Source organism: Anastrepha ludens, chromosome 2 (genome assembly GCF_028408465.1).
Source record: "Anastrepha ludens isolate Willacy chromosome 2, idAnaLude1.1, whole genome shotgun sequence".
NCBI classification, from domain to species: domain Eukaryota; kingdom Metazoa; phylum Arthropoda; class Insecta; order Diptera; family Tephritidae; genus Anastrepha; species Anastrepha ludens.
Window position 1 is genome coordinate 70,700,526 of NC_071498.1, and position 72,089 is coordinate 70,772,614.

Sequence of the window (72,089 nt, forward strand, 5' to 3'; positions counted from 1 at the left end):
TCACTCAAGAACTAAAGCCTCTTGACCATTTCAAGCGTCGTCAATGGTCAGAATGGTGGCAGGAAATGGCAACAGTGAATGACCAATTTTCGAGGCAAATCATCTTCAGGTATGAGGCACATTTCCACCTCAATGGATGCGTCAATAAGCAGAATTGCCGCATTTGGGCGAATGATAATCCAAGAGTGATTGCCGAAAAAGCAATGCACCCACAAAGAGTGACTGTTTGGTGCGGTTTATGGGCCGGCGGCATCATTGGGCCGTATTTTTTGCAAAATGAGGCCGGTCAGGCAGTTACTGTGAATAGTGTTCGCTATCGTGAGATGATAACGAACTTTTTGTGGGCCGAATTGGAAGATATGGATGTGGACGATATGTGGTTTCAACAGGACGGTGCCACTTGCCACTAAGCTAACGAAACAATGGCTCTTTTGCGCGAAAAATTTGATGGACGAATAATCTCACGTCGCCGAGATGTTAATTGGCCGCCAAGATCATGTGATTTGACACCGTTGGACTTCTTCCTTTGTAATTAATTATTTGAAAGAAAAGGTGGACGTCGAAAAGCCAGCAACAATTCAAGAGCTAAAGGATGAGATAATTCGGCACATTAACGACATAGAACCTCAATTATGCCTCAGCGTCATCGAAAATTTGGACCATCGGATGGAGGTGTGCCGCCGAGGCCGCGGCGGCCATTTGGCCAATATTTTGTTCCTTACGTAATTCAGCCGTGCCAATATTATCATAGTAAAGAGAAATGACAATAATTTCCTAAAAAATTGTATTTTATTCAAAATCAACACCGGCCCTTGAAACTTAACCACCCTTTATATTAATTTTGGGACGAATTATCCTGCGCACGTACGAGCGAATGGACGAGCGATGTTAACGTTCCGTTTAGCTTGGTGACTTTAGCGAGTTGGTCATAGAGAATGGGAAGGCGGAAAGTGAAGGTAATATGTGATTGGTATATGAGTTATTATCCTTTTAGTGGCAGAGTTTATTAATTGCATTATTGGCGCACACCATGTTAAATATTCCCTTCACAAACTGGATGCGAATTGTAGATAAGAGAAAATACTAAAGAAATGATGGCGTATGATGCGACTAACTTTTTCATATGCCGATATGTTCAAAAAACAGCATTTCTGCCTCACAATACACAAAAACATTCATGGAACGAAGAATAATATTTCATTTTGCTGGATCACAGGCCACGGTTTCATGGTTCATATTTCACAGTTTTAATTGGTTCCCGCTTGGGAGATCAATAAAGGAGAGCTCCACACAGGTACATAAAACAAATAATAGAAAAAAGTGGTTGAATATTGCCAACTCTCAATTGCTCACAGACTATTTCTACTGAGAGAAAATGACAGCTATGCCTGGAGGACGGTGAATTAGCTTACGGCATATATGGTACATAGACTCATATTTTGGAAGATTATTGATTATTAGACCCTTCAGCCGTCCTTAGATATGATAGTATGAAGGTGCTTAGGCTAATAAAAGTTAAATACGTGATATCGGTTGTATCCCGACTGTTTTTTTACGGTGATAGCCAATATCTTATATTGTAATTAATAAAACAATATATAACCGATTTAAGCTCTAGAACGGCCCATTATGCATACCTTGATTGTAAAATCTATAGTTATCTGTGGGCGGAGACCTAGTCTGAAGAGCCAACTTATTAAAAGTGATATCGTCAAACACCCATTATAGCAGCAGCGCCCAATCATTCGATGACGATAGAGCCGAGCTTTAAGCTTATACCACTGCATATAACTACTGGGGAGGGTTTGGAAACGGAAAACACCGGAATACTCTTGTTTCTCCACCTCTCCACCCAAGGCACAGTTTCGTTTGGTCAAACTTCTAGGAGATGACCTCAATAAGATTATCAGCTTTGCGAGGATATTCAGAGAAGAACAGGGAAGTAGGACAAGTTTTATTGTCTCGTTTTTTTTTTTGAGAGGTATTCACAGGTGGCTTCAAACTGACCAGAAAGCATAGAAGCTGTTATATTTGGTCGTAGAAGAAGCACGTCAGTGTAGATGTGTTAGCCTTCGTTTATTTTTCAGGTGGAAGTTCATACCAAAAATTGGTTGCAGTGGTTAATGTTTGGAGAAAATATCTTCAGCAAAGGACATTGGCGTCTTAAGTGCCAATAAAAAGCGAATACTCGGCATGTGAACTAAGTCTAAGATCTAGCTAAATAATACTATTGAGCTCCTAGGACCATAGAGCTATAAAAGTAAATGAAGAGGCAGAAGGCTTAATAAGAGGAGATGTAGCGTACTCTAATAGAGCATGGACCCTATTTGAACCACGCCAAAACCATCAAAGAAGAGCTCAAAAAAGGAGTTGCTGAGAGAACAGCAATAAAACTAAATCACGTGGCTACGCCAGACAAAAGGTTCTGGGAAGCAAAAATAGGAAAATATTCCAAAACCACAGAAACTCCAAAGATGTTTAAAAATGCTGACAAGTATTGGTGTGTGTGGCTTGTCATCGAAAACCCGTCAAATGTAAAGTATCAGATAGGTGTATATTAGGCCGGGTCGATTTGGGGGGAGGCAAAAAAATCGCCCATTGCTCTGTGAAAATCATATTCTAGGTATCAAAATAGGAAACTTTGCCGAAGGAACCATACCTCTAAAACGAATTCTGATGTCCCCCAATTTGGGTCGAACTTTTTAGTTTCTTTTCTCATGTAAAGGCCAAAAATGGTGATATTTTGAAATGATTGTACATGTTTTTGAAGTCCATTCAGTATTTTTTGAGCCAATCGGTAACGACGAAAACTACTTCCATTTTATTTATATAGTTTATACACCCGCGCACCATTGCTTGCCGCTAGTAAGACACGCCGGGAGAGTCGTGCTGCAAGCGTAGTGTATGACTCTGTTGTAATATTCTTTCATGCAGATTGTTTCTCAATGAGGTATTGAAGGTAACTAAGTGATCTAAAACGGCCGATCCATATATGTCAGAGCAGCTGTATGCGGGAGATCAAATACAAATCCATCATAAATGGTGTTGGGCGCAGTTGATGAATGTTTCTGAGGCGCTGGTAGTTAAGCACCCTAACTACTTCTCTCTTTTCTTTATTTCACCACTTAGGTAAATCAACTTTTTGTAGACAATTAAAGTGATTTGGGCATGCAGCAATTTCACGATTTGCACACAAAAAACAAAAGCAATGGCACACATCAAATGATCTTACAAGTTGGAAGAAGCGAGTGCACTCACATGCAAGTATTTATGTGTATCGCAGTACAAAAATGGCAATCCTTTGGCACACCTAAAAAATTATAATAAAAATGAAAAGTTACTTACATGTATTCCTTTGAATTACTTATACATGTATGTATGCATGTGAGTTTTGAGTTTCCTAAAAGTTCCAACATGAAAAACATGCAACAAGCAAGTGGCGGCGAGCTTAAAAAAAGACGTCGTACCAGCAACAAGCCATATTGTCAAACCGACAGCTAGACAGACAAAACTCAGCAGACTAGAAAACTAGCAAAGCACAAAATACCAGTAAATTGCCAAGGAGATGGAGACAGTGGATCACAAATAAACAACAAAAAAATATTCGTATATATGCAACAAAAAGGAGACAATCAAAGGCAGGGAGCGTTGGTGGCGCTGAGGAATGAGCAGCCGCGTGATAGTTGCGGAGATGAGCTCGGGTAGAGCTGAATCGTGGAGTGTCTGTGGAAAAAGCAACTAAACCGCAAAGAAATCAAGTGTTGGCTGGAAACACAGTAAAAATGTGAGATGAAATGAGCAGAACCAAACAAAAAAAAATCAGCTCAACTAAACTTTTAGTTGGAATGGAAAAACTAAAACATTCGGAACAGACACAAAAAACTGCGAAAGAAACTTGGTAAGAACAGCTAACTAAGTGAAATAGGGTAGGGTCGCAATGGGTCTGACATGGTCTGCTGATTACAGACAGATCTGCGCTATACTGTACTGTACTGTGCTACGGCTGCACGCCACTCTTGAATGAAATGGCGTACGACTGCTGTTAAGGAAGCTAACGGCGGATGTACTTTATTTGATTTGGATTTGTGATGATTTAAATGTCTACGTTGCTTTGGTTGGCCAAGTTTTTTACTCAATATTCTTTAGTTACTTCTTCCGGCGGAGGAAAAACTAACTTTGTTTTAGAAGTAAATAAACATAGCGAGGTTGCGAAGTGCCAGCGTCTTTCCCTATACTTCTAAAAAAACATAAATAAAGAGGAAAAAACTTTCTGCTTGCATCAGTGCACCCACTCTATACGATTAGTACCTCGCACTTGCGGCAGTGACACTGAAATCTTATTAAAAATAAACTTTCCTAAAAACTGTGAGCCAATTATGCACTTTACCGCAATATTGATGCTGCTAACAATTATGGACACAAGCCGCCATGGACAAATGGGTTGCAAGGCGGCGAAGCATGTTAAGAAAAATTAGTGTTCGTTTGATATTGACATATTGGCAAAAGAATTGGGTTCGCGCCAATCTTATGCATCTTTTTCTGATACTTGAAAAAAAAAAACGCTACATGAGTAAAATAAGTAATGTTGGCTGTGTTGAAAAATTCATGTCAGTCGTTTTTGCGGACACACTGACGGATGCCTACTAGGAACACCAATCTCGCGAGAGTCGGATCTACGTTACTGGAACGGCAAATACTTCTATTCGGCTAAGGACTATTAGTCTAGAGGCATTCATTAAATTTAAGGGGTTACATGGGTTTTGTTGTTTCAAAAAATCGATTTATTTTTTGTTTTTGCTTATTAATTTCTACAACTTCTGAGGAATATTATCCAAAATTTTCAAGTCGATCCGATTATAAATTCGGAGATACAGCCTTTGGAATGTGTGCGCTCCAAGCCACTTTTATTGTTACTCAAAACTTTAAACGCGTTTTTCTCGGAACCGTGTTTTCAAAATCGGTTGTCAAATGTTCTCGAAAACTACTCAACCGATTTTGATGAAATTTGACACAGGTGTTCGAAATACAATTTACTCGTGCTTGAACGAAGGATTCTATTTTTTTTTTTCAATTACAACAATTTAAAAAAAAAACAAAATGTCAAGCAAATTTGACCGAATTTTTCATTTTTTTGCAAAAATGTCTGCCAAAATTCCAATTTTTACTTTTTTTTCTTTCCTTCGTTCAAGCACTTATTTTTGTTTTTTCATTTTTGATGAGCCTGTCAGGAGTTATGCTGACAGCGCGGACGTACCTTTTTTTCGAGGGGTCACCGGAAATGACGTCACAAAGGAGGAGTTTTAATTTTTTTTTTTTTGAAAATTTCACAAATTATTCTTTAAATACATATGTATCTATAAGACAGGAAAAAGTTTGAATTAAATAAATAATTTTTACATAAAAAAAAATATTGAAAATAGGCCGTTTTTTACCCGACGAAACCCATGTAACCCCTTAAAGTGAACTAAAAATTCCAATTTGTCAAATTTTTTTCACCAGCAAGGTACTCCATCCTCCAGAAGTGGTTGATTTTAGTACATTTCCATGAATATTTTAGCCAGAGGAATTAGTATATTTTAATTAGCTTCACTATGTGGCTATGAATCTCATGCAGTCCGAATAATATAATATTCCTCTTGAACTCTCCCAATACCGTTTTGTCGGATATTGCCACCCTTTAAGTGCCTATGCCATACAATAGGACGGATATAACATCCCCCCTTAGTCCAAAATAACAAATTTTGGAAAATAGTGATCCTCCCTTGGACTTAAAGGCTGATACTATTCGTCATGTTAATACTGGTTCCCAACGAATCGAAGTTCCCTACTGCCTAAAATTTTGAACTGTCAACGGTTACACGAAAGGTATCAAACCTATACACCTATTTGTTAGGTAGAAGATACTTTATTTTACCCACAATAACATCAGGCAAACGACCACCACGACCACGCTTACAGGAGAATATCCTTTTCATGAAATTTTCTATAACCGAATTGCAAAGTTGCTGCCCTATGTCCTCGATAGCCTCACGAATTACATCTTTGAGGTCTTGAATCGACCCTAGGATGTTGGCGTAGAAGTTCTATTTCACGTGGTCCCAAAGAAAAAAGTCATAAGGTGTTAAATCACAAGATCTCGGTTGCCAGTTGTGATTACCTCTTCGAGAGATAACACGGTCCGGAAACTTTTCCCGTAAAAGATCAATAGTTTCGTTGCTTGTGTGGCACGTGGCTCCATCTTGTTGAAAATGAATTTTGTCCGGATCAATACCATCGAATTCCGGCCATAAAAAATCGTTAATCGTCTCATCACCTAACACCTGTTTCTGGAAAACCCTTTATATACCAACATCTTCAATATTACAGATTTTTCGCCAGCCAGCACAGAGAAAAAGTCAACTGTTTCCGGTTGTTGAATACGCAAAAGCGCTTGAGGTTTAGTAGAGCTATTCAGAAAGAAAATAAAGCGAGGCGATAATATTATAAGTTCAGACTTGTTGGTATGGAAAGGTATTGTGGATGGACGAATTATTCCACCACTCCATTCTGTATTTGTTATACGAGTATATGACTCATTTCTCTATACAATTTCTGGCAGATCTTTTGGTATGATACTCAAAAACTGGTCAAGAAAATTTGACTCGGCCGGTCATAAACTCCAGTGGTGCAGTGACAGATGCTATGCGAATGAGATTTCTCTCAAATGATTTTTGAGCTGCTATGATAAGCATTAATTTTGTCACTGCCCCCTAAGTCTAGAATGGGAATAACAACCTTAGCAAACATTTGTTGGAATATCTAGCGGTGTAAGACCCAAGGAACATGCAGAATTTAGAAAGTTTCATTGAGAAAACACAGTTAGAGGCAAGATTGGAGGGAATTGAGTGCTCATTCTCTTGGTATCATCTTGAGCCACATGACCACCGAACCTTACCTCACCAATTCTAAAGAAATCTCATTTAACCCAATGTAACCCATTAGCTTATGGAGCAAAAGTCTCAAGGTCAGCGATTGCTTATCAATAAGATTTGGCTTATATTTCTAATCTAATTCTTATATTAACTAATGCTTAGTGCTTGTGGTCTAATTTGGGCGGCAACTCTGTCAACAAATACAGCTCAGCAAATCAGTATCGCATCCGCATATTCATAAAAATTAGACATCTGTGTGCATGCATGAATGAATGTTTGCCAATAAGTGCATCATCACCCACTGCAATCTTAACTTACTTATCTGCGGCGTTGCTGATAGATAAATATCTTTTTTTTCTATGAACGTACACATGTATTTGTGTATGAATGTATGTACATATGTATGAATGTGAGCTAACTTGCATATTATATTAATGACTCCTCTCTCAGCCTTGCATGTACAAATGTATGTATTTGTTTTAGTTGTAGACTAGAGGGCGATTTCCAGCGTGCACATACATGCATGCATACACATACATATACATATGTATATAGGTAGTCACATGCATGTTGTATGCTGCACACTTAAAGGTCACCTAGGCGAGGTCAACTGCATGCCTTAACTAATGCAGTCAGTCGCGCATGCGCAACCAAAGTACCGAGGCAGCGATACGGTGAGGCGTAATGAAGCTGAAGCGCATTGGTTCTACATACATTCGTACATAAATGCATCATAGCTACTTAGGTATGCGATGGGTACACGCCCGCTTCCTAAACCACATTCGAGCGCGCCCTCGCACCCACAAATATGCACATACATAAGGTTCCACCTTCTCTAATTCATTCTATTTGCTTGCATGCAAGACCAACTATTTACTGTGGTTATGAGTGTGTATGTGCATGCGCTGGCAGTGTATACTCGTATCATTCCACACTACAGCTTGTCGTCTCTTGCGGCTTAAAAGGTTTCTCTAGTTTCGACTCTTGGTATGGCTAATGTTTTTTCTTTTCGCTGGGATTTTGTGGCTGTTGAATTTATTGGTTTTGCTGTTGTGTTGCCCGTCGATTTTGTTTAGTCAGTCAACTAAACATCTACTTGAAGTTAGTCAAGTCCATCCACCAGCCGCTTCGTGTTCAGGTTGTTGTTATTGTTGAGGCTACATAGAATCTATTTTGTTGCAGGTTGCTGCTGCCATGCCGGCGTTGCTAATGATGCTGCTATTGCTGCTTGCTTTTGTCATATGGTGTTGCTTTCTGTTTGTAGTTACTGCTGCTGTTGTTTTTTGGTTGCTGATTTTCGTCGTTTTCTAGTACGTTTGCTTTGTTGTTGTTGTTTTCGTTGATGAGTTAACGATGATGCGACGCAAAGTGCATTTACTTTTTCGTTTTCATCTATGCATCTCGCTCTTCTTCTTATTCATTGTGGTTGTCGTAATTGTTGCTTTAGCTCTATCCCCCTCCCGGCTCACTTTGATTCTTCGTGTCTGCTAACGTAGTGTTGTTTCCTGCTTCCTCACCACCACAGCGCAAGCACAAACAACAACAACAACAAAGTCGTGAATAAAGCTTGAGAAATTAACGTTGGTATGCGATTATGAGCCTCATCTGTTGCTGTTGATATTTTCTTACTGAACGTTGTTGTTGCCTTTGTTGTTGTACTTTTACTGTTGCGCCCGGTACGCCTGAAATGTTGAGGTTATGTAAATATTATTAGCAGAGAGATAACTATATTGCCACACACACACACATGCACTTATATACACATGCCTACTTACATGGATAATTTAAAAAGTTGCTCATTGCTAGTTGGGCGAAGATTTTCGCGGCATGCAATTAGCGTTGCAGGTTGTTGACTTTATTGCCTGGCTTGTTGCAAGTAAGGGTTTGGCAGTGTCGTTCGTTGTTTGTTGTTTACTGCTGACGAGCTGATATTTTTGTTATTATTCATAAAGAGGCACTTTTAATTTTGCGTCCATCATATTTCTTCATATAATTTTTTTTTTTATTCTTTTTGTTTTTGTCTTTAGTTGACTGGCATCTTGAGCCTGTGATGCGAGCTGTCTAACGAGCTGAGCGGGTGTTATCGTTCTTCCCAAATAGCTTATTAAACGCATTGTTTTTTTGTTGTTGTTTCTCTTTAAGCAATTTGCGAAAAATTCATAATTGTTACTTCATAAGTCGTTAATGTATTGTACTTTGTGAGTAAATATCAAATTTAAATAGTCGCTGTTTAGCGGCGCCATCTTGATTGGAGTGCATACAATTTTTTAGAAAGGAAAAGGGAGATGTTTTAACAAAAGGTTTATCATGATAGCAAAAACCTGCAACCCAATATAACACACGAAAAAATGCTCCTAACCCAATGTGAATGAAACAAGGTATGTTAAGTGCTGACGGCAGATGTGTTAACTCAAAGCATCACCTTAACCCATAAACGATCATTGCCGCAGTGAGACCCAATAAAAACCAGCCCGCTGTTACGTAAAAATTCTAAAATTATTTTATTAACTTTTTACGTGTGTGCTGGGATTTAAGTTTCTAGTGAAAAAACTAATCCGAAATGAATTCATTCCGATATTCGCCTGGTATTTTTGTTTCACTTTTTGTGTTTTTTATTCACACAAAGTGTGTAATTTATTATTTTTGGAGCTGAAATCAGGTTTTTCTTGTTACAAACACGAATGATAATTTTAAAAATTTAAATTAAATTGAAATACTTAAGCAAGGGTTAAGGAATTTGAAAGAAATGACGTAAAAAGGCTGCCGAATGACAGCTCGATCTATATTTAGACACACTTTTTCCAACAATTTGGCCCCACACAAATTCTTTATTTTATTGTTTTTTTTCAAATAAGACTGTCAAACAGGAACTGAAAAAGTTACCGTAATCTTGAGAGTACGTCATGAGTAGATTAGTTTTGTGGAAGAAAATAATAGTCCAGAATTTCTCTGTTTTTTTTAGAGTAGGTAAAAATTTCCCAATCTTGGTCATGGAAATCTTTAAATTCTCTGTAGTTCTGATAAAAGTATTATCAATGTTCTCGAATATGGAGTAACGAGATATCAATAAAGGTTTTTCCAATTCTTGTATTTTAGCAGCTGTCAAAATATTCCGGAAGACTCGCTCTTTATCATGCGAACGTGTTAAAATTATTGCTCCCTATTTGTAACCAAGCAACTCTTCTAAGCAGAAACATCAAAATTTCTTCAATAAAAACTGATTTTATTGAGAGGAAAACAAAAACAAGTGATTTAATTTTCTTTTTTGGGGAAACATTTAAAATGGTGACACTGGTTTCAAACAGTATGAAAATTTTTTGTAATGGGTTATGTATTTTCGTGAGCAATAAGGGGACAGATACGGCCATATTTTCCCTGATTTTTATTAAAATTTTTTAAAATGACAACAAAAATAAACTATATATTGTTTTCAAAATTGACATACAGTTTATTTATAAATTAAAATAATATGTTTTTTTTTTTTAATAATATAATATACAAATTTTTTTTTTATTTTAATAATTTAAAATGGCAGATGTACACTCAATTCTTCCAGGAAGGTCGCAACGGGGCTTCTCAATCGGCGGGCATTTTAGCATCGGCGTCAGTGACCTGAATACAAGAAACCAAAAAACTGTTTGTTTATTAATGTCATAATTTCTATATGAATTAAAAAAATTCGCGGAATAAAATGCTTAAAAAAAATTAATTTTGGGGCGAATTTTCCTACTAGTTTTGCTTCGAAAAAACTATTGTATTTTTTCGAAACATTTTTACGAAATTGTAAATTCACATAGAAAGTAATATCATAAAAAAATGTGTGCAAAATTTCAGGGAGATCGGTCAACAACTTTTCGAGTTATCGTGTGCGAAATTTTACAGGTATCTGTTCCCTTAAGGCACATTAGACCCCTATTTTTCTAATTACCTCATGCAAGTTGTGAACTAAATGAGATATGTTTTCATTCGGACACGACGGCTGTTTATGGGTTACCAGTTATTATCGATATTTCCAGCCAAATCGAGAATATTATCAAAAAAAAAAAAATCATCTCTTTGGCCGAGATCTATGTTTATGTCAATAGGCAAAATTGCTATTATTAGTCTAACTAAATTCACAACTATTCGACTAAAAATGAATACGTTTACGAAAATTCATTGTTTGGTGCGATTTTGGCATTGTGGGATCGTCAGACTTTGTTTATTGCGAAGTGAGGAGGAACTACGGTTATCGTTAATGGTGGTCGGCATAGACCGATTTTCAACGCTAGCTAGTTTTCCAAGGAGAACACACACCACGCAGCGCTCAAAGTTGTGAAGCAGAAATTTGTCGGCTGGGTCATCTCACGGCAAGCGTTTATCCATTGGCCGCCGCGATCGTGCGACTTGACTCTCAAGAACTCTTTTGACATATGTTTTAAAAAGTTGCTGGCATTGTACGAAGCAACAGAAAGTTTCTTCCAATATGCAGTACTAAAAAAAAGAAGAGTAGATTGGCTGGTTTACAAGTAATTTTTTTCAGTCAGGAAGTTTCCCTTGTGCAATGTTGGCTTAAGCAATATAAAAGAGTTAAGTTATTGAACCCTATGCATCACAGGGATAATGTGATTCCAAATCATCCAAAAAACTGCACGAAAGGATATGTAGTAAAAATTGATAATTTGGAATGAACTTACTCTTGTAAAAGGCAAACAAAGCGATGGCCTGCAGTTCCTTTTAGCAATCTTATTGATATATTCACACTTAAGCACTTTATTTTGAAACTGGAATTCGTTCAAAACATATAAGCAAAGACTTTACTTTGAAGTTCTTGCATTAGCTTTCGCGCTGGAGCTATGCGGGAATAACTACTATAAAAACCCTTATGAAAAAAGGAAGTTTTGTACATGTACAGTACAGATATTTGGTGATTTAAACATTCTGATATTAATTGGATATTAGAATAACTACATTTTATCTTATACTTATCATTAAGATTTTTCATTCGTGAGAATATCATTTCGATTTGTTTTCGTTGTGTAACAGCCTTGTCGAAAACCCCATGGTAAATTAAGCATCATTCTCAGCTGATGTTCCCCATACAGGACATGCATAGAAGCTAAGTTTATTTTCAGTATTCATCTCTGATTTCCTGTTGATTAAAGGATTTAACATTCTGATTGCGATATTATATTTATTATTTATGGGGTGAATGTGATCATGGAATATTAGTTTTTTGTCTAATACTACGCCCAAGTATTTAACGGTGTTTGACCAATTTATATCATGCCTATTAATATTGAGGCTTATGCTGGGCAAATTGCCTGCACTTCTTTTTTTGGTAAAAAAGATGGCTTGCGTTTTATCAATATTAAGTTTTATTTTCCATCTGTGAAAATGGCTTGTGACATAATTCAGCGCACTTTGCATTTTACTCACTACATCATGAGCAGACTTGTGACAATAAAAATACGGATATAGTCAGCATACATGGCGTAGTGACAGTTATCGAACTTAGACACGTCAGACACATAAATATTAAACAAGATAGGTCCTATAACTGAACCCCTATGGACCCAGTTGGAACTTCCGTTAGGTCTGAAAGTTCATTATTTATACAGACACAGAAATAACGATTTTTTATAAACCATTGAACAAATTTGAGAAGTTGGATACACAATTTTACAATAAATCTATCAGTTTAATTAGCAACCCATTGCGCCAAACGGAGTGAAAGGCTTTTTCAACGTCGAAGAGGACTAAAGCGGTTGACTTTTTGTTATTGAAAATAGATTTTACGTGGTTACAAGTTCTCTGGATTCTGTGTGTTGTACCGTGAAATTTTCTAAATCAAAATTGTTCAGCAGGCAGTACATTATTTTCATTAATAAATTCCGTTGACTTATCTTTTAGTACTTGCTCGAATATCTTACCAGACTACTTAAAAGACTTATCGGCCGATAGCTTCCGATTTCATGTGGGGTTTTTCCGGGCTTTGGTATTGGACTTACTTTTGCCGTTATCCATGTCTCCGAAAAGTACTGAAGTTTAAGACATGGACTGATAATAAATGAAAAGAAAATAACTGCTATTTTAGGCAAATTCTTAAGCATTATATTCCTTATATCGTCTAAGCCTGAGGATTTTCGTAAAGCTGTTTGTTGAATTAATTAATCGATGTGATGAGGTATTAACATATTGAGAGTTTAGTTTAACAATTATATCATTTATCGCATTTTAATTTATTTTAGAGCTTAAGTGCTCCGGAACTTTGTGATTATTTTGGAAAGTGTGAGCAAATGCCTTTGCTTTTTCGTGGCTTAGCATAATAGTTTTGTTTTGATCAAAAGGAGTTGTACATGTCGCTTTTTTAAAACTTTTCTTATATTCCAGAAAGGCTCAATCTAGTTCACATATCCTTTTATTCCATTCTTTGCTCCTACTGAAATTGCCTTGAAATACTTCGTCATAAATGTCACACTTTATTTATTTATTTATATATTATTAAAGTCAAAACGTACTTTAATTATGTTTATTAATACAAATATCAAAAATACTTTCGAATATTTAAAAAAAACCACATCAAAAAATATTAAAAACAGTATGAGTTATCATGCAGACCGTGCTGGAAAAAGTAGTTCCGAGAAAAACGAGTTTAAACTTTCTGCTTCAAACGAAGGGCAGCTACCTGTGCGCATCAAACTCTCGTCGGGCACATTTGCTACCATAACTTTGTATCTATGGAGAATTTTTACAATCGACCTCCACAGAAGTACGCCTAAAACTATAAAAAAATAATCTGCAAAAAAAAAAAGATTTTTTTATGACGTGGTAGTTTCACAAAACTAATCTTTGATGTTTTCTTAGGGACTGAAATTCTTACTGCATTCATTATTTGATAACTAAAAAATTATATATTTTCGTCAACATTTTTGCGGGAGCCAATCTCCTCTAAATTTGTATTATAGATGTGTTTTGAAGGACATTTTTTAAAAACTTCTTATATGAGCATCAGTTCGCATTTGATAAGTCCCAGTTTAAATTAGAAATATATGGATCATATATCTTCAGATTAAATTTGACGGGCAAATGATGAGAATTGAAGCTATTAGCTTAGATATAAAAGCTGGAATGTTAGTCAATACAACACAATTTAACGGTGAAAATTTTGTCGCAGATGGAATTTAGGTAGGATTATCTGAATAATAAATGCTAATTGGAAAAAATCTTATGAATTCTTTCAGTATATTACCCCAAGCATTTGCTCTAACCCAACCCTATTCACGGTGTTTACTATTGAAATCACCACAGTATACTACACTTTCCTTAGCATTTAAGAGACGTCTTAAATCTTTTTTATAAAATTTACGCAGATTATTTGTTGGTGAACCTTTAGGATAGTATACCCTAAAAATCTTAGTTTTACTATTATTTTTCCCAACAATTTCAATTCCTACGATCTCAATAACTTTAGTTTTGATATTTTCTATTTCATAATACAATAATTAATTGTTTACCTGACTAAGATGGAAACCCCAGCTGAAATAAGTCGATCCCTACGTATAATCCAGTAGTGTGGATGATATAATTTGTTCTCGCTTTTGAGCCATGTTTCGCTGAGCAAACAAATGTCGATGTCGTTTTGATATAGAAAATCTAAAAACTTATAAAACTTACTCTCTTCTTCTTAATTGGCACGATAACCGCTTACGCGATTTTGGTCGAGTTTAACAAAGCGCGCCAGTCGTTTCTTTCTCGTGCTAACCGGTGCCAATTGGACACACCAAGTGAAGCCAAGTCCTTCTCCACCTGATCTTTCCAACGCAGAGGAGGCCTTCCTCTTCCTCTGCTACCACCAGCTGGTACCGCATCGAATACTTTTAGAGCCGGAGCGTTTGTATCCATTCGGACGAAATGGCCCAGCCAGCGTAACCGCTGGATCTTTATTCGCTGCGCTATGTCTATGTCGTCGTAAAGCTCATACAGCTCATCGTTCCATCGTCTGCGATATTCGCCGTTGCCAACGTGCAAAGGTCTAAAAATCTTACGCAGAATCTTTCTCTCGAACACTCCAAGCGTCGCTTCATCGGATGTTGTCATCGTCCACGCTTCTGCGCCATACGTTAGGACGGGCATGATGAGAGTCTTGTAGAGTGTTAGTTTTGTTCGTCGAGAGAGGACTTTACTGCTCAGTTGCCTACTTAGTCCAAAGTAGCACTTGTTGGCAAGAGAGATTCTACGTTGGATTTTAAGCCTGCCATTGTTATCGGTGCTAATGCTGGTTCTTAAATAAACGAAGCATTTTACAACCTTGAAATCATAACTGTCAACAGTGATGTGGGTTCCGATACGCGAGTGCGCCGACTGTTTGTTTGAAGACAGGAGGTACTTCGTTTTGTTCTCGTTCACCACCAGACCCATTCGCTTTGCCTTTTTATCCAGTTTGGAGAAGGCCGAACTAACAGCGCGGTTGTTAAGACCGATGATGTCACTATAATCGGCATACGCCAGCAATTTTACGCTCTTATAAAATATTGTGCCTGAGCGATTAAGTTCTGCGGCTCGTACGATGCTCTCCAACATCAGGTTAAAGAAGTCACACGTCAGCGAGTCAAACTGTCTGAAACCTCGTTTGGTATCAAACGGCTCGGAGAGGTCCTTCCCAATTCTGACGGCGCTGCTGGTGTTGAGCAACGTCATCTTACATAGCCGTATTAATTTTGCGGGGATACCAAATTCAGACATCGCGGAATACAGGTAACTCCTTTCCGTACTGTCGAATGCAGCTTTGAAGTCGACGAAAAGATGGTGTGTGTCGATTCTCCTTTCATGGGTCTTTTCCAAGATTGGCGTATTGTAAATATTTGGCCTATGGTAGACTTTCCAAGCCACACTGATAAGGTCCAATCAGTTTGTTGACGGTGGGCTTCAGTCTTTCACACAATACGCTCGCTAAAACCTTATAGGCGATATTTAGAAGACTAATCCCGCGGTAATTGGCACAAATTGCAGGATCGCCCTTCTTATGGATTGGGCAGAGCACACTTAAATTCCAATCGGCAGGCATGCTTTCATCCGACCATATTTTGCATAGGAGCTGATGCATGCACCTTATCAGATCCTCGCCGCCATGTTTGAATAGTTCAGCCGCGTGTTTGAATAGTTCAGCATAGTTATCATTGTCATCATTTATGATTGCTTTCACTGCTTTGCATTTGAATCCGAGAGAAGTTAACTCGGTTTTGACGTTTTCGGCATTTTAGTTTTCTAACCCGTATATTACCGCTTTGAATACACGATTACTCTTTAAGTCATGGGTAAAAAAATGTAGTTTATTTCCACTCAATTGGTTCTTAATCTGCTCGTACACATTAATATTTTCACAAATAATTTCAACACCCATTTATATTTTTTTAATAAGGAAATGTTTAATTTCTTTTGCACAACATTTTTTTGAAGGTGACATTTCGCCTTCACCGCAATACTTCACAATACGGTTTGCTATTTTGCTTTCTCGCGCTTCTTCAGTGGCTCCGCTAGTATTAAGAAAAACACTTTCTACGCTAATCAGAGCACGATTCACACTCCAGTTCAAAAGTTGCTAGCCAAGGCGTAATCTCAATAAGTGGTTTTTGCTGATATTCACCGGATAGCTTACAGGGCTTCACGATCTTCAAGATAATTACATGATTACAGAGGTTAATGGACTAATAGCTCACCTTGAATATTCCACCAAAATACAGTATTAAGCCCTTCCTTTATTGAATGATATTTTCTTCCAATTCCGCTAGAGGAGGTACTATGCCGTTCTATTACTTCTATTCAAGATTTTTCTAAATTTACGCCTTTCAGATCAGCAGTACTCGTATATTGGTAAAAAAAACGATTTCCATAATAAATAGTTTCATTTAATATTTTTTCAACTTGTTGTCGAGCCATTTTCCTTTAGTTAAATACAAAGCAACGAAATGCCAAGGAAAAGGGTTGACTACACAAAATTAATATATATTTGTTGTTTCAAGGCATGAAATGTCAACGTTAGCCAACAACAATTTAACAATTGTTCATTAATCATTGATGCGTCATTAGTGACAAATCAAGCAGAAATCAAATCAAATAAATGAAAAATTATTCAAATTGATTTCTTCGGAAAATTTATTACGTGGCTTGAATAAAATTTTCAGCGCCCTACCTAATCAATTAAAATACAATTCATAATTCGATAAAGAATGGCAGTAACATAAATTATGAAATCGCAACAATACAGCATATATGTACCTAGTTAAACGAGTCGTCAGACTGTGACGAAGTACACTTAGCGAATTTTCGAAGCCGACTAGGAGCAAGAGTGGTAAAAGGAAAAGGGAAAGGGATTGAGATACATATGAGTGGAGAAAGAGAAAGGGACAGAGAAAGAGACAGAGGAAGGCATAGAGATAGAGAAAAATATAGATGGAAAATCTCCTTGTGATGAAATTATTGTAAATCAAATTATATTAAATGGGCATTAAAATGAAATAAAATAAAATTAAATGTGACGAAATATAATTATATGTAATGAGATGAAATAATTATAAAGTTAAAAGACATTAGAAAAAATTCAGCGAACATGGTCGTGAAACTAATCGAAAGCGAACAGGGTTTCATTGCTATTTTCTGAGAGTACACCTATCCGAGAGTAAAACCCAAGCTGAGTTAGTAAAAGTTATTTACATCGAATTTTTTATAGTCACTTAAATTTTCTCTCCAAGTTATTTTTATACATCGAAATCCGGATTTATGAAAAACTATTCGATCTTTGTTTTTGTGATTGGCGTTGAACTATCATTAAGAGTATTACATTATAATATATTCTCTTCTTCTTAATTGGCACGATAACCGCTTACGCGATTTTGGTCGAGTTTAACAAAGCGCGCCAGTCGTTTCTTTCTCGTGCTAACCGGCGCCAGTTGGACACACCAAGTGAAGCCAAGTCCTTCTCCACCTGATCTTTCCAACGCAGAGGAGGCCTTCCTCTTCCTCTGCTACCACCAGCTGGTACCGCATCGAATACTTTTAGAGCCGGAGCGTTTGTATCCATTCGGACTAAATGGCCCAGCCAGCGTAACCGCTGTATCTTTATTCGCTGCGCTATGTCTATGTCGTCGTAAAGCTCATACAGCTCATCGTTCCATCGTCTGCGATATTCGCCGTTGCCAACGTGCAAAGGTCCAAAAATCTTACGCAGAATCTTTCTCTCGAACACTCCAAGCGTCGCTTCTTCGGATGTTGTCATCGTCCACGCTTCTGCGCCATACGTTAGGACGGGCATGATGAGAGTTTTGTAGAGTGTTACACCCCATTTACACACGGAGACATCTGGAATGGAGACACTGGAAATTCTATTTTCATGTCTCATTCGCGGACACACGGGCAAAATTGTTTTCGGCGACATTTTGACATTTAATACTTTAGCATCGTCTGGTTCGGATGTATTCTAGCACGCGCTTACATGTAAAGCAGAGAGCGTTCGACAACAGTTTCTTAAATATATGAATGAAAAATGCAAACTGGTTAAATAATAAATAATTTGTTGTTTTTTTTATTGAAATATATTTATGAATTCTTATACTTGAATAAAAAAAATTAAATTAAAAATACTTCATATGTAAATAATTAACTTAAAATTAAACTGAGTATCTAGAAATGCAGGGAAAAATTAGAAATCAACATAAACATGTCCCATAACTATTTTAAATTATACTACTTTACTAGCAAAAATAATTGTGCATTTCCCAAGCAGCGTTCGTATGTTTGTCATCGTTGTTATCTTCCGTTTGCTTGAAAACCAACACATAACTTAGAACTTTCTTCCACGAAAGAAGAAAACGAATGAAGCAACTGTCAAAAATTGCTTTAAGATTGGAAATACGAATAAGAAGCACAAAGCGTGTCGCCAGTACAGGACACAAATTCCCTTCTCTCTTCCGCGGCCGTCCTTCACCCCCGAACAAAATGTTTCCCTTCCAGAGGAGACATCGTGTAAATGGGCACTTAGTTTTGTTCGTCGAGAGAGGACTTTACTGCTCAGTTGCCTACGTAGTCCAAAGTAGCACTTGTTGGCAAGAGAGATTCTACGTTGGATTTCAAGGCTGACATTGTTATCGGTGTTAATGCTGGTTCCTAAATACACGAAGTCTTTTACAACCTCGAAATTATAACTGTCAACAGTGACGTGGGTGCCGATACGCGAGTCCGCCGACTGTTTGTTTGAAGACAGGAGGTACTTCGTTTTGTTCTCGTTCACCACCAAACCCATTCGCTTTGCCTCTTTATCCAGTTTGGAGAAGGCAGAACTAACAGCACGGTTGTTAAGGCCGATGATGTCAATATCATCGGCATACGCCAACAATTGTACGCTCTTATAAAAAATTGTGCCTGAGCGATTAAGTTCTGCGGCTCGTATGATGCTCTCCAACATCAGGTTAAAGAAGTCACACGACAGCGAGTCACCCTGTTTGAAACCTCGTTTGGTATCAAACGGCTCGGAGAGGTCCTTCCCAATTCTGACGGCGCTGCTGGTGTTGAGCAACGTCATCTTACATAGCCGTATTAGTTTTGCGGGGATACCAAATTCAGACATCGCGGAATACAGGTAACTCCTTTCCGTACTGTCGAATGCAGCTTTGAAGTCGACGAAAAGATGGTGTGTGTCGATTCTCCTTTCATGGGTCTTTTCCAAGATTTGGCGTATTGTGAATATTTGGTCGATGGTAGACTTTCCAGGTCTGAAGCCACACTGATAAAGTCCAATCAGTTGGTTGACGGTGGGCTTCAGTCTTTCACACAATATGCTCGCTAAAACCTTATATTCGATATTTACAAGACTAATCCCGCGGTAATTGGCACAAATTGCAGGATCGCCCTTCTTATGGATTGGGCAGAGCACACTTAAATTCCAATCGGCAGGCATGCTTTCATCCGACCATATTTTGCATAGGAGCTGATGCATGCACCTTACCAGCTCCTCCTTCTCACCTCGTCATAGTCGGGTAACGGAACGATAATTCCGTCGTCAACGATTGAGGTATCGGGATCTTCACATTCTCTCTGACATGCGCAGCTGTCACTGTTTAACAGGTTCGAGAAGTGTTCCCTCCATAATTCAAGATTGCTCTGTACGTCAGTCACCAGATCGCCGTCTTTGTTCTTACAGGAAAACGCCCCGGTCTTAAAACCTTCTGTAAGCCGCCGAACTTTCTGGTAGAATTTTCGGGCGTTGTTCCTATTGGCCAGCATCTCAAACTCCTCGCACTCACGTATTTCGGCCTCTCGTTTCTTCTGTCGGATAGTACGTCTCTCTTTCTTTTGCAGCTCTCTGTTGCGATCCCACATGGCTCGCGTGGCGCCCGATCGCAGCGTGGCTCTATAGGCGGCATTATAATATATAGTGCGTTAAATAACTATAAAGTTTTGGTAATTTATTTGTTCATTATTTAATATTAATTATTATTTTATGAAAATATAGATCATTCTATAACGAACATAAATCAAATCGAGGTCTTCTTCTTTGTACAAATGTAAAAAAATTGCCAGAAAAAAAGGTAAAAAATAAACGCGATTTTGGAGCTATTTTTCTAAAACTTTGACGAAAACTTTGGAGTTGTTTTTTGTTTTTAATTTGTACGAAGTCTGAAACTTGAATTTATATGGAACTATATTAAAACATTCGTATCGGGCTATTTTTCCTTGAATTTTCATAGAAATCGGGGAATTTTAGGAATGTGAAGATATTTAAACAACTACTTTGTATAAAACTGCGATATTTATTTTTGTAAAATAGAAATTTTCAGAAGTTGTACATTAAAAGTATTCGTATTTTTTACTATGATAGTCGGTGAAACAGCTTTCTTTATGTTCAACACCTTTCATGAATTTGTTGTATTTATATGGTGAAGAAAATTCCTTAAATTTTGAAATAAAGTGTTCCAAAATAGGCTGAATTTTTATTAATCCATCAGAATCATCTCTTATTTGGGTGTCGTTAAAGTGCAAAAACGTCTAAATCTGTTCGAGTCATAATTTTTGTAAATATCGGTGTTTTTATCAAAGGATCTTTCGTCCAATAATCATAAAATGTATTCCTTTTTAACTGCACCATTAAAATTCGGCCGCCGTAGCCGAATGGATTGGCGCGTGACTACCATTTGGAATTCAAAGACAACGTAGATTCGAATCTCGGTGAAACACCAAAATGAAGAAAAACATTTTTCTAATAGCGGTCGCCCCTCGGCAGGCAATGGCAAACCTCCGAGTGTAATATCTGCCGGCCGGAGTCGGCTTGAAACTATAGGCCCCTCCATATGTGAAACAACATCAAGACGCACGCCAAAAATAGAAGGAGCAGCTCGGCCAAACCCCCAAAAGGGGTGTAGGCGCCAATTATATGTATATATATATTAAAATTATTTTATATTACACATAGTTATGTTTAGTTACTTTTTCATTGTGGTATTATAGATACCCGAAGTACCATTACTATCTGCAAGATTACTATTACCATCTATAAGAAATAAATCGCTAATTAAATTTATGAAACAAATAACGTTGCGGTGGAATAAGCTTTTACACCTAAATTAGTTAATTATGGAATATTTCAAAGAAAAATAAAAGTAAAAAGGTAGTGTGAGGTTGGCGCCGATAATATTTGTTAGTGAGACAGTCCCTTTGAAAACGTAATCGCCGACAGCTTTGTTTATTTAGGATCGGAATAGGAAAAAAACCCGAAATGAGATATTCGAATAAAAAAGGTTACATGTGTCGATCTGGAAGAGAGACTGGGATGTTAATATGCTTAGGGGGAATATTTCTATTTATTTCAGGAAAGTACATTTCTCGTAAAATGAGAATTCTCTTTTCCCGATTTTAATGTGCTAATATGCCCAAGGTGGTGCAAAATTAGTCCCCCTATCGTAAAATTTATAATTTTCGCAGATGGCGTCGTGCGTCAATTACATTCGACACTTGTGAATTAGACAGCTGCAGCATACAAACAGACATCCATTGAGGATTACCTCAAAAACATAATGGGATGATAATTTTGCTATGAAATTATGTTTTAAAATGAGGTTATACTTTTTTTCTCAGTGCAACCAAAATGCGGAGGAGTAAATCATTGAAGCGGAATGCAAATCAAACCTAAAAAATCGATAAACCCTCAAGTCGAAGACTTTACACAATAAAGGAAATACATTTAAAGCCAACAACAACAACGGCAAGAACGCACCACCAGATCCAAAAGGTATTGAGGTAAATCAACAGCAAAGGCATTGCTAACGGAGGCGTTGAAAATCATCGAAAAGAACAACATTAGTAGCTCCGTCAAAATGAGATGAGAATAAAGGCGGCAGCAGGAGCAGCAGTGTTAATAGAGGGGCCCACACTTAATGCGGAAAAGTTAGGACCCAACCTTAAAAATGAAAAACGCCAACAGAGCGCACAGAAAACTACAAAGAATTGCATGCGAATAGTAGCGACAGAAGCAGTGGAATGAGCAAAGGTAACAGCAGATACAGAAGCAGCCAGCGGCGGGGCAACGTCGAAACTGGTAGTCAGTTGGCAGCTGCTGTTGCGCTGCCTGCTGCCATCACAACAACAGCGGAAGATGCGGGCGCGGCAAGAGCAAAAACAAAAACTGTATTACTTCAACTGTAAGCAGCCACATAACTTGCTGCGACAACAAATCAATACTATTGCTGCTGCTGGTTGCCGTACCACACCACAACGAATTGTTGACATTTGAAATTTCATTTGGAAATCGAAAATTCGGTTGCGCATGCGCAGCTTAAATCAACAATTCAATGCGGTCGACTGAGCGCCAAACCGGACTCGTATGGGAAATGGTTGCAATCGCATACTGCAAGTGCAACAAGTGCGCACTGGTGTGGCGATAAATGAGCGGCAATCGCGTGTGTATAAATGATGGCTGAAAAACGAAAAAAAAAAATAAAATAAAATAAAAAAAAGTGTAATCCAAATCATTTGTAACGAGTTTAATTGAAAATGAAATCGAAATTATAATCACTTCTTTTTCGATTGCAGCGGTTAATACTCTCCTTCCTTTTTTTCTGTTGTTGCTACTGTTGCTGCTGCAGCAACTTCGGTTGTTGTCTCGTCGTCGCTATGTCTGCAACTCAAATTCGCTGGTTCTTATTCCAGCTGCTTATTTTCAATATTTACCTACACAAATCACTTTTGAGCACTTACGTATCTACATATGAACTATTCGTATAGTGCTTTTGTTGCTGCATTAAATTCTGCTGTAGCTTTTTTTGTTATTGCTCTTTTGGGATTATTTCTGATTCCATAGCGCAATTTCGTAATCGCACATACACAATCGCAGTTGCTAGCATATAATGGAGCATAAATTGCCGAATGCAAAACTTGTAGCGAGACAACAGCAACAATAACAACACATCACTATGGCACCCACTTGAGGACAAAATCCTACATTTTGGTTATGGTGAAGCAAGTTTAGCTAAGCTGGAACAATCCTGGCTGCAGTATCATCGACGAGAACATTAGCGCTCAGCAGCAACTTCATTTCGATTAAAGGGTCCCGGTGATCTAGAGCTCGAAAATTTAGGGTATTTTCAGGAATTTTTTTTTACAATAAAAAAATGAAAAACGATATTTAAATTTTTAGGCTTTTTATTTAACTTTCTACAAAAATGAAAAAAAAAATGTATTTTAATAATTTTAAAAATGGCCATTCTTGATAGAATATGTAATTGTTTAATTGTACACAATATTTCCTAATAAAGAGCTTCTCCTTATATTGGGTATGGGTGAAGTGTCCGCTCTCATAAAAGAGGTGTCGCTGATGATAATAGGACTATGAATAAGTTCGTGCGGTTTTTTTCGAAATTTGAAACTTTATTGACGTAAAATGGTTACAAATTTAATATTCAAAATATTGTCCATCGCTTACTACTACTTTTTCCCATCTTTCTTATGTGCTTGGTTCTTGTGCTTGCGGGCATTCTTGTGCTCATTCTACAAATATCACCATTCCATTGTTTACCGATTGTCCATACGAAGACAAGGTCCAACCAATGCCATTGGTGGTATATCTTTATTCGTTTTACTTACATATGTATATGTACGGTATCGATATCATCTTCTTCAAGTCGGTTGTAAATTCTTTCTTGGTTGCTGTTGCTGCTTCAGAAGTCTTCCCGACTTTTTTTACACTTAATGTACTCGAGTCTCGACTATACATAAATATAATATACATCCCAAAAATACAAATACAGCTCCCAACTTTCACTCCACGCGTTCGAAATTAACTCCTCGGCACTGGTGGCTCAACAATTTGCTTGCCCGTTTGGGGTACCCAAAAACTATTTTTGCAGTCGGGGCAGCTGCGTAAAACTACATTTCCTTCTCCCACGGTTTTAAAAATATTACGCTTCTTTCTCCAGCTTAGGCGGCCGCCGTAGCCGAATGGGTTGGTGCGTGACTACCATTCGAAATTCACAGAGAGAACGTCGGTTCGAATCTCGGTGAAAACACCAAACTTAAGAAAAATATGTTTCTAATAACGGTCGCCCCTCGGCAGGCAATGGCAAACCTCCGAGTGTATTTCTGCCATGAAAAGGCTCCTCATAAAAATAACTGTAGGTCCCTCCATTTGTGGAACAACAACAAGGCGCACACCACAAATAGGAGGAGGAGCTCGGCCAAACACCCAAAAAGAGTGTACGCGCCAATTATATATATATATATATATATTTCGCCATTACCTGTGAGCTCCCGTATTTGAGGAAGTTTCAGATTATCAGTTAAATTCTTTCGCCATGTCAAATAAATGTTATTTCTTCAATGAAACCAATTCCAATGGTACCGATTGACTTTGACTGAACGCGAAGCCACACTAAAACCATCTGGAGCTATCAACCAGCTGGGCATTAAGTAAACGAAAAAACATTTCAGAGTATCGACTATAAAAATAAATTGGAGGAGTTTTCCAATCCAATGAACTTCAGTTATGAATTCCGTAATTGTCATCGCATCATCTACAGCAAAATCAAACATCAAATAAAAAGAGCATAAAAAACAACAATAATAGCAATGGGTTTAAATAATTCAATAAAGAGGAGGGCAAAATCACAGTTGGATGGAACAAAGTGCCAAACGATCAACGGACAACATATGCCTCCTCCGCTGCTGAAATATCCTGTTGCCTACCACCTACTTCCTCTCCCCCTCCATCTTGTCGCCATCACAAAGCCGACGGTAATAATAAAATGCCAGACTTAGTTAGCCAAAAACATAATGAAATGTTGTCATAATCATGAGCTTTGTTGTTGCTTTTGTTATTTTTGTGATGGTTACTTTGTTGCTGACAACGGTTGCCAACTCGTTAAATGTTGCAAATATGGGAAACAAGCGACCAATTGTCATATGCAACTCACGATTGGGGCTCAAATGAAATGTTCAAATGCACATACACACATGCGTGCATACGTATATACATTTGTATGTATGAATGTATTTGTGTGTTTACGGGGAGCGCGCAGAATTGGGCCGACATTGAATGTATTCCATTACTTGGCGGCAGCAAGTGCAGCGTCGACGGCATCAGTTATTCAACGAGAATTGGTTTGCGTTCTGCAGTTCCAGTGGCTTTTTGGCTTTTGGTGGTCTGGTTCATAGCCAAATGTCATATGTGACAATTTGGATGAGCATCAAAGTGCTGGCTAATGGGGGGGAGGGATATGGTACATAGAAAACAGGGCTGGGTATTCGTTTAAACATGAAGACGATTGCGGAAATTCATGGTGAAGAATTTCATATCGTTTGCGAGGTATTTAAAAACAGGGTTGAAGAAGAATGCCAACATGAATTAAAGAGAAATGTAATGATGTACAAAACAATATTGTATACTAGTAGAATACAAAATATAATAAAATAAAACAGAAAAAAAAAACATAAAACAATAAAAAAAATATCAGAATGAAATGAAAATTAACAAAGATAAAAAAAAAAATCAATTAAGAAAAAAACACAACAAAAAAAAGAAAAATAAAATAAAAAAATGTAAAAATAAAATAAAGTAAAATAAAATAAAATAATTATTGTATGGATATTTTGCGAGCTTAACGGCTCAAAGGCTTAACAAGAAAATAACAATTTCATTTGTGCCTTTTTTTATTTGCCTGTCGATATTTCCGCCTCAATTAGAAGTAATCTGCTGGAACTCTTAACTCTGTCTGGTCGACTAGATAGGTTAGGTTAAAATGGTCGCCAAAGAGTTTGCACACTTGGACGAAGAAATCAAATTCTTCCTTTGTGATACCACTGCAAAGGAAGAAAGGTGAAGGAATCTAATAAGATGAAAGGGGAAGGAGTGGGTTGAGTATTTGTAGAATTACGAAATATGACTGAGTTACGCTTTATGTTGCCCGCTATATCAGTTGGCGTAGCAAAATACCTATCCTCTATGTCGTTTGTAGAGTTTTTTAGACATAAATAGCTTAACAAGTTTGGTATACAATTTTTTTTTGTAATATGAACACAATCGAAGTTCTTTGCAACTATGCCAGAATTTTACTCATTTGAAAGAATTTTGAAGGACGTTTGACAGTATTTGCGCTGAGAATTTTGACATGACTCCATATAAACATTTGATTGCCTTTATATGAGGCAACTTTCCCGCATAGGCCGAAATAAAAATCTACAAAAAAATGTTTGTAATCCAACCTACTGCATCCAAGTCTGAGCTCGAGTTATTTCGACTTAAATTTACAAAGTACACGATTTTTAACTATATTTGAGGTTATGCGATACATTGTTTTTAATGTCGAAACAGTATTTCAAAGTATAACTCTTCGCGCTTCAAAGCCATTTTGAAAACTAAAAAAATTTGTGGTTGGTTCCTAAGATATCGTCTGCTGAATGTACAGTGTTTATTTACTTATTGTTGATCTACTTTGCTTATTGTCTCTGAAAATCAGTAAAACTTTGTAGTCCTGTTGCCTCTGAGCTCTGCGCTAATAGTTTTTGTTCGAACTAACCTTACACAAAATATCTCCAGGTACCTAATTTTGGTTTTGCACAGGTGGCGATAAGCAAAAATTGCATCCTCCTCAATTAGCATCTACGAAAACGCCTACTTGACTTTCCCGAATGCTGGTCTGTAAGTTAGTAGCGTTTTTTTGCAGAGACTACATACTTGATGGTTTATTTTGATTACATTGAGCGCAAGTAATCCAATATTTTGCACAGTTTCGTGTTAGTTTACATACCAACACTGACTTACGTAGTGATCAGAGCACCAAACGTACGGTTTTAGCCTAAATTCTACAGAAACGCCTCTGGCTGCTATTGTAATTTCAAAGTTGGTAGGTCCAAATTGGTATCAGTTTTACCAGGGTAGTATACCGTATCTACTCCATAATGTTGGCTTCCAAATAGTCAGTCATAGATGGTTTATGAATATAGTTCACTTAATAGAGCGACTTGAAAAATGGTCCAAAATTCATATAACAAATTGGCACGCCCAAGTGTGGAGGACATGCCTTCTCCGCCCACATATTAGTCCAACACATCCTTACTATTTTATGAAGGTAGTATATTAACAACTGGTCCAGCACAACTGCTTTACTTGGAAAAAGTACTTCGAATTAATTTTTATACCAATCTATCTGATACAGTAAGTCAAAAAATGTGTTCCCATACAAATCGATTCTCTCAAATGCTCATAGTTGTATGTGTTTACAATGTATATATATCATATATTTAAACATTAGCTTGGACAAAAGTTTTCTGCGCATTCAAGTTAACTCTTCCACTGCATTTTTAATTAGCTTTTATTATACCCATTTTGAGAAAGGGTCAAAAAGACATATTTAAGTAGGAAATAGTGAGTTAAAATGTGCCATAAAAAGTTCCTCGTTAAATTCTATTATAGAAGTCTAAGAGCAAACTTCTAATAACTTAACGAGTCGTTTTATATATAAAGTTTTGATAAACTGTTTGCACTTTCGCCCAAAAATTTTAAAACTTCAAACTGCATTAAAAACATGGCCCCCTGGATTGATATTGTCATCGGTAAGGCGATTGTTCAGGATGAGTAAAATTTTTGGAAAATTGTTGGACTGTGTAGTCATCTTCTCTTTTTTGAGTTCTCTTTGACTATTTCTATATGCTTAGTTCAGACTCGATCGAAATATTCGCATTACGCAAAATTTCCGTAGAACACAAAATAATGTATGTATGTATGCATGTATATATGTATATAGGGAAATAAATACATCTGCAATTTAGAATTTAATTGTGAATCACTCAATTATGTAGATTAAATGGAGTTTAAAACAAAAAGACTGTTGAACTTTGCTGCGACCTCCATAGTTCATGTAATAAATAAAATATTTCTAACAATAAATAAACTATTTTTCAATAAAATACCAATTTATATTAGTAAAAGATCAGCGATTTAAATTTGGACTATTGCATGTAATTGCCGGCTTTGCTTTTCAAAATAATTGCAACCAAACGTGAACTCGTTTTATTTTAAGTGCACAAGCATATGCAAGTACGTGTATATATGTATGTGTTATATCAATAAAATTATCAGTTTATTTTAAATAGCACGTCATCTGAGTGCATACATACTTGCATACAGTATTGGTTAAAATTAAGCACCCACTAACAAGTGATTAATAATAAATATATATATATATATTTATTCCTTTTACTCCATAGTGAAGCATAGGGCTACAACAAAACTCTTAAATCTGTCCCTGTCCAATGACATTCTTTTAATTTCATTCCAGTTCATTTCACTTAATGTTATCTCCTTCTCTAGCTGTCTTCTCCAAGTATGCGCTGGGCGTCCCCTTCTGCGTGATCCCTGTGGGTTCCATTCAATGGCTTGCCTCGTGATATCTTGTGCGGGTTTTCTGAGCGTATGGCCGATCCAGTTCCACTTTCTTTTCAGAATATTTGTTTTGATGAGCGTATGGTTCGTCAGCTCCCACAGTCTGTCGTTGGATATAGTTTCTGGCCACCTTATCTTTAGTATACGCCTAAGGCAACGATTTGTAAAAGATTGCATGCGCTGTATTAGCCGTGGCGCAGCATTCCATGTTTCACATCCGTATAGTAAAACGGATATGACGTTGGAATTAAATATTTTTAGTTTGGTGCCACGCGACAAGAATGAGGAGCTCCAGATGTTTTTCAATTGACCGAATGCTTGCAGCGACTTATTTATTCTGTTTTCGATGTCTTCCGCACAATAAATAGTGATTAAGAAAAACTTTAAAATTATGCATACCGAAGAAAGTAATTGAATTCAAGAAAATTTAAGCATCATTACTAAGGCCCCCCTTTTAATGGTATATAAAAACTATTAAAAGCAGTACTTAGAAGAACATCCATGATTCGTGATGAGAGTTGCACAACACTTGGTTAATTATTAAAATATTCCGCAATATCGCTTCCCATACTATTTTGTGGCTTGAAGTAGATATTCCATGGTTTTGCAACTTTTGCCAACGAACTGCTACAAGTTTCAGCTACGCCAACAAATAGAAAATTAACACGTCTTTGGGTATCTATCCTGCAGGGAAAGCGCAGTGCGTCATTACTTCAATAACTTTCGGAGATAAAAGTCGAGAGCGAACCCGGGAACCCTATATAAAGGTTAAATGAACAAATTATCTTCCATAGCAATGCTAAGCTACATACTCGTATTATCCAATTGACTATAAAATAACCTCAAAACTATTACAACCAGATTGCCAGCTTTTCAGGAGTTTCCGCAACACCAACAAGACCAAGAATATCATTGGATACTTTAAGGAATATTTAGTGCATAAACGAAATATTTTCTTTAAAAATGGAATCGTTTGCGTTAGCAGAGGAGTTTAGTTTTCGGAACATACTTTTTCCTAACTATACAAGAGAGTTTTATTTCGACAAGCAAATAGGACATTTCATTTTGAGCCACTTATTATAATACTCTGGCTCACGCGTGGTATATGTAGATCCAAAGTACTGAACTCAATTACTCTATCCCTGTGAAATCCGTAGCACCGGAAGTAGTACCACTTCGCACAACCGAAGCTCATTTGCCATGTCGGAGATTAATTTATAGAACCTTTATTAATTAGAATCTTTGGTTGGCTACATCCGTATTACAAAAGAGCTCTTCACATTGTATCTACTGCTACTACAAGTTTCCTTCGTACACCAGTAATAATATGTAGTTTACTCGCATGGTTGTTTTCGCCGACTCCACGTACGGGTTATCCGCTAATTTCTGGAGAAATGCAGTTTCCAAGCCCGGCAAAGATTTGGTTTGAGGAGTTGCCTTTGCTTGTAACTATCGAAATAAATGATCGTCTGCAGATAAGGCTAATACTATCAAAAAGGGAAGTATATATCCAAGAAGACTTCAGGTTTAGGGATTTTAATGGAATTTTTAAGCTATCCAAGAAAATATGCACAACTTTTCTCTTCTTCATCTGCAATATTTTGGTCAACTATAATTGGCGTTTTAAATATTTACTGCCCTAAAGTGAATAACCTGTCATATATGATATTGCTACTCTTACACGAAAATGACCATTAAGCCAGGAGATCTTAAAACAGCCGTGTGAATATGTCAAATCAAATATAATCATAAAGTACGATATTTTTCATATTAATCGCACTTAGATTCTTATGCGAGTCCTATTGAAAAAATTCATTTTGAACAAAAAATGGAATTAAATCGTCAATACTTTCACGCGATTATCTTCTTTAAATTTCGACGTGAATTGAATCAACAACAGGGTATCGATCGACTTCGACTTTTGATGATGAAGCATAGTCTGGAGCCACCGTGATTACTGATTTTCCAAATCCACACTACTCTACAGGACGATCAAAAACCGACAAAAGTTGTTCACTACGAAGGAAATATGATGATATGATATGATAGTAACCTAAAGGAACGAAGCGAATGGTTTGGAACATTTGCATGATGTAGATGATTCAACAATTACCATATCCGATGAGGCGTCCTTTGAAGTGTCCGATCTATTTCATGTAATTTGAGGAAGATTTGTTTACCTTTGCGCGTAGACGACTACGATATTCGGAGAATCGCAAAAGCATCCAATGCCGGCTTTCACACACCTGCTCAAGCAAGTTAAGTTTTGAGTATTCAAAATATCGAGTTGATGGCTCATTCGCCGCAGATGGCTGATTTGACACCCAGTAATTGCTGTTTGTAGATACCAAAAATAAAAAGAGAGATCAAGAAGCGATTGATGCGCTCAAATCACATCTTTTGGAGTTACCTCAATCAGAGGGGAAAACTTGCTGCAAAATTGTATATATCTTCATGGGCACTATTTTGAAATGCAATAAAACTATTTGCAAATGTAATAAACCTAATAGCAACTACTATTTAGAATCGGAAATATTTATTTTTACTTGTTTAATTTGAAACTTAAAAACTTGCGGAATTTAAAAAAGATTAGAGGGATGGTGAACTTGAGATCACAAGCATTCGCGGTAAGAAAACAATAATAATTATAAACAAATTCTAATTGCGATTACTCAGAGGCATTCGGGTGCAGCGGATACGATGAGTTTTCACTAGAAGTACAACTGATAAGAGTTTTCATAAATGGCGAATGGCGATAAGCGCTGATTACTTTCCTCTTTAAATAGCATTGCCCTTCAAAATTTTTCATTTAGAAATCGGTCACTAGTTTAAAGATGGGGCTGTGCATTGTATCCTTTGCAACTGTGCTGTTGCTTCATTACGGAACGGCTAGTGCTTATGTCACTGGAATGCCAGGGTGGACAAATAGTCTACAAGTGAGCAATGAAAATGTTGTGAGCGTAAGTACTGAAGAGACGGGTTTTTTGTGAAAAATGTTTTAAGTCTAGTAAAAAAGCAGAACTTGATTTTATAGAAATTTCTCTGTGGCATTGAATTTGAGGTTTGTTATGGCCAAAAACTGAGCACCGACGTCTTTGCACTTAATAATAAAATATACAAAACGGAGGTATATGAACTAAAGTAAGTAGAAATTTCAGTAATTTTGAAATATATAATTTGTTTTTGTTTTTGTTTTTGTGGTTTAATTATGCGCTTTTCTATATAGACCAACAAATACCCTAAACGATATTGTTAACGAGCAAAAATATTTAAAAGAAGCTTTAGTTGTTTTGGCAAACAAAGTGGCGGAACAGGGCGTTATCACAAACGAGGAACTGTTATCAGTCAAGCGTAAACAAGCACAACAATTTGCCGACTTTTCTATGCGCATAAGGAAGGCCTCAGAGCATCGCAAACATCTTGACGAACCCACATCTACTGATTCGAACGCCGATTTACCAGCCAGCTGCGCTGAAGCTTTTGCAAAGGACGAATTTGCTGAAAGCGGCATCTATACAATATACCTGCCCAATTTTGATTCCACTCCCTTCGAAGTCTACTGCCTAGCAGATCCGCATGGTGGTGCCGCCTGGACTGTGGTGCAACGTCGCACAGATGGCGCTGAGGATTTCTATCGCGATTGGGATGATTATGTGGCCGGATTTGGTGACAAGGAAGAGGAATTTTTTATTGGTTTAGACAAATTATATGCGCTCACAAATGATCAACCCAATGAGTTATGGATACAAATGGAGGATTTCGACGGAGAGGAACGTTATGCAAAATATGCAGATTTCGCCATCGACAATGATATTGAGAATTATGCCTTAAATAAATTGAATGGTTTTACTGGCAATGCAGGAGATTCGATGATAGTGCAAAAGGGTCAACAATTTACAACAAGAGATCATGACAACGATAGCGACCCAACGAAAAATTGTGCCATCGCCTATTTGGGAGCCTGGTGGTACAATCGTTGCCATGATAGGTGAGCATTATGTGTGAAAAGAGCATTCGAAATTATTAATACACTCATTCACATTCAAATATGTATATGTGCGTGTATTAATCAATATTTTTGAACAGCAACCTGAATGGTCAATATATGCCTGGTGGATACTATTCGGTCGAAGAAGCTCAGGGCATTGATTGGTACACTTGGCATGGACATAATTACTCGCTGAAGTACGCACACATGGCCATCAGACCAAAAGCGAGTTCTAACTAAAGATGCACTAGGATGAAGGAGGCGAATAGCCGTGTATACTATAATATATTTCAGCTATTTCAGCACAAAAAAAAATAAAAATTAATAATAATAAATAAACTCCAAGCACAATGAAAATGGTTTCAAACTTTTTAATACATTTTTCGAATATCAACCACTTCAAAAGTACCTAAATGCAAAAGAATTTGTTTTTAAATTGCAACATCCGAACAACGGGAAGCCTTTTTACAACAGTGTGCATGATCAGTTTGTGAACATCTTGGTTGTTAGTAACAGCATAAAGGCATCGAGATAAGTTAAAGCATATGGACACATACTAAAATGCTATGAATGATGAAAGGAGTCCATTTAGTCCGTCCGTCCAACCATTCGCAGGATAAATTGACCAATATTTAAAATATTTTGGAGCACAAATTGCTCTTTGTTCAAGGTAGCTTGATGTTGAAAGTAGGCGAAATCGACCACGCTCACCTGGCATATAAGAACAATTTTTATTATAAATGATGCAAAATTACTCAAATTTAGAACCCATAAATAAAGAACCCAGAAAGATAAATACAATCCAATTATAAGTATTGCTTCTCACCTCATTTAGATCCAATGTAAATAATATTAAGATCAGACAAAACCCACAACCACGTTTTCTATGTCAACAGAAAATTTCTCTCATTACCTATAAGTTCGCTTGACTCCAAAAAGATTACACCCAGCCCAAATTAAATTTTACTAAAATGTGCACGGGTATATATAATTCGGTCCATACCAAATTTAGCTTTTTCGTAATTAAACAAAAATAAGTGAAAATCAATCTGCGAGGACTGAAGTACGACCTTGCGATCCGTGACAAAAGTGATCAGTGAGTCGGAAGGGCCTAATAAATAGAGAATATCTAAGTCGCGACTGAAGGCAATGTTGAACGCCAAGAGCGGCTGGGGCTTGTAGCATGACAATACACCGGCCAGTTCCTCGCATATTGTGCAAGAGTTTTTGTCGAAAAAAGTCATCCCAACCTTGCTGTATCCAAAATGAAATTTTTTATTATTTCCTAACATGAACTCCAAAGAATGATTAGAGGCACTTTCAATCGTGGTATCAGCATTGGAATCAATGTATAGAGTTAGAGAAACTATTGTAAAGATCGAATTTGCTCGTAACTAAATTTTTTGGTGTTATATTGATAAAATTATCAAAATGATGAGTGGAATTGAGTGCTCCATTATATATTGTATATAATTGGCGCTTAAGCCTCCTTTGGGTGTTTGGCCGAGCTCCTTCTTTTATTTATGGCGTGCGTCTTGATATTACTTCCCCAATGGAGGGACCTACAGCTTTAAGCCGACTCCGAAGGGAAAATGGTTTTTATGAGGTGCTTTTTCATAGCAGAAATAGACCCGGAGATTTACCATTGGCTGCCGAGGGGTGATTGCCAATAGAAACAACTTTTCTTCTGCTCCATGGATTGATTCATTACTTTGGTAAAATTTGTCATATCTCAGTGAATCTTGTGTAATGCGAGGTGCGTCTACTAACTACCGAGACTGACGTTCATAAATATTTGATTTTGAATTCGTAGATGTATAATTATTATAACCTTCAATATACTTACATGGCTTCTCTATGCCTACAACACTCCGGATGAATCTTGCCCTGATTGAAGCAGAGCTGAAAGTCTTCTGCCACCTATTTCAATCAAAGGTCATGGCTTCGAGTTTACCTATTTAACTATAGAAGCGAGTTATATTGCATGTATTCGAAAGAGAAGGCTTCTTGGTAAACAGCTAGCCTTGCGTGCGCACTTCTGCTACCATTATTAATAGTCACACTTCAAATATTTGATATTCCTAGGCACATTCTAGCCCTAGGCTCACAAGAATTGCCCACCTTTACTTCTCCTTTTGGAATGGGTAGCCGTAAAACTTCATCATCGTCAAGACAACACAAAAGCAGATCGAGGACGGAACTTAGAGGAATATTTGTTAATATGAGTGGCTTTGACTTTAAGAATATAAGGCTGCCTCAGAAGGTAAGACTTACCATACACCAAATCCAGTCCATTTTGACACATCCAAAAAGGAAAAAGAGGAAGAAAACTCCAAAAAAATTAAGAAAGAGTAGGAAAAACTGAACTGATAATAATCAAACTAATAAATCAATTCATGGAGCAGAAGAAAAGTTTTTTCTAATAGCAATCGCCCCTCGGCAGCCAATGGTAAATCTCCGGGTGTATTTCTGCAATGAAAAAGCACCTCATAAAAACCATTTTCCCTTCGGAGTCGGTTTAAAACTGTAGGTCCCTGCATTGCGGAAGTAATATCAAGACGCACGCCATAAATAAAAGAAGGAGCTCAGCCACACACCCAAAAGAGGCTTAAGCGCCAATTATATACATATATATATATAATATATAATGGAGCACTCAATTCCACTCATCATTTTGATAATTTTATCAATATAACACCAAAAAATTTAGTTACGAGCAAATTCGATCTTTACAATAGTTTCTCTAACTCTATACATTGATTCCAATGCTGATACCACGATTGAAAGTGCCTCTAATCATTCTTTGGGGTTCATGTTAGGAAATAATAAAAAATTTCATTTTGGATACAGCAAGGTTGGGATGACTTTTTTCGACAAAAACTCTTGCACAATATGCGAGGAACTGGCCGGTGTATTGTCATGCTACAAGCCCCAGCCGCTCTTGGCGTTCAACATTGCCTTCAGTCGCGACTTAGATATTCTCTATTTATTAGGCCCTTCCGACTCACTGATCACTTTTGTCACGGATCGCAAGGTCGTACTTCAGTCCTCGCAGATTGATTTTCACTTATTTTTGTTTAATTACGAAAAAGCTAAATTTGGTATGGACCGAATTATATATACCCGTGCACATTTTAGTAAAATTTAATTTGGGCTGGGTGTAATCTTTTTGGAGTCAAGCGAACTTATAGGTAATGAGAGAAATTTTCTGTTGACATAGAAAACGTGGTTGTGGGTTTTGTCTGATCTTAATATTATTTACATTGGATCTAAATGAGGTGAGAAGCAATACTTATGATTGGATTGTATTTATCTTTCTGGGTTCATTATTTATGGGTTCTAAATTTGAGTAATTTTGCATCATTTATAATAAAAATTGTTCTTATATGCCAGGTGAGCGTGGTCGATTTCGCCTACTTTCAACATCAAGCTACCTTGAACAAAGAGCAATTTGTGCACCAAAATATTTTAAATATTGGTCAATTTATCCTGCGAATGGTTGGACGGACGGACTAAATCGACTCCTTTCATCATTCTTAGCATTTTAGTATGTGTCCATATGCTTTAACTTATCTCGATGCCTTTATGCTGTTACTAACAACCAAGATGTTCACAAACTTATCATGCACACTGTTGTAAAAAGGCTTCCGTTGTTTGGATGTTGCAATTTAAAAACAAATTCTTTTGCATTTATGTACTTTTGAAGTGGTTGATATTCGAAAATTGTATTAAAAAGTTTGAAACCATTTTCATTGTGCTTGGAGTTTATTTATTATTATTAATTTTTTTTTTCTTTTTCTGAAATAGTTGAAATATGTTATAGTATACATGGCTATTCGCCTCCTTCATCCTAGTGCATCTTTAGTTAGAACTCGCTTTTGGTCTGATGGCCATGTGTACGTACTTCAGCGAGTAATTATGTCCATGCCAAGTGTACCAATCAATGCACTGAGCTTCTTCCACCGAGTAGTATCCACCAGGCATATATTGACCATTCAGGTTGCTGTTCAAAAATATTGATTAATACACGCACATATACATATTTGAATGTGAATGAGTGTATGAATAATTTCGAATGCTCTTTTCACACATAATGCTCACCTATCATGGCAACGATTGTACCACCAAGCTCCCAAATAGGCGATGGCACAATTTTTCGTTGGGTCGCTATCGTTGTCATGATCTCTTGTTGTAAATTGTTGACCCTTTTGCACTATCATCGAATCTCCTGCATTGCCAGTAAAACCATTCAATTTGTTTAAGGCATAATTCTCAATATCATTGTCGATGGCAAAATTAGCATATTTTGCATAACGTTCCTCTCCATCGAAATCCTCCATTTGTATCCATAACTCATTGGGTTGATCATTTGTGAGCGCATATAATTTGTCTAAACCAATAAAAAATTCCTCTTCCTTGTCACCAAATCCGGCCACATAATCATCCCAATCGCGATAGAAATCCTCAGCGCCATCTGTGCGACGTTGCACCACAGTCCAGGCGGCACCACCATGCGGATCTGCTAGGCAGTAGACTTCGAAGGGAGTGGAATCAAAATTGGGCAGGTATATTGTATAGATGCCGCTTTCAGCAAATCTGTCCTTTGCAAAAGCTTCAGCGCAGCTGGCTGGTAATTCGCGTTCGAATCAGTAGATGTGGGTTCGTCAAGATGTTTGCGAAGCTCTGAAGCCTTCCTTATGCGTATAGAAAAGTCGGCAAATTGTTGTGCTTGTTTACGCTTGACTGATAACAGTTCCTCGTTTGTGATAACGCCCTGTTCCTGCACTTTGTTTGCCAAAACAACTAAAGCTTCTTTTAAATATTTTTGCTCGTTAACAATATCGTTTAGGGTATTTGTTGGTCTGTATAGAAAAGCGCACAATTAAACCACAAAAACAAAACCAAAAACAAATTATATAATATATTTCAATATTACTGAAATTTCTACTTACTTTAGTTCATAGACCTCCGTTTTGTATATTTTATTATTAAGTGCAAAGACGTCGGTGCTCAGTTTTTGGCCATAACAATCCTCAAATTCAGTGCCACAGAGAAATTTCTATAAAATCAAGTTCTGCTTTTTTACTAGACTTAAAACATTTTTCACAAAAAACCCGTCTCTTCAGTACTTACGCTCACAACATTTTCATTGCTCACTTGTAGACTATTTGTCCACCCTGGCATTCCAGTGACATAAGCACTAGCCGTTCCGTAATGAAGCAACAGCACAGTTGTAAAGGATACAATGCACAGCCCCATCTTTAAACTAGTGACCGATTTCTAAATGAAAAATTTTGAAGTGCAATGCTACAATATTTAAAGAGGAAAGTAATCAGCGCTTATCGCCATTCGCCATGAGTAATCGCAATTAGAATTTGTTTATAATTATTATATTATATTGTTTTCTTACTGCGAATGCTTGTGATCTCAAGTTCACTATCCCTCTAATCTTTTTTAAATTCCGCAAGTTTTTAAGTTTCGAATTAAAAAAGTAAAAATAAATTTTTCCGGTTCTAAATAGTAGTTGCTATTAGGTTTATTGCATTTGCAAATAGTTTTATTGCATTTCAAAATAGTGCCCATGAAGATATATACAATTTTGCAACACGTTTTCCACTCTGATTGAGGTAACTCCAAAAGATGTGATTTGAGCGCATCAATCGCTTCTTCAGGTATCAAAAACATTGATCTCTCTTTTTATTTTTGGTATCTACAAACAGCAATTACTGGGTGTCAAATCAGCCATCTGCGGCGAATCAGTCATCGACTCGATATTTTGAATACTCAAAACTTAACTTGCTTGAGCAGATGTGTGAAAGCCGGCATTGGATGCTTTTGTGATTCTCCGAATATCGTAGTCGTCTACGCGCAAAGGTAAACAAATCTTCCTCAAATGACATGAAATAGATCGGACACTTCAAAGGACGCCTCATCGGATATAGTAATTGATTAATCATCTACGTCATGCAAATGTTCCGAACCATTCGCTTCGTTCCTTTAGGTTACTATCATATCATATCATCATATTTCCTTCGTAGTGCTTCGTAGTGAACAGCTTTTGTCGGTTTTTGATCGTCCTGTAGAGTAGCGCGGATTTGGAAAATCAGTAATCACGGTGGATCGAGATGATGCTTCAGCACCAAAAGTCGAAGACGATCGGTGCATTGTTGTTGATTTAATTCACGTCGAAATTTATAGAAGACAATCGCACGAAAGTATTGACGATTCAATTCCATTTTTTGTTCAAAAAGGTTGGTTGGTTGGTTGAAGACTCTTGAACAGTGGTTTGCCCAGGGTTGACATTCTCTCCTTCCATAGGGAAGGGCATTCATGGAGGAAATGGAAAATCATTTATTTTTTCTCTGAGTGCTTACAACTATGACAACTATGGCCGGTTTTTATTTATCAATGTTTACGTTCGTTTGAGAGGCATAACGTTCTGCTAATTTTGCATGTTGCCTGGTTTCTCGGGGGTATTTTGAGCAAATTGTATTCTTGATTGCACTTACTGGTGTGAATACCGATTCTGCAAGAGCACCATTCACGGCAGATCACAATTTTGCCAGTTCATCTGCTTTTTCATTACCTTCAATTTTCCCATATCCCGAGACAATGTTAGGATGTCTGGATATCAACGACCTTGCAGATCGCTGAACAAAGAAGGCAGTGCAACTATTGCAATATTAGTCAACGCTGTTCAAAGGGAAGGCGGTTAGTTTCCTACAATGGAGGTGTGAGACTGATTGACAGCCAAAATTCGGAGTACGAAAGAATTGTCAGTTGTCAACATCAAATGGACCTAAGTCATCTTCAGTAAAAAATCAGAAATATAAAATTAATCAACGCTAACGAACTCTGTCCTCCCTTATCTGTCGACTAGTCCCATTAAGATTGGCAGTGCATATGATGCCAGAAATTCCCGGAAAATACATATAAGTAAAAAACTTACCTAATTCAGGTACCACTCTACAGTAGAGTAATTATTTTCTAGGTGCATATGTATTATATGTGTGTGTAATCTGCAATTAATTAAAACTGTGAAATATTACTAATTTAATTACTAGTCGATAATTTTGAGAAATTCGCACAAAATTACCATAACAAAATCTTTGAGTCATAAAATGATGCCGCTGTAGTTGCTCCTGCACATACATATGTACCAGTACATGATTTCATAATTATAAAAGCATTGAAGAATTCGGCGCAAATGTTTACAAGAGAGTGGCAACTAAATGGTGGCATCAACATGAATTATGCCGTTGAGTCGACGGTTATATGTACATATATAAAGAGATTTGTATTAATATGCCAGTAATAGAGTTGATGTGAATAAGCCCTGTCCGAAATGAAACTAAAATAAGACAAACCACTTTCAACTGGTTCACAAAAAAAAAAACAAAAAACCTTAGTATTGATGACGAATAAGTTTTACAATCGATTTTTTTCTGATTTTTATTTTTTTTAGTTTATTTTCATGGAAATTCAAGCCATTTTGTAATAAATAAAATTAAATTTGTGCAAAATAAAATCTCCTACTACCGCTGATTGATTCATTTTAGAATCGACTCTTTTTTGCCTTTTGGTTTCTATTGCCAGCAACATAGTAGGTCAATTTTGCTATTGGCAATGCTGTCAGTATGTGAGTAGGAATTGGAAGGCATGGAAATAGACTATAGGTACCACACAAAGCTTTTGTCGAAGCTGTCAAGATATTATAGAAGAGGAAACTGTGTACATGCATTGCTCTATGCAGAAAAAAAGCATTCCATGCTCGGAACCGCCTTTCTGGACAGCATTGAAGAGGTCTCACAAATAGAGTTGACGAAATTAACAAAATTCATTAAATCCACAGCTTGGTTCAAGGAAGACTCAGGAGTATAAAAAACGAGCTCTAATGGTATCACAATGGGATTATTCAGACCTAGTATGTCTACCTTGTTGCAGCCAAACTCCGCACACGCCTCTGTGCAGCAAAAATGTACATCTACCTACGCAAAGATTGTTCGACATCGAAAAGCTGCAATGAGAACAGACAGCCAGAAGATTCGTCACTCGACTGTCACTTCTGTTGGTACGACGAGGAATGTCATGCTGCCGCAGAAAGAAAGAATGCCGCCTCTAGAGCCACGCTGCGATTGGGCGCAACGCGAGTCATGTGGGATCGCTACAGAGAGCTAAAAAAGAAAGATTATCCGACAGAAAAAAGAGAGGCCGAAAAGTGAGTCCGAAGAGCTTGAGATGCTGGCCAACAGGAACAACGCCCGAAAATTCTACCAGAAAGTTCGGCGGCTTACAGAAGGTTTTAAGACCGAGGCGTTTTCCTGTAAGAACAAATACGGCGAACTGGTGACTGACATCCAGAGCAATCTTACGTTATGGAGGGAACACTTCTCGAACCTGTTAAACAGTGATAGCTGCGCATGTCACAGAGAAAGTGGAGATCCCGATACCCCAATCGTTGACAACGGAATTGACGTTCCGCTACCCGACCATGATGAGGTGAGAATAGTGATAACGCGGCTAAAGAACAATAAAGCCGCGGGCGCCGACGGACTGCCGGCTGAGCTATTCTAACATGGCGGCGAGGAGCTGGTAAGGTGCATGCATCAGCTCCTGGAATTGGAATTTATGTATGCTCTGCCCAATCCATAAGAAGGACGATTCTGCAATCTATGCCAATTACCGCATGATTAGTCTTCTAAATATCGCCTATAAGGATCTAGCGAGCGTATTGTGTGAAACGCTGAAGCCCGACCTGTGCCTTTAGACCTGGCAAATCTACCATCGACCAAATATTTACAATACGCCAATTTTTGGAAAAGACCCATGAACGGAGAATCGACACATACGATCTTTACTTCGATTTCAAAGCTGCATTCGACAGTATGGAAAGGAGTTACTTGTATGCCGCGATGTATGAATTTGGTATCCCCACAAAACTAATACGGGAGCAAGATGACGTTGCTCAGCCCCAGCAGTGCTGTCAGAGTTGGTAAGGACCTCTCCGAGCCGTTTGTTACCAAACGAGGTTTCAGACAGGATGACTCGCTGTCGTGTGACTTCTTCAACCTGATGTTGGAGAGGATCGTACAAGCCGCAGAACTTAATCGCTCAGACACAATATGTTATAAGAGCGTACAATTGTTGGCGTATGCTGATGATATTGACATCATCGGCCTTAACAACCGCGCTGTTAGCTCTGCCTTCTCCCAACTGGATAAAGAGGCAAAGCGAATGGGTCTGGTGGTGAACCAGGACTAAACGAAGAACCTCCTGCCTTCAAACAAACAGTCGGCGCACTCGCGTATCGGAACCCACGTCACTGTAGACAGTTATAATTTCGAGGTTGTAAAAAACTTCGTTTATTTAGGAACCAGCATTAGCACCGATAACAATGTCAGCCTTGAAATCCAACGTAGAATCTCTCTTGCCAACAAGTGCTACTTTGGGCTAAGTAGGCAATTGAGTAGTAAAGTCCTCTCTCGACGAACAAACCTAACACTCTACAAAACTCTCATCCTGCCTGCCCTAACGTATGGCGCAGAAGCTTGGACGATGACGACATCAGATGAAGCGACGCTTTGAGTGTTTGAAAGAAAGATTCTGCGCATGATTTTTAGACCTTTGCACGTTGGCAACAGCGAATAGCGCAGGCGATGGAACGATAAGCTGTATGAGCCTTACGACGACATAGGCATAGCCCAGCGAATAAAGATCCAGGGCTACGTTGGCTGGGTCATGTCGTCCGAATGGAATCAAACGCTCCGTCTCTGAAAGTATTTGATGCGGTACTCTCTGCGTTGGAAATATCAGGTGGAGAAGGGATTGGCTTCACTTGGTGTGTCCGATTAGCGCCGGTTAGCACGAAAAAGAAATAACTGGCGCGCCTTGTTAAGCTCGGCCAAAATCGCCAATTAAGAAGAAGTGTATCGGATAACAGCCACTTAACCTAGCCTAACCTTAATATAGGCATTTTATTCGTCTCATTTAGAGAAATTTAACATTTTTCTCTTTTTTTTAAGTCAGACATTTCGCCAATAGGTTAGTGAAAGTTTTATTTGTTTCGAATCTGGCCTATTATTTCCACCCTTTTCCAGCTGAGAATTACTAAATGACTTGTCACTACTCTGCTACAGCAAACAAAATGATTAGGTGAGTGAAGGTTTAGAGTTATGCCATGACCAATAATTTCTTTTCTTTTTTTTAATGGCAAGAATTGAACCCGATAAGCCTCGAAAGAGGCCTGAAAAGCCTTGCTGTTCGCGAGAAATAACTATTGACTTTTTATTAATTGAGAACTATGGCTTTCTTTAAAATAATTTAGAGTACATTAAAATAAAATAAGTAGGTTTTTTATAAAAAAAATTAATCAATCTTACGCATGGGTCGTGCGTGCGTGAAGTGCCATTTTGATGCGCCTTTTTTATAAATCCTCTGATCTCAGATTCAATATTATCATCAATTCTTTTTTTTATAAATATACGAATATTTTCGTAACTTCCGCTTTTTTTCGTTTTTATTTCTTTTTCAAAACCAATTAAATGATGGTCGGCCCTTTTTGATTCTTTCTTCTGAGGCTTATTTCGTAAGATCCGCTACCGACATATTGACTCAAAATCATATTATACTACACTTATGGTGTAACGTTTTACACAGCCACCAATTCGGCTTGAGTGGTATTATGTGTTCCAATTGACACCGCGACCAATATCTTTATAACACATGGGTTGAAAAGTCCCGGGCCTAACACATAGATGGCACTAGTTTTATTGCATTAAAAGGACAGCTGTTGACATTTTATGATATTCTATTCATTACTTCGTGAGTTATTGTGCTAAAAGTGATACTACTTTTGTTATTTTCAAAACAAAGGATCAAAAAGAATTTCCACAGAAACAACAGGTTATTGCTGAAACTGAGGCCTATTTTGAGGCCTTCATTCTACAAAAGTGGTATTAAAATGTTACAGCAGCACTGGAATGAGTGCGTTGTTCTTGATGGAGATTACGTTGATGAATAAAGCTGAATAAATCGTGTTTTCTTTGTTAGGCCCGGGACATTTACAACTAAATGCAACCAAAGGGAAAACATTCATTAAACGAATTTTGAGTGTAAACGAGTAAGGCGCTCGAGTCTAGATTTAGTGGGTAAATACTTTCCGTTTCTACATTTTTACTGGAGTCATATGTCATCAGTCTATGGGCAGACAGGCTAACTATTATAAGTTGTGTTCACTGCGTGTGAATCTCGAATGATAAATTATTAAATTTATTTAATTGCTATTGAGAATTTTAAGATTGAGATGTTTTATATTACTTTCGACTTAGTGTAATCAAACAGGAGTGTGCTGATCAACTTGCTTTAGTTTTCGACGACGAATCATCATCTTAAGATATGGCATTTCGCTGAATTTTCGAACTTCGGGAAGGTCGTCCATCATCATTTATTGTGCCAGAAAAGATCGTACCATAGCTTGGATAATAGTCCTATTCTCATAAAATTAATTTTAATTAAACTTAGCATTTAAAAAGATATGCTCCCACTCGATACCACATAATCTGGCATTCGTTCAAAAAAAGTCTCGTTGGTGCACTTAAATGTTGAAAAAATTTAAATGCGATAGATCAAAAGATATCTACATATAAGATGTTGAGAGGCAGCGAGTTGTGGAACTAGAATCTAAACAACCGATTTGATGGTTTTTAGACGAGCCAAATACGACAAAAGTATTTTACGTACGAAATGCTCCGAGTCAAGTGATTCATTGGAATCATTATAAATGTCACCACCTCATTGTTAGGGCATTACCGATTTGGCAATTCTAAGTGATATATAGTATTTACTTGCCAGGAGTAATCGGAAAAATGCGATGAAGACGAATCATTCTAGACCACACATCGGCTCAAGCAGTTAGCCTTTTTAGCATTCAAGCATTGAATTGCTGGATCAACCACCGTACAGTCCTAATTTGGGAGTCAGTGGTTTTTTCTTATTTGTGCAGATCAAAAATAAATTACAAGCTTTCCAGTTACCTCAACCGAAGTCGAAATCGGTTTAAACGAGTGCAAATGCGTATTAATATTCGTTGACAATATTCTTAATCACAACAGACCTTTTTTCAATTATAAATATTTATTTGTGCATATTTGAACACATGTTTGTATCTCATGAATATAATTGTCGAATGACAACAATTCGGAGGAGCATACGTTTGAGGAAATCCCCTGCCGGAAACTCCCTAGAATTTAACCATATTAAATTCACCAGTAAATTCGCTACAAGCACTCCCATTTGGTTTTTAACGAAACTCCCTGCAGGGTTTTATTCTTGAACTGCAATGGACACTCAACAAGCAGATTATAAATGTGGCACATTGGCATGTACCTATTTGCCAGTTGTAATTCAATAATGCTTAGTCATTAAATCGTTCTTCGCTTTAATTCATTCATTGTTAAAATAACAAGCTGTTAATTAGCTCGCTAGTGAAAAAACAACCAATCCTCGTAAAATCGCTACAGCCCACAAAAGTCGGTGAGCGCGTTTATCGAAATCTTTTAATAAATACAAAAGATCCCGAACTATTAAAATGAACGAATATCAATAATTAACAATTAAATATGGGCTATAAAAATTATTTATGGCAATTAATTGTATGCGAAATAAGAAAGAAGAACAAGAAGAAGGCGATTGAGAGGTTAAAAAAAAGTTAAATCAAATTGGCCATACGAAATGGGTATGGAGTTATAATTGAAGGGGCTTAAAAAGACGACCACATATTTAAACTATATGAATATGCGTATATGTGTGTATGTACATTATGGTACACCCTGTTTTGTAAAGATCAGAGCTTGAAATTTGAAAATGAACTCCAGTGTTTATTTAGAAACTTCCGATGCTTTTGTTGTTATAAAGAGTGTAAGTTTGTATGGAACACAATATCCTATAAATGTCCGCTCAGTGTCTACGATTTTCATGGCTGCTTCTGACGAGCTTTCTTATCATCTTTTGCTATAGTGCCGACTAAATTGCAAAAATGGTCCAATATTCACGCATTTAAGCTCAGAAATTTTTCTTAGTTTATCTGATAAATTACCCCTGGTTGGATGGCTTAAGAGGCCAATAAAGAGAGCTGGCAAGCTGGATATATTTTGAATATGCCGAGATCAATTCTGGTTAAGCAAAACCTTAACATGCTAATATACCTCAAATATACTGGTATCAGTGGGTCTCATGAAACAACTGGAGCTGTTCACCTCAATTGAAGGCGATTGGTCCCCGATTACGGCATTCGTGGCGCGAGAGTTTGTGATTGTAGTGATTATCTTTCAATGAATGCCATTAAGGCTTGTGGTATATCGTCTGGTCAAGATGTTGTCGAATATACACCTCAATAAAGACTACTTGCAAGGCATGATATTATATCCCTAAAGTAGAAGAATACACATTTCATTACAAGTGGCGCTGCTATTCTGATTGTGGTATTATAGTTTGCAGCCCCATCCACTTAATTCTATTAGTCTCTGACGGTCTTATTTTTGTCATTTTATTTTGAAAGTATTTGCAAAACTTTATGTAAAAATATTTTGGTTTAAAAAAAAAGAAATAAATAATTGGCGCGTACACTTCTGTTAGGTGTTTGGCCGAGCTCCTCCTCCTATTTGTGGTGTGCGTCTTGATGTTGTTCAACAAATGGAGGGACCTACAGTTTCAAGCCGACTCCGAACGGCAGATATTTTTATGAGGAGCTTTTTCGTGGCAGAAATACACTCGGAGGTTTGCCATTGCCTGCCGAGGGGCGACCGCTATTAGAAAAATGTTTTTATTAATTTTGCCTTCACCGAGATTCGAACCAACGACCTCTCTGTGAATTCCGAATGGTAATCACGCTCCACAAACTAAAAATACTAAGCGGGTTGAAGCTTTTTAAACGAAACATACGAGCTGTGTTCAAAAAGTATCGCGAATTTTGAATTTCCGCAAGTTACGTTTATTCGAATTTCGAATTTTTTGTGTCCATGTCCCTCACTCATGCCGACAAGTTCGGCCATTTTGAATGTTCAGTTAATTGCTAGCAGCTGCTTTGCTTGCAGGTGTTTCGGCTCGTCTTCGATTTTTACCTATTCAAAAAGATGGATCAAATAACCTATATCAAATTTTGTATCAAAAACGAAATTAAGTGCGCGGATGCATTCCGAATGTTGACTGTGTCATACGAAGAAGCTACTTTGGACCAAAGCAACGTTTATCGGTGGTACCAAATGTTCCCAGAAGGCCGAGAAGATGTGAACGACGAAAAGCGTGTCGGACGCCCGAGCACTTCAACAACAGACGAGAAAATTCTTGAAGTGAAGAAAATGGTATTGGCCAATCGTCGAATCACCGTTAGTGAAGTTGCTGAGAAGCTAGACATATCGATTGGCTTTTTTTTTTTTTTTTTTTTTTTTCTCTTGTCGGGACAACTAGCAAGTGCAGCACTCAGACATTAATTGAGTCCATTGTACTACACTTGGATTCCCTTTTAATTTTCTTTAAATCTACCCGATCTCCGAAGAAATCTGAGTAGATCTTGTGGTGCCAAGGAGCCAAGATGGTCGCTTCTTAACACATCAGTGCCAAAGACCTCAAACCTGATTCGAGCGAAGGCGGGGCAGACACACAGGAAGTGGTTCGCCGTCTCATCCTCCTCTTCACAAGCTGGGCAGAGTACACTGTCTGAGATGCCCAACCTTTCCATGTGCTTTGCCCACAGAAAGTGGCCCGTCATCAGTCCTACCAGCCGTCTGCACTCCCCTCTGCTTAATGACAGAAGGCTAGTGGCATTCGATTTTTTCAATGATTTGGACATGAGGCGGCCGCCATAGGCGAAAGGGTTGGTGCGTGACCACCATTCGAAATTCACCGAGAGAACGTCGGTTGGAATCTCGGTGAAACACCAAAATTAAGAAAAACATTTTTCTAATAGCGGTCGCCCCTCGGCAGACAATGGCAAACCTCCGAGTGTATTTCTGCCATGAAAAAGCTCCTCATAAAAATATCTGCCGTTCGGAGTCAGCTTGAAACTGTAGGTCCATCCATATGTGGAACAACATCAAGACGCACACCACAAATAGGAGGAGGAGGTCGGCCAAACACCCAGAAAGGGTGTATGCGCCAATTATATATATATATACGTACATGAGACGGGTCCCCGCAAAATTCGTACCAAAAAACTTTCGGCCAAAAGCAGAATCGCATGAACATTGCTAATGAGATGTTGGACTCTGTCCGCAACGACCCAAATTTGTTCCAGAGGGTCATAACTGGTGACGAATCGTGAGTTTATGGTTATGACGTGGAAACCAAAGCTCAATCATCTCAATGGAAGCTGCCGCACGAACCAAGACCGAAAAAAGGACGCCAAGTTCGGTCGAATGTAAACGTTTTGCTTACCGTTTTCTTCGACTGCAGGGGCGTTGTGCATCATGAGTGCTTGCCACAGGGTAATAAGGAATATTACCTGCAAGTTATGCGCAATTAGCACCATGCGGATTTGTGGAAGAATAAAGATTGGCTCTTGCATGACGATAATGCCATTGCTCACACATCGTTGCTTGTGCACGACTTTTTGGCCAAAAACAACACACTAATAATGCCACAGCGACCGTATTTCCCAGATCTGGCCTCCTGTGACTTTTTCTTGTTCCCGAAACTTGGAGGCCCATGAAAGGACGACGCTACGCTACGATTGACGAGATAAAGACGGCATCGAAGGAGTAGCTGAACAAGATAAAAAATGATTTTTTGAAGTGTTTCGAAGATTGGAAAAAACGTTGGCACAAGTGCATAATATCTCATGAGGATTACTTTGAAGGGGACAAAATAGATATTAATGAATAAATAAATATTTTTTTAAAAAACACAAAATTCGCAATACTTTTTGAACACATCTCCTACGGCGTAGGGAAAGGCCTGGCGGAATGTTTTCAGGAGCATCCCAAGGGATCTTTCTGGCCATAGAGTGAACTCTTGATTAAAGAACAGCATATCAGATTAAACAATTGTTGCTTTGAAATATTGGTTCTAAAAAAGTTTTGAAAGACATTTTGCAATATCTTGACCAAGAGAAATTTTCGACTTAAATTTTTTGAAAAATTTTTTTAGAATTTTTTTTTTTTTTTGTTTTATATTGTATATGTACGAAGTGATGTCTCATACATACATACAAATCATACAAATCAATCTATACATCAATACTCACATAATCCCTTCGCTCATATGTATTCTACCACATGATGCAAAAAACGCATTCGTCCCACCGATTGTTTCGTGGTACAATTCTTCAATTTAACTCTAAGTTATGTAGTTATTTACATATGTATATAAAATTTTGTGTTGTGAGAAGCCATATTTGATTTTGCACTGTATAGGCTGTCCTATTAGCTAAGTCAATAAGCAAAGACTCAAATTATAGTACGATTCAGAAGAGTCATCGGCGAAGGCAGCATCGATCGACGATCATAAATCACTGCCCAATGTAACTAATTAAAAAATTGGGCACGCTAAACTGGCTTCCAGCTTGCCTGCCTGCCTGCCCGAGTCAATCTGACATATCACACACACACACACACAAACACTCTGCTGCTGAGTGAAACTTACCTTAGGCCAAATGTAAAGCCCAGAAGTACATACATATGAGGCTGAGGAGAATCAATCGACGACAATGCTGGCTAGGTGGCGATTTGCTCAGCTCGGGAGTGGTAGGAAGGGCCTCGCTGTATGAGAATTGAGATTTTTTCCAAAGTAATTCGTTTTATTGGCTTATTGGATTTATTTGCAGACTTCGATAAATTAACAGCGCCAAATGCCGAAGCGTCAAAGTTTCACCAGTCCCAGCTGAGCGAGGCAAAGAATGTCCAAGCTGCGTGCAACAGATCAACGGTGCGCGATCAGCAGGCGACAGCAACTCCGTCGGAGTGCTTACTACTCAGCGTTTTTGTGAATGCGTACCTGTATGTGTATGTGCATGTTCTGTGATTACTGCGGATGGACCTGCCACAACTACCGTCACCACCGCCGCCGTCACGCTGATGATATTAAGACGATAATGCAATAATACAATAACAATAAAAAATATATAAAAATCGTCGAGAAGTCTCATATATCCGCCAGTATTTAGTATGTATGATACTTATAGTTTTATTCTGAGTGACCGCTTGATTGGCCACTAATTGCCAGTTGACGGCAGCAGACGTCTCGTTTAAATGCAACGCACCTTATCGCACGCACCGAACCGAGAGGCCGATGGACCAACTGTCCATATGGAGTAGGTAAATATTCCTAAGTACTCATAAGTACACACATACATATGTATGTATGCACATTAGGGTGACCGTTATTCATGTGGAAAAAATAAAACACCTTTATTTTTGCGGGACACCCTCGATAAAAGTAAGGTTACCTAAAAAACTGCAAATTATGAAATCTTAAGCCAATCGGAAAAAAATCGAGGTTCCGACGAGAGCCTAAAGTTGAAAAATAAAGAAAAATGGGTATTTTTTAAAATTAATCACAACGCAAGTAAATAAAAATAGTTTATGAATGTTTACTATTCGAAGTATTGCAGTTGTAGAATTAGAATATTGTGTTCTTAAATCTACGTCAGTTTCTAAGAAATAATGATTTTATAGTAATCTAAATATTAAAAAAAAAGTAAACAAATATTATGTCTCAATAACAATTTTTGTAGGTTTTTTCACATTTAATATTAACTACTCACGTTTATGCACTTAAATCGTATTTGCTTTGCTGATTAAAGATTTTTTTGAATGTAGTGGAAATTTTGAAGTATAGTCCTTCACGCCTTGCAGTAAGTTTTGTAGATCTTCTTCATTTTGCGTAAGTTTTTTATTGTAATATACGTTTGAATAAGTTTAACACCACGCTCAGCTGTGTCGGTAACAACTTTAATTTTGCTAACAATTTCTAATCCTTTTTCGAAATTCTCGTCCAGGTCCCAAAAATCAGGATCATTCTTTAAAAACTCTTTGGAAATACCAAAACGTTTAAAAAACTCCATGTATGTGGTGTTATAAAATCTGACAATTTTATTTTCACAAATGCCCCTACATCAGTCACTTTCAATTGTATACGTTTGCATGGTTCGACATCGCAATCCTCAGAAGCATAAAAATTTTTCTCCATTCTTATTTTCTCCGTTTGGGGATATTTTTGTTAAAGAATGAAAACGCAAGGCTTTCATCTGATAACGACCACAAATGATTACATATCTTGCCAATAACTGCAGCTGATAATTTTTGTCAATCTTTTGATAATGATAAATCTCTAGCAGAAATGTTAAATCTTGATTGGGTGCTTCAGCAGCAGCAGTGGAACAAAACCATACTTTAACGTAGAAGCGTACTATAAAAATACATATATCGCGTAAACTCTGTTCTTCACGTACTGTTAACTTAAATTCGTTTCTAAAAGTATACATTTTCAAAGAAGAAATAGCTTTGGATATCCAACGTACGTAATACTGTGGGCAAAAAGTAAGGGGAATTTGGTTGTAAAATTAAAAACCTTTATTTATTCTTGTAAATCAATTTCATCCCCTTCAAAATAGTCCCCTCTCGATGAAATACACTTATGCCAACGATTTTTCCAATCCCCGGAACATGCCAAATAGTCCATTTCCGGTATAGCCATCTGCACCTTCTTCGAATCAGCTTTTATCTCCTCAATCGACTCGAAACGCGTTCCCCGGAGTGGTCTCTTGAGTTTTGGGAATAGCCAGAAGTCACACGGAGCCAAATCAGGCGAATACGGTGGTTGCGGAACGATATGTGTGGAATTTTTGGCGAAATGGTCACGAAGAACGAGTGCAGTGTGAGACGGTGCATTATCGTGATGCAAAAACCAAGAGTTGTTGGCCCATAATTCTGGTCTTTTTAGACGAATTGCTTCACATAAACGATACATAACGCTCAAATAATATTCCTTATTAACAGTTTGGCCAGGTGGAAGGAATTCATAGTGCACCACACCACGAAAATCGAAAAAAACTGTCATCATGACCTTTATTTTTGAACGACTTTGACGTGCTCTTTTCGGTCTGACCTCGCCTTTAGCACGATATTCGCTTGATTGGTCGGTTGTTTCAGGGTCGTAGGCATAAATCCAAGTCTCATCTCCCGTAATGATGCATTTGAGCTTGTCCTGATAGTCTGAAAGCATTGTTTCACACACAACAACGCGACGACTTTTTTCCAAGAAATTGAGAGTTTTCGGTACCAAACGAGTTTTGACTTTTCGTAGGCCCAAATGTTCTTTTAAACATGGTTTTCACAGATCCTTCTGATATTCCGATCATATCAGTAAGGTCTTTAACAGTCAACCGATGATTTTTGAGCACTAACTCCTTCACTTTATTGACGTGTTGGTCATCTGTTGACGTCGATGGTCGTTCGGAGCGCTCCAAGTCATCAACACGTTCTCGACCCTCTTTGAAGTCTTTGTACCACTTATAAACATTTTTCTGCGACATGGTCGAATCACCAAATGCCTTCTGCAACATGCTAAACGTTTCCGCAGCCGAAATTTCATTCCGCAAACAAAATTTGATGGCACTTCTCTGCTTCATGTGCTGTCATTGTAAAAATCGAAAAATGCACTCTTGGTCGTTTGGTAAACTCAAGCGTAAATATATTGCTGATAATAACATTCACATGAAAGTTAGCCCAGATGTTATTAACAGTGCTGCCAACTCATGAAAAAAATATCTAGAGCGAAATTTTAATCCCGCGAAGTTTGACAAATAAATTCACCTTACTTTTTGCCCACCGTCCAAGCAAAAACGATTAAAGTAAGCTGTAATAACTCCTCGTAATCGTCTCGGGTATGATCTCTTGATAATTCAATCGTAAAGAATTTGAGCATTTCAGATTTCATGTAATTTAGCTGTTTGGCCACATAATCATTCTCTATACCACCTTTGTAATTAGTTGTATCCATTTCATTCCACTTGGCTTTAAATCTGTCAAATATTGGAACGTTCACACCTGATTTACTACTCATTTTTGATTCAAATGCAGCTCGCAGAAATAATTCATAGATTTGGTGTCGGCTGGGAAGGTGTAATACGAATATATTCGGATCTAGCATATTCTCTTAGAAAGTATCAGGAGCTGCTTGCTCTCTTCCAGTATTTGCAGAGGCCGTATCAAAGCAGGCCGCGACAATTGTTTTTCAGGATCTCTAGGCCAGTTGAAGTAGTTAATTTTGGAACTCCCAATAGTTGTTCACCGTTTCCAGTAAACTGCAAGCATTTTTCCATCCTAGTGTACTACTCCAGCTGCAACTTATAAAAAAATAAAATATTTTTATATATTGAATAATACAAAATAAAAACAATTTAAAAATTCAATTCTTCCATACCTTGAAATTATTTTTAACACATGTAGATATTTTCAATCGACTTTTTTTTACGTTCCTCCTGTAATGTTGTGCGATTTATTACAAGTGTATCAACGGGATGTCCAAGTTCTTCTGCGACTGCAATAATTGAATGAATAGCCGGCCTAACAGAAATTTTCCACTTGTCCATAGCTTCAAGAAGTCTCGGCGTAAGGAATTTATTTTTGCCTCTTATCGGGGCCATTGAGGTACTTCCGTATCCATCATTTCAAGTTTCGGATCATCTTGTGTTTCGATATCGCTTTCGGGCGAAGAAAAAACTTCTTGATCTAATCAAAAATTTATTTTTAACATTAAATTTTGTGAATTAAATTAATTAACATTAAATTAAATACCCATTGTTTATACCTTGAAAACTGATTCCTATTGACTTATTACTTTCACCAATATGCTTTCGCTTCTGGCTTTCTTCTGCATTCAATCGATCTAATTTTTGTTTGTCTAAGGCGTTCTTCAATAGGTGCGCTTCAAATTTTTTTCGATAGGGAGGGCGAACGACGCAATATTTTTTATTTTTCGCTTGTCATTTTACAGTTTACAGAAGTTTACATTAGTATACATTTCATCATGGAACGCTACACATTTGAGCAACGCGTGAAAATTATTTAGGCTTATTGTGAAAACGGGCGTTCAAATCAAAATGAATATCGCGCAATTTTCGAAGAAAATCAACTTCAGTGATGAAGTTCACTTTTGGCTCAATGGCTTTGTCAATAAGCAAAATATGCGTTACTGGACAGAAAGCAATCCACACGTGATTCATGAGGCACCGTTGCATCCCGAAAAAATCACTGTTTGGTGCGGTTTACATGCCGGCGGCGTAATTGGCCCATATTTTTTCGTTGACGAGAACGATCGCCACGTTACTGTGAATGGAAATCGATACCGCGACATGATAAACGATTATTTTTGGCCGCAATTGAATGGTATGGACTTAGACGACATGTGGTTCCAACTAGACCGGGCCACAAGCCACACAGCACACGCTACAATTGATTTGTTGGAGAGTAAGTTCGATGAGCGCATTATTTCCAGAAATGGACCGGTTAAATGGCCGCCGCGCTCGTGTGATTTGACGCCTCTAGACTATTTTCTTTGGGGTTATGTGAAGTCATTGGTATACAGTAACAAGCCGGCGACGATTTGTGAGCTCAGAGCCAATATTGAACACGAAATTGCTGGAATTTCGGCCGATTTATGCAAAAGAGTGGTCGAAAATTGGGTTCAACGATTGGACTTCGTAAAACGTGCACGCGGTGGTCATGCAAAAGAAATCGAATTTCATACTTAAATGTATATGTTCAAACTCGATAATAAAAAAAAAAATAGTTAAAAAAGTCAAACCGTTTGTGTTTTATTCAAAAAAAAAGTTGAAGCGCTCTTACTGAAAAACGCTTTATTAGAATTGCTGTTTTATTAATTCCAAGCACCCATCCTGGACGCCCTTTCTCACGTTGTGAAAGAAGAAAAGATTTATCAGTTTCATCCTTCATCATAGATAGAGCATCAATGTGTGTGATATCGAAAAGATCATCCAGTTTATTAACAAACTCCATCTCTCTTGTACGAAAAACCTCCAAAATTTTATTTTTTTGAAGAGTTTGCCATTCTGGATAAAGCTTTTCCACTTTTTCTTTACAATGTTGTTCTTTTCGAACTGGAATGTGTGCCTTTTCCCAAAATGTGCACACTTCTTTTATAGCTAAACACTTGCGCGAATAGTTAATTTTACAGTACGATGATTGAAGAAAAAACGGACAATGTTTGTTTTTTTTTGCTGGTAATTTGGAGCCAAGTATTTGTGGAGTCTTGGATCCGAATAAATAAATTTCCGAAGTAGAACGTAACCTCGCCATTTAATAATTATATTTTCCGCTTTAAGTGGAACACAAGAAACATTAGAACGTAAATTGCACTTTATAAACACATAGTTTGACGGTCCCAATTGCCCTCTAAATTTAATCAGTCAGTAGAAAAGGTCGCGTAGAGGTTTCGAGACGCAAGAACAAGGGAAAAAAGCAATGAACGATTCCGCGAACGTGAAAACACGGAACTCAATGCTTACAAACGTTATGTTTGCAGACGATATCCGAAAACTACAACCACAAAAATCCCGACAGTATAATAAATATCAAACATTCATTAAGAAATTAACTTAAAATAAAATGAAACGACGAATGATCGAATTTCACAAGCATCCAGCTATCCAGCTTAGTGATATCAGTGTAACCAGCGTACAGCAATAGAAAGAAAATACAACACTAAATGCTAAGAGAATTGCAAAAAAAAAAAATAAACACTTTATATTTAACTTCATTTTTTTAAGAACAATCACAACAATAAGATTATTTTGTGAGTGCGCACGTGCACTTTGAAAAACAACAAATATAAATGGAAAACCTAGTTAGAACCAAACAATATCAGAAAACTAAATCATTGAAAGAAGTTATATGAGCACTTACTGAAGTGTTTACATTTACATACTTTTCTAATGTAAGATACTGATTTTTAGAGAATTCAAGTTTAGCTCCTCTTTGCTTAATTTTTTTAAATTTAACCTTCACAATACTGTAATCAAATAATTATTTTCAAGCGATTCTGATCATCAGTAAAGTGCAAAAACAGATTTGGCTCAGATTGGCTTGGAATTTAATATTTGGTAGTTTTTTAGGTGTTTTTACATTTGTAGAGGTTGTCCCGAAAGAAACCAATAATTTTAATAATAACGGTCACCCTAATGTACATGTGTGTATGAAGGTATTTGCATCTACCTGCGCGCTGTTGCCAGCATTGCGTGTAATCAAAATGAGTCAAAATATTTGCGCGAAAAGTCTCCATCCCAAACAATCAACAATCATAGAGCCACGAATACTTGCCACAAACCACTAACTCTGTACATATTGCTACATAATAAACGAATATATATGTGTGTGTATTTAACGCTCCGTCTTCCATTTAAACTGTTTGCCTGACTATTTGCCTCTTTGGAATTTGTCAACCACTTTAGCGCCTCATGCTGCACTGCGCATGCGCAACTACCCAGTTGTATTCTGCGTGAGAAGTTGCACTATACAACTCTAAAACTCTTTGAGGCGCGCAGCTGGCGGCTGTTAATGTTCATACTTTTATTATTATTGTTGTTTAAACTGTTTTCAATACGTTTGCATTGCGCAAATATTTGGCTTTCAATTTATGAAGTGAGCATCCTCATCATTGGCATCAACACAGATACCCAACTATGCGTACATTAGTATATACAGGTATGTACAAGTATATAGTAGGTATGTGCAAACATGGATGGACTACAGATAGAGGCGATGAACAAAGGCACTTAGATGCTGACGCCGCGTATACAAACAGGGCAAGGTATATTTTGTAGAAGCTGGGATTGTTAGAATTTAAATACCAAATTTCGTGAGCTTTTTCAATATTGTAAGCCCCTTGATGAGATGAGATTTCAAGATTTTAGACTATGCGATCTTGGTTCCCCCATTGCCAGTTCGTAAAAGCCCGTTCCTCTATTTTTAAACTAAATTTTCCATGCGAATTAATGACTTACTAAAGTTAAAATGCTTAAAACTTCTCCACAAAATATTACTTCTCAGGAGCCCAAATACCATCGAATCATCAATTCTTTACGAACCTGGAACTCCTACCACTAAAAATCCAAAAAACCAGAGGCACATCGCGCATTAAAAGTGAACTGATACAATACTTCGTTGCCAGTAGTTGCTAATACTCTTACGTACGTATATCTTTCCTTTTCCATTTTCTCGTTTTTGCTATTTCTATACCTTCACACATATACTTTCAATATTTTTTATATTTTATATCCTCCGGAGTCACTCTGACTCTAAGAATAGGATTCACAGGCTCAAACACTTTAAAATAGCTTTTGCTTGCCTGTTTGATAAACAAAAAATTTAAATAAAATATGAGAATAAGTTTCCGCCCTCATAAAAGAGGTGTCGCTGCTGATACTATTTTTGTGTTCGCTCTAGTCATATACTGGTGGTTTGAAGGTGTGTGTGTGTGAGGTCTCGATCGCGGTAGTTGACATTCGTTTGAAGCGTAAAGATCCTTTTTCATCTAACGTCAAAAATGTATACGTCAATAAAAAAACAGCATTTTTGGGAAGTTTTGCTTCATTATTACCGTTTAAAGAAAATTGCAGCTGAAACGTGTCGTACATTGACCAATATTTACGGTAATAACGCCCCCTCAAATAAAATTTTTAAAGAGTGGTTTCGACGCTTGCAAAGTGACAATTTTGGCGTGAGTGATAAAGATCGCGAAGGGGCACCGAAAAATTTCGAAGATTCTCAACTACAACAATTATTGGGTGAAGACGCATGCCGAACCCTTGATGACATGTCTGAAGTGTTGGCTGGTGACAGATCAACGTTCATCAGTTGAAGGAGAGGGATATCGAGAGACGTTTGGTGACGTGTGAGATACTTCTTGAACAGCAGAAAATAAAAGGTTTTCTGCATTGCATTGTCACTGGTCCAGGTCCATCGACAGTGAAAAAAAATATTCATGCTTCAAAGGTATGTTGTGCATTTGGTGGGGCCAGAATGGTGTCATCTATTATGAACTCCTTAAACGATCTGAAACCATCACTGGCGATCGTTACCGACTACAACTAATGCGTTTGAATCTAGCTCTCAAAGAAAAGCGGCCGGAAGGGACGGTAGACATGACAATCTGGTTTTGCTGCATGACAATGCCAGACCCCACGTTGCTGAATCTTCTTCTTCTTAATTGGCGCGATAACCACTTACGCGATTTTGGCCAAGTTTAACAAAGCGCGCCAGTCGTTTCTTTCTCGTGCTAACCGACGCCAATTCCACACACCAAGGCGATATTTAGAAGACTAATCCCGCGATAAGTGGCACGGATTGCAGAATCGCCCTTCTTATGGATTGGGCAGAGCACCGCCGAATTTTCTGGTAGAATTTTCGGGCATTGTTCCTATTGGCCAGCATCTCAAGCTTTTCGACTCACATATTTCGGCCTCTCGTTTCTTCTTTCGGATAATACTTCTCTCTTCCTCAGAGCTCAACTTCCCTCATTAGCGAGCGCTCCACTGATACTTTCTGACAAGGTGAAGTATCTAGGTATTATCCTTGACAGCATGCTTATATGGAGGCCCAATATTGAGGATGCAAGGGCGCAATTGGCAAAAGATGGGACCTTCCGCTTAGAGTTATTTTTTGGCTAAATAATACTATTATAAAGCCAATCTTGTTATATGCAGTCATAGTCTGGTGGAACTCGCTAGAGAGGACGACATTGGTGAAGAAGCTGGAGAGAGTTAAAAGGTAAGCACTCATTGGAATCAGAGGGGCGCTTCGCTACACGTACCGTAATCAGACTGAGGGGTTCAGGCTATAGGCTCAACCTCACATATGGGCACTCAAGCATCCTTAGAAACTTTGAGTTCATCCCTCTGTCAACGGATCAATGTATACCCTCGCTTGGTCCAACCGGAATTTTCTCCACATATATTCCATCAATGGAAGAGTGGAAGGGGGGCTCCACTTGAGGACAGGGCCTGGTGAACTTGTTCACGGAGGGATGAAAGTTGGAAGGAAAGGTTGACGGAGAAGTTTTTTGCGAGGAGCTCCCCATCAGCCGCAAATTCTGGTTACCGGACCACTACAGTGTATTCCAGGCGAGGTAGCTGCAATCAAGGAAGCTGATTGGCTGCTCAATGCGTACTAACAGTCGAGAAAGTAAATATTTACTCCGAAAGCCAAGCGGCAATTAGGGCCCTCGCGTCAGTGACGAATTCTTTAACATAAGCCTCATCTGGGTTCCTGGTCACAGCGACATTGCGGAAAACTGTGAGGCGGATGAGCTAGCCAGACAAAAAGGTTATGTGAGGTGATTTGCCCTCTTTGCTACGCCTGCTGATTTAGCTAGCGTTGTCATAAAAAATCTGATGAATTTCATCAGCAGCATAAAAGGATTGACGTAAACGCAGGACAGTCATCGTTCATAATCCACACACTCAACACACACAACCCATCCTCCAAACCATCCCACCACCACCACTCCCCGCCCTCTCCTTTCATCCCATCGGTTTTCTTCTTCACCTTACTTCCTTAACAGTGGTATCACAAATTATGAATCCCTTTATTTTCGTCCAAGAGTGCGCACTCTTTAGATAACCATTCCAACCTAACCCAACCTGCGCAGATTTTCAAACTGAGTTTTAAAGCTTGACAAAAAATCTGATAGAAATTGAAGGCGAGCTCGCGATAGCTGATTCAAATCAGAGATGTTTGGCATCATTGAGAGTGTAATATACAAAAAAAGTATTGTACATTTTTGGTGAATCGCCATACTTGATAAACAAACCGCTGGGCTGATGAGCTGGCTAGACAGGGGACCCTGGAGACGGTTTCATCGCAAAATGAAAGGATCGGGGTTCCCTTAAGAACCTGTAGTATATTCCTGTATAAAGTTGCAAGGTCCTTCTGACCACAGGTAAATCGGGGAAGCTGGAGCTCTCGAATTTGGAATGTATTCTTACCGGACATTGTTCGTTAGGCGTCCATGTGGTGAGACTTGGGACTTCTTTCTGCAAAAGCTCTCTGAAGGATGAGGTAGAATCCTCTCAGCGTCTTCCTGTCACCTGCCCTGCTCTCGTCAGGCAAAGATTAAAACATCTGGGCTCTCACTTGTTAGCTACACATGCGTATGTTGCGAATTTAAATATCACACATCTGGTAAAATTCATCAGTAGCTTGAAGCGGTTATACGAAATTAATTAGCCATTGTTGATCGTCAACCTCTAATCCAAAGCCCCTTCTTACTTTTTCTACCTGTTTGGTTATTTCCCTTCTGACAATTTTTTACATATCACGAGTTAGGAATAAATTACTGAAAGATACAATAACCATTGCTGGTACAGTCCGAAAGAAACCAAAAAGGTGAAAAGAAACTGGAAAATTACGCACACGTCTTTTTTGATAATAAGAACAAACCAACAATCTTTGGGTACCTCTCTGTATACTTCCACCGAAATCATTGATTTTTACAGTAAATCAGACGTCGATAATCTGGATCAAGTTATCAGGATATACTTTTGCAAGCGGAAAAAAAAATGGTGGCCTCAGTCTTTGTTTCAAAATATTCTGGATATAAGCGCATACAATGCTTTGTAGGGAAATGAACGCTGAATGGAACGAAAATAAAAAATGTAATATTCTTCTTGGAAAGAAACTTTTTTCCCAGGAAATATTGCACACCGGGTAGCTTTCGTATCATTCCAGCCAAAACCGCCGTAAGGAACTATTGAAATTCCCCAGAAACTGTTGAAACAATGCCACAACCTACAAATTTAAAACCTCAACGTTGCTACATTTGTCTAAACCTTCCTGTATTCAACATTAATAATTTAAAACAAACTTAGAACTCTATATCTGGTGTTTTTATGAATTAATTTTATATTTATAAAAAAAAATTCTATAATACTGGAATTATAATCACTCACGTTACATACATATGTTTCTTATTATGAGTACAGTGTAAAGGTTTATTTATTTACTGGTTGCCATCAAATCTATGTACATAAGGTATTGAGCTAAACAAATTTCGACCCAATCTTGCTTGGCAATTCGACATTATTATTATTTCTTTTTTAAAATTATGTTTATAATATTGGGTAGTCGAAAAAGTCTTTTCGTATTTCTAATCAAACTTCAACTCATTTTTTTTATATTTATAATGAACTTTATTGAACCAAATATGTACCATTTTGGTCGACCACCGTTTGCCAGTTTTCTTCCATCAGTGTAAAACTTTTGTGGTTTCTCGAAAAACTGCGACAAGTAATTTTCACAGGCTTCTCTTGAAGCCAACTTTACTCCATTAAGGGAGTTCTGCATTGACCGAAACAAATGGTAATCCGATGGTGCAAGGTCAGGGCTATATGGTGGATGCATCAAAACTTTCCAGCCAAGTTCTCCCAGTTTTTGCCGAGTCATCAAAGATGTGTGTGGCCTAGCGTTGTCCTGATGGAAGACGACGCCCTTTCTGCTGATCAGTTCTGGCCGTTTTTTTTCCGATTGCTTGCTTCAATCTCATCAGTTGTTGACAGTAAAGTGTAGAATCAATCGTTCGAGCAGACTGGAGCAGCTCATAGTGGATGATTCCTTTCCAATCCTACCAAACACACAGCATAACCTTTCGAGGCGTCAATCCTGGCTTCGCGATCATTTGTTGAGTTTTACCACCCTTGCACCATTTTTCGCACATTATTGTCGTATTTGATCCACTTTTCGTCTCCTGTTACCATTCGCTTCAGAAATGGTTCGATTCCATTTCGGTTCAGCAAAGAATCGCAGATGTTAATTCGGTCCATTAAATTTTTCACAGACAATTCATGTGGTACCCAAACATTGAGCTTCTTTTTGTAACCAGGCTTTTTAAATGGTTCAAAACCGTTTGATGATGAATGTTTAGTACCTTGGCGATGTCATGGCAGCTTATGTGACGGTCCTGGTCAATCTTTTCCATAATTTCATCGACCTTTTCAACGATAGGTCGACCGGAGCGAAGTGCATCTTTCACATCGAAATTTCCAGAACGGAAGCGAGCGAACCATTGTTGTGCTACACGAACTAATACAGCATCGTCTCCGTAAACTTCACAAATCGCTTTGGTGGCTTGCGTGGCATTCTTCCCTTTTTTATACAAAAATTTCAAAATATAGCGAATTTCTTCATTATTTTCACTCATTTTTGAACAGCTATAACTTTTTTTCAACTTCTCCGAATTTAATTTTTTTTTTTTCGTTAACTGAACCTTAAAATGTCACCTTTCTAACACCATATGATATGACACAATGTGATTGGTAGCACTGGAAATAGATGACTCCAACGACATCTATTGGCAAAATACGAAAAGACTTTTTCGACTACCCAATATTTAAATATCCTACAAATACATCGCAGCATGGATACGGAGGTTTTATTACGAAATATGGTAGATATCGATTGTTGGGAGGTTTCATCATTGCCACAAAATGGTAGGCAATATTGTCCGATTCTACAAGAATATTCAAAATTGAATCCGAAACGGGAATTCGAAAGCAGAAATAGCTTTGAGGCAAATAGTTCGCGCGAGTGTGCATTTTTACGCTTTTCCCACAAAATCACCAAATCATTGACTCCTCAAAAGCAAAGCCTGATTACTTCGGTTTTAACGGAAACCATTAAAATACAAATCATTTAACTTGAGCCATGTGTGTATGTATAAACCAATTTTTTTAAACAATACTCGTGCACACACTCACACTCATGCAGACAGTCTTCAACTAAATTAATTTCCGATGCAAAGATTACAACTTTCACACCAAAGAGAAACATTCTGCAGCTCAGTTGCTAATAAAATACGAACAAATTATTGTTTACATCAAGTAGTTACAGCAATGCAGCAAATGTAGTCGCTTTGTTGTTGTTTTCAGTTGTGTGTTTGCGCTTGTGAAAAGTGAAAGATTCCCAGGAAGAAATGTTTAGTGCAATAAAGAAAATAATTTGCACCGACCGAAATGTGGAAACTTTCTGATCGCACCAAACCGATAACAGCTGCAGTGCGTCATACAGCAAATAACTGGAGAATCTGAGAAGTGTAACCAGTGAGCTTCCACTACAAGTAGGGATTCCATCTCCAATGGACACCTTCTACTTTGTTGTTTATTCTTTTTAAATTGATTTTCTTTTGTTTTTTGGCTTCGTTGCGCTGCCGCACGTAGTGCATGCTCAGCTCTTTATCCAACATGACGGAGACGGTGACGACGACGACGTCTTTTCTGACAGCAACTTTTCAGTGCAGCCAAAGTCGCCTTGCGAGCTGCCACAGCCAAGCGCACGTTGCACATAACAGCACACATATGTGTGTATGTACAGTTCATCTTGGCGGTACTGTGTACCAATAATATCGATTATTCCATATTTACTTATTGCGTTCAACTGTGTTATTTGCGCGATTAAATTTTCACTGATTACTGCATCCAGAGCGGTGTGCGCAAATCGTGTATTGCCGTTATAATCCTTAGTACGAGGTGCATAACAACCCAAAAAAACAAAATCATCGGTGGTTGAATGCGTCGTGTCCGCCGCGACCAACTGGTTTCCAACATCAGTTCGGCACTCAACTGTCAGAATTTCAGGCTGCTGCCACTTTCATTGCTCCCGATGCCACTGAAATTGACTTGATTATTGTTGTTATTGTTGTTACCAGTCGCTGATCGCTTCTTGGTTTGACGTTTTATGCTTAGCGCATAACACCAAATAAACTTCATTGAGCCATTGATGTCCCCACTACTCCTAAAATTTCTGTTTCTTACGTTCAAAGCTCAGTGTCGGTTGCAGTTGTGTGATGCTTCTTTCTACTCTGCGTAATATCTTCCCCACCTTTCCATTCTGTTCGCTTGAGATTTTTTCCTTCAAGTCCAGGCGAATATTTTTGGCATGGCATGGCATGCATGACAATTGCTGCGGTCTCTTTTATTTTTCTTCTTAACTTTAGTGTCTTTATGCGTTTTATTTAACTTTTTTATTTTGAAAAATTCTTATTTTTGTTGTTGTGCGTGTCACATACATGCAATTCACATGTTTTAAAATGCAATGCACTGACCACCACCTTTGGATCGTTGAAACCCTTAACGTCGCCTTCTCCTCAGCCACCGCCGCCACTGAACGTATTTGATAGACTCAATGTAGATGTCTACCACAACAGAACGACCTCACAACTCGTGTGTGGCAAGAAAGTATTAAAACACTTGTGCGTTTTGACATCTTAAAACGCGTGGTACTACCCTTTGCTGGTAAGCAAGAACCTATAAATTAAAAGTGGTTTCGTATATAAAGGTCCAGGGTTAATCCACATTTGTCTAATTTTCATTTACAGAAACATTTTCCCGAACACTGAAGAGACATACCTGTATTGAATGACATGCAAGCAAACACTAGGAAAAGTTTTCCAGATTTTTTATTTAAATATCTAATCAGGTGGCCTATATTGTTTTTTGCAATGACATAACTCCACAAGCAGAGGGACAATGAATTCAACCGAGGGAACTGAGTATGAGATTAATCAACTCAAGCATTTAACTCTCATTCCAGCAACTTTGATGTATCGGTCTCGCTTTTCACCATTAAGAAAACGATACTAACTTAAGTTTTTATTCGGCTGATTCATTTTTTTCTGCATATGAACATTTTAAGATCTCGACGCTTAACAAAGTATTGTCTTTTTTGCTCGGCGTGTACTGGGCCCCGTGGGAAAAGACAGTCGTTGGTTCTATTCTTAAAAAACTGATAGCTAGTTAACCGTTTTTCAGCACAATGTTTTAAGATTTTAGGAAACAATTCAGCAACCGTTATTGAAGCCGATGTTATGTTTGACAAATAAATCATTAAGAGAACCTGAAAGCAGACTTTTTTCACACTTCAGAATTATTCATACCACTAGTATGTGCAATATTTTTGAGCTACTTTGCTAGCCCACAATTCATATTTCAATATCTGCCATAGTAGAAGAATTACTAAAAATCGTTAAGCACCAAAAAACTTAATATGCATTCCTCCAAAATCAATACGCATTTCGCATCGCTACTATAGTCATGCTCAATTAACATAGATTGCCTAGTGGCTCCATGCACACCATAACGGTCGGACATCTTAATCCATTTATTGCCAACAACTAACTAACTAATCCGGCGATCCGTCGCGCACAAATACCAAGTCATTACCAAGCCATTACCACCTGCAAATGTCACTCAATACCAACCGAAAATGGTTTGCCTACCTTCCTTTCTGTCGTGAATATTTGGTGTCAATTGCCAGCTCACTTACGTACTCGTTGTACTCAATCGATGGTTGGCTGGCCACTCTGATGGGCTTAAACCGAATATGGTGAAACATTTCAATTTACGCGTTAAGCACTACACCGTTTTTGGTGATCACCAGATCGTCAGTTCAAGTGTGAAACGTTGGATAGTGGCACAGTCAACACTCAGCGTCACTGGCGATTTCACGCATTTATCGTGACAATCACTACGGGTGAGACGCCGTAAAATTGCCTGCTGGGGAAGTTGAGTGCGATGATCGCGTATGGGTTTGTTTCACATATGACTATTGTTGTTGTATCCTATCAAACGTGTGCACGATGGGTGCGCGAAAGTATTGCTGACATATTACCCAGAGGTTTAAGTGTCGCAGGCACTTACCCAGGCGCTGTGATATATTGCAATGGGATTAGGAGGCTTTGTTGCAGGAGATGATTTCGGTTAGCAAGTGGACGTGTGTAGATATTTCCATTTGACATAATAAGATTAGAAATGTGCCTTTGGGTGTAAATGATATGAAATTTTTAAGCGTACGTATACAAAATGGCGCGAAATAAATCACCCTTTCGGAAGATGATATAATTTGGCAAATAGCGTCGTACGTCAATCATATTTGGCAGTTGTTAACTAGACCAAACAACGGAGCACTGGAAGTCCAAATAAAGATTTCTATCACTTAAAATATATTTTTTTTAGTTATTCAAAAACATTTCTTTCTCGTGCTAACCGGCGCCAATTGGACACACCAAGTGAAGCCAAGTCCTTCTCCACCTGATGTTTCCAACGCAGAGGAGGCCTTCCTCTTCCTCTGCTAACACCAGCTGGTACCGCATCGAATAATTTCAGAGGCTTGGCGTTTGTATCCATTCGGACGACATGACCCATAAAATTTCGCTATGGACTATTAAAGAAACAAAAACCGCCAATATATGCTTTTACTCGTAATGTACAGATATATTCATTAACGAATTAAATTTTTATTACATTCATATATTTACTATAAAATTTACTAGACTTCTTTCCTACTTTGTACGTCCAGCATGAAAATTAGTCACGTAATTTTTACGATTTTCAAAAAAATAGTGAGATGCTTATTTCCTGCAGTGGTGTACCAAGTGGGTCACGTATGGTAACAAAATTATAGGAGTATCGAGTACTTCGTACCAACATGTTTCTAACGTACCGGATACCATCAATACTTTGTTCATTTGAATACTCATGTCGATACTTCTTTCAAGTATTTCAAATATATTCTATACTGGAATCTAAATTTCTATCCTTAGTATCGGCCAACGCAAGCGATCATCATGCCAATTTATTAATTAGCTCAGTACTAAAAACGTAATGGCAACAATCTGCGTCAGCCAGTTTGTAACGAGAGTAGCATTCCTAACAGCAGCAACAATAACAACCGTCAAAAATTACCTTTACTGACAATACAACGCCAAAAGGCGTCTCAGTTCACCGCCGGTTGGTTTCCTATTGACAATCATTAGTTGCTGATTACCGCACTGGAGTGCAACCTGCGGGGCGTATGAGCCGCGATCACCAGCTGATTTCAATTACACAGCATTTTTTTGTGTACGCCTGTTTGTGCCGCTGAAAATTGCAGAACAAAATATTTCCAACCACGTAGAAAAAGGTGGTGAATAGAAATGCCACACACTGGGGACTCATCAGATGTATAGTATTTCTGACAGCTTCTCTAAACCCCAGAATGCAATGTTCGTGATCTCCAAGGTTATACAAATCCAAAAAGTAGTCCCAAAAAATTGGAGATTTTTGTTGTAGAGAAAGTTCTGTAGAAAATACGAACAAATTCCAAATGCCAGTCTCGGATTTTTGAAGAATAAAAATTCAAAAGACATTTTAGCTGATGAAGGTGTTTGATTTACCGGTATTGTGTCCTGGGTTCGTCGCCCGCTTCTGACATAATCGTTTCTCTTCTGGACGCAATTGCGAATATCCGACTACACTATACTGCCATAAATTATATGACAAATTTTACAATGCATACGTCGAGAATAAGTTCAGAAAATAGTTCCGTTATTTTTGCTTTTCATCATCGTTTGGCGCTACAGCTTCTTGTGACCCTTCTGAACAGGACACCTCCATGTTCCAGTTCTTTGGATTAAGTTTTTCCAGGTCTTCTTTCACTTCGTCTATCCCCTCGATCTTGGTTTTCCTTTTGCTTTACTTATGTATGCGTTCGCTTCCAGAATTTTCTTTTGAGCTCTTGAACTGTCATTCTCATAACATGGCCTAGCTATCGTATTCGTTGCGCTTTGATGTAACGTACTCGTCCATTTCGTAATTCCATCGTATGCGCCATTCGTCTTGTGCAATTCTGACTGCACCAAATATTTTTCTGAGAACTTTCTTGTCAAATTTTTGCAGTTTTTTTTTATAATATATTTTTCACTCAACGCCCATGTTTCAGCTACATATCACAGCACCAGTCGAATTACGGTTGGGGGCTAAGGAAAATCACGTTCGCGTGGTTCGAACCAGTGCAGCCATAGAGCCGATCGAGAAAGAATTCACGAAATCCCCTTAGAAAGCAGATAATCATGTCCAGGGAAATGAATGTATCGACCACATCCATATCCATGCGATCCACGGCCATGAAAATATTATTTGCACAGATGAGAAAATGTTCACTGTTGAAGAAGTTTTTAATAAGCAAAACAACAAAACTTATGGTAAAACTTCTAAAGCCGCAAAAAATGTAGTTCCAAGGATTCCGCGTTGTCATCCAGCTTCGGTAATGGTTTAGTGGGGAATTGGGGAATATGGCTTGGTTACCTAACGGTCACAGCTGACTATATATTGAGAGAGCTTGCTGGCTTTGTATTGAAGATTAAAAGACGTAAGAAGAGATTTTTGTACTTACAAACTAGTGGGTTCTCCTCTGAACACTTGTTGGAAATTAGCAAAGTAATAAGTACAATATATCAGTAGGATTTACTTGAAGAACGCTCACTGAACTTCAGCCTACAGCCAACAATTAGCTGGAAAAGCAGAGAACTAATCTAACTATTGTATTAAACTCTGTTCATAATGTTTTCCTTCTTCAAGTTGGCGTCTGCTTAGTTCGAGTTTCATATACATTTGTGCTGTACTTTGCAAACGCAAAAAATACGAGGAACGTTCTGACACTGTCCGAAGGGCCCTTGCGAGGGATCTTAGTGTTTTTTTGAGAGTCTTATCCGTCAAGGTGACCATGAAGATTTCCGGTTTGTATTCTACTTTATGCGCAAGAGACAGTTTTTGTCGGAACAAACAGTGAGTTATCGGATCAAAGCGCTTTCCAAGCAAAATTAAACACCTAGAAGCGCCTGAGATGTGATAGTTTTTTTTCGACAAAACATATTTTGACCAAGACCTAAATTCTAACCGCAAAAACTACATATGTTCCAAGCCTACAGAGGTGTTATGAGGGACATGTCATACCACCATACTTGTTTACTTAAGTATTTCGATTGAATTCTGTTACATCAAGGCTCTAGAGACAGTGGAGAAAATCTGGATTGATAGTGTACGCATTGGCAGCCCATAAATCTTTCTGCTCCTTCACACAAAACGTTGGTGGCAAATGATTGGATAAACCTTAAAAAACTGGATTACTACGTATGGAGCGTAGTTGAGCATGAAATCAAAAAGCATCCTCATAACACAAAATACACAAATAAAAGCTAATTAGTTTTACTTTGAAGTTGTCCCCAAATACCGTACGCACCCTGTATTTATAATTGGGGCATACGTCCATCTTTAGGTGTTGCGTCAAATTCCTCAAATGGTGGAAGTTAAAGTTTTATGCCACACTTCACGGAGGGTTTCTAGCGGGTTGAACATTGTATGCCTGCCAGTTAGAGTAAAGTTCTTTTATAATTTGATACCTCATTTTTACAGTAGTTTCCGAGACTGGAATCTTTTAAATAGTTGTCGTGCCTTAGTCAACTCCCCTACGATGGCTGAATTTTCATACAACTTACAAAAAGCAGACGAGGCAAATTTGGATCAGTTGACTGTTTTTCCATCGATTTAACGAAATGGTTTTCTCTTAAATAACTTTTGTTACAGCTGCAGAAATGAAAAGGAGGTGGAGAGTGTCGAACTATCACTCTGCCACTGTTCCGCTCTGGCAAAAACGCAGCTGCTTAGCTTAGCGATTCTCCGAAAGTAACCGACAATTGTTAGGAGAGCGGGAAGGTGGCCTGAACTTCGGGATAAGGCGCTGAATCTTTCGCTGGTTTATATATTTTATCGTTATAGATCGAGAGGTCTATTAGCACACCATTGCGGTTCCGTCACTACCTATTATCAAATTTTTTTAGCTTTCGGTACGGGGAACTTTTTAAGAACACGCTCTTATGAGAAAGATTGCCGTATGCACGCAGTAACCGATATAAATTTAACATTTCAGAAACCATTTGAGGCTTAATGTTAATCAAAAAACTTAAACATTGCGAGCTGTGATTAGCGACATTGGACTCAATAGATATTTAAATGTTTCAACGATTCCTCACATGAGGAAGTTACTTGTAAAAGAAACGGAATTGAGAGCTCGCAACACAATTGACCGCATGCCTAAATGAGTTTCGAAACCAAACTTTAACTTATATTTTAGTCTCCTTCCCGTAAATGATTTAGAAATCTCCTTCGTTTTGATCCCCTTTAGTGATTTTAGTCCCCTGATATGCTTATAGTTTTCTTTATTCATCCCACTCCATTTTTCGTTGTTTTGGTTGGTAAACAAATAAAGAGTTATGCCCACCATTTGCGTGAAGTCGAATGCGTCGTGCATGAAGATTGTCCGTATGCTCACTATGCACTCGTAGCAGCTAAACAAATATGCGGTGGCACTTCTTATTTTTTTTTATTATTTTAACGTTTATGAATGTATTTTATGAATATTTATATTGTATAATAAATATTTAAAACCCAACGGAGATTGCGGGTTTCAATTTCGCAGCGACGACATCACTTCAGACCCATGAATGGGCATCTTACTAAATATAAGAGCACTAACTTGGCTGAAACGTTATGTAGCTCATCACCATTTCGCCCCTCGGAAGTCAGCAGACACACCCGTTTTGTTGCGTTATCACCATTTTTCATGAACTGATACAGCTGCTGTTTGCACCTGTCCATTGGATTGTTACTTACCCTACAGACTGTTTTTAATATCTATTATTGAATGTATGCATATGTGCATATGAAGGGTGGCTATCAAGTAACGAAACTGACGCTGCTATAGACGAAATACGCATACACCAAATGCCAGGAACTACTAGCTGTTCAGTGTGCAACCCTCTCTTTCCGAAGTAGTACTTCTCGTTTTTGTAAACAAATCACTATGCTCGTAGCCATGGCCTTCGTCTGGATAAGAGTTTTTTATTGCACCGGAAAAATATTAACTGTACTAATAAGGATGAGGATGATGAGTGTGCACCTTCACTGAGTTCCATATTGGTGGGGATTACTAGAATCATGTTCCTGCTGAACTCGTGTAATAGTACAGAAAAACCAACCCCAAATTTAGAAAGCTCATACTAAGTTCTTCAACAAGGTCATGCGCTGGCACACATGCATTGCCTGAGAATAAGTTTAGAGCCAAATGCGGGTTTCCGGTGCTAAGCTATGATATTTGAGTCCATCCAAACAGTAAAGGAAAAAGAAAGTAGCATGCTGAGGAGCTGACAAAAGAAGACTACCAGCATTGTGTTCCCGAATGGAAGTTGCGCATGCTGCCTTTCAGGATATATTTTAAGCGATGCAGAACAATGATCTAAAACATGGAAAATTGAGAAGCAGTTGCGAGCTAAGTTAATAATAATAATAATAACACCGTGAAACTTAACTTTGTTTGTGACCTAGTGGTCAACCCAACCCACTCAAGTTATCAACTAATTCATAAAAGTCAATTAGGTCTGACTTTACCAACAAAACTAGCATCAGCTCCTTTTGTTTTTAACAATTTTAAGTACGAATATATTTTTGAGAAGATTGATATTAAATCAGTAATTGCTTTAGCGAAAATTGCAAAGCGATTTTCTGTAAAAAACGATTATTCTAAGAAAAATAAGGAATCAGTTTTTAGAATTAAATAAGGCCTTGAGAAATTTTTAGTTGCAATGAGAGTTCTGCGTTACATTGAAAAATTAAACGAATAACTAAAATACTTAATTAGAAATGTTTGCTTCATCTCTTCGGCTTCAACAAATTGCCGAGAGTTTCACGCCACAAGGACTAGCAGTCGAATGATTTTTGCCTAGAAAACGATCTAAGATATCTACTAGGCCACTTAAAATATTTGTGTAATTTTTTTGATTTTTGAACTCTGCATAATATGGGAAAGGAAGTAATCAATAATATCGGGTGCTTTTTTAAGAGCTTGAGTACTTAAACTGATAATATTTATAAATAATTGGCGCATACACCCTTTCTGGGTGTTTGGCCGAGCTCCTCCTCTTATTTGTGGCGTGTGTCTTGATGTTGTTCCACAAATGTTGTTCCTACAGTTTCAAGCCGACTCTGAACGGCAGATATTTTTTATGAGCAGCTTTTTCATAGCAGAAATACTCTCGAAGGTTTGCCGTTGCCTACCGAGGGACGACCGCTATTAGAAACAACTTTTTTCTTAATTTTTGTGTTTCACCGAGAGTCGAGGCTACTTAAAATGATAATACAAAACGGAAATACTGTTGAAATGAATTTTTTTTATATTCTGGTAGATAGTTTCATGGAGTTCATTTTTTGTATATGATATCCGGCATATGTCCGCCGCAGCTATGAGTTACGTGGCCCATTTCATCCGTTCAATAAATCTATTGTTAAACGTTGGAACAAAATGCCGTCGATCTTTAGCTGATTAATTTTTGGAAACGATAATTCAGTCAACATGGCTCCATAGTGCTCGCCATTCACCTTAACGGCAGCTCCCTTCTCATTTCGAAAGGAATAAGGCCA

The 72,089-nt window shown here is 37.9% G+C and overlaps 1 protein-coding gene and 1 pseudogene across 1 annotated transcript; one reads left to right on the forward strand and one right to left on the reverse strand.

The window, feature by feature from the left end:
- Positions 1-31,616: 31,616 nt before the first annotated feature.
- LOC128858023 (ficolin-2-like) lies at positions 31,617-33,103 on the forward strand. Its single transcript, XM_054093946.1, has 4 exons — positions 31,617-31,772; positions 31,847-31,953; positions 32,039-32,800; positions 32,899-33,103. The coding sequence occupies exons 1-4, from the start codon at positions 31,647-31,649 to the stop codon at positions 33,038-33,040; spliced, it is 1,137 nt and encodes a 378-aa protein (XP_053949921.1). The 5' UTR covers positions 31,617-31,646; the 3' UTR covers positions 33,041-33,103.
- Positions 33,104-36,098: 2,995 nt separating this feature from the next.
- On the reverse strand, positions 36,099-38,092 carry LOC128858031 (ficolin-2-like; annotated as a pseudogene).
- Positions 38,093-72,089: the final 33,997 nt, after the last annotated feature.

Bases quoted from the DNA above. Each gene is read 5' to 3' on its own strand.
- LOC128858023 (XM_054093946.1), top strand. From the start codon at position 31,647: ATGGGGCTGTGCATTGTATCCTTTGCAACTGTGCTGTTGCTTCATTAC. The intron at 31,773-31,846 runs GTAAGTACTGAA...TTGATTTTATAG, and splicing joins GCAATGAAAATGTTGTGAGC to AAATTTCTCTGTGGCATTGA. The intron at 32,801-32,898 runs GTGAGCATTATG...ATTTTTGAACAG, and splicing joins TACAATCGTTGCCATGATAG to CAACCTGAATGGTCAATATA.